Consider the following 72,089-nt stretch of genomic DNA (forward strand, 5'->3'; position numbering starts at 1 on the left):
TGATCAGAGAGGCATTATCTGCAATGCATATGTTTTCAGCTTCCCAGAACTGGGGTGTGAGAGCCTGGGACTTCAAACCCGTTCTCCAGTCCAATTTTCTAACTAGCAGCTCTCTACAATACTCTGATTTGTTACTGGTCGTGAAAGATTCGCTAGAGAAAGATGCATTAACCCCAGATAAAACTTACAAAAAGAATCCTGACCACAACTCAGTACCTTTCAAAAGAAAAATGTCATAAAGCCGACTATCACTTAATGAACACCCCAGCCTCTTCTCCAGCCTCCATGCACGACCCCCAACCTTCACTCGCTAAAATTTTCTCTGCATCAATCCTTCAGTTATAACCATGTGCCCTTGGATGTATTACCATTTTTATTAAGTATTTTCATGATTCCATTTAGAAGGCAAATGAATTATTTCAGAGGAAAGCAAAACAGAATACGTACATCAAACATCCAATATAAGTAACTCCCAGCAGCTCAAAATACATTCTAAGGGCTTTATATACCAGCCGTGCTCCTACTAAGGCTTAGAGAGAATTTTTCTCCTGGTTTAAAATATACTATTAATTCTACAAGGTCAGAGGGTACCTCATGAACAAAATATGTTAGTTGATTGTGTTCATAGTGATTGTGGCAATGAAAAAGACCTAAGAATGTAAAACCTTTCAAAAATCTGCCCGTAGGGAAGATATTTTACCATCTACCAGGGACTAATACTTCTTATTTTGAGAAAGTCATTTTATTACCCACATAAAGAGGGAAGTTTACTGTGAGAAAATTGAGGCAGGAAAATTGTAAGTAGTTTTCTAGTAACCAATGGTAACTAAGAGTCCCATTTCCTGTGTTAGTTTCATGGTTATTAGGGCAGGTCTTCTTGATTTTGGCTAAGAAAGTGAGAATGAGAGAGAAAATGAGGACTTCTGTTTTTTGTTTCCTTCTTCCTTTGGCAACTAAACATAAATAACAACATGAATAGACATCCATGGTGACAAGTTTTTTCCAACTTGGTTTGGGGATTAGGTAATTTCTACTATGATGCGAATGTATATAGAGAGCAATGTAATGGCGGGGGGGCACCCCTATTAACCCCTAGATTAACTCTGAAGAGGTAGAACTTCAGAGACCCTGGGCCTGGAGAATGAGTCGGGAAGGAAGTTTTCCTGCAGTGAGAATAGGAAGCACGATGGTCCCGCCTGGGCAGCACTGTAGATGGAGGGCAGACAGGGTGTGAGAGGAATCAGACACAAAACACACACTTTGTCCGCCATGATTATGGTGTTGGCGATTTCTTCTCTTTACCACAGAAAGCCTTTGAAAGGTTTAAGCTGGGAGTGACATGATTGTCGCTGAGGGAGGGAGCAATGCTTACACATAGGAAACACCTGGTAACAGTTGCACTAATTACCCTACAGAAGAATCTCTCCTTCCCTACCCCGCAGCTTGTCTGTGGGCCTGTGGAACCATCATGAGTAAATGACATCCTCTACCAACTTCCACTCGTAAAGCCAATAACACCATTGAAAAGGATTCCTACAAAAATATTTACATCAGCAAATGAGAGCTCATTTGGTGGACTGGGAAATAAGGATTCTGTGGTTCTGTAAATAGTGGCAACAGCCACAAGCCAAAGGGCAGCCTCTTTGAGTGCACCGTGTGATCGAACCTGACGTCCTGTATCAGGATTTGCAGCTTCCCTACCCATGCACAGCATAATCACCATGAGTGGTGTCATCTTTGAAAACGAAGTACAACGATATAAAGCTTGCAGTCACCGGCTTAGGTGTTGACATCTACTTCCCCTGAGTGTAGCAGGCCCCTTATCTAAGGAGTCTACGCTTGTGACAGACCACGGCCCTTATGAGTTCCCGCAGGCAGTATAGAGTGAGTTGGGAGCCAATTTATCAACTTGGATGACTTACTCTGATTTGGGGCCTCTCATGGCTCTTTTGGCTGCCTCAACAGCTAGCAAGCAATTAGCCATATCCCCTCAGCAGACAGTGGCATTCAGGTAAAGCAACAAAAACCTTCCAAGACTGAGAGTTCCATGGAGGTAGGACTCATCAGCAGACATAACCATCCTATCGCTTGATTGCTTCTGGGAAGGAGGTTAGGGAGTGTTAGCCTATCAGCAGCTGACCAGAGGGTGATTTATTTCTCGGACAGTGTCAGTTTTAACTGCCTACAAGTTTGCTGATGTCTGCAGCTGCTATAGGAATCTATTTTTGGCCAAACATTTTGGAGGCAATGGTAGTTTTGAAATGCCTAAGGCTTCTAAGCCAATTTGGAAAATTCAGGGGATTTGAATTGAACAAAGTTCTATAGATAGAACTCACCCTACAAATATTTTCATTGCAAAGGGAAGACTTAAAACCCATTTCAACAGGGCTTTTCTTGTCTGGAACAGGTAACAAGTTTTTCATTGGTCTGACTAGTGTTTGTGAATACAATTTTTACATGAGCGATCTCAGCAATATGAAATTGGTTAGGAGTTTTGGGGTGAGCCTGGTTCCCCCTTCAGTGTTTTGCTTCTGGAAGATAGAAGACAACGACAAGAGAATTGATATCGTTTATGGAAACCAACTCAACACAGAGAGTCAGAGCAGAGAATTCAAAGCAAGGCAAACAACTACTTGTGATGGATGTTTTCTGATTTACTCTCTTCCTTTCTGTACCCAATTTGGTGTCCTGGAAGGCCGACCTTTATAGATTCCATCAGCAGGTTCCCTTGATCCCTGGCTTCCAGTTGGGTTTAGCCATTGAGAAACCAGCAGGAGATCAGAGGGTTGGGATCATTATTCCCCAGACTCCTCCCAAGTGGGCTATGGGGTAACACCAGCCCTCTGCTAAGGCCACAGCTACTTTTGAGTGGCCTCTTCTATACTTTCAGCTACTTTTTCCAGATGTCACTAAGGACCCCCTCAACCTTTCAGGCCCAGGATGGGTTTCTCTTGACCCTGCTCATACCTTTCTGAAGAATCCTTTCTCAGATTTCTCAATTGTGCTGTTGTCTATTTGCATATCACATACATGTAGGTTATTCTCGCTAAAATAAACTATGGCTGATATTCGCAAAGGAAAAAAAAAATTAGATTCAAGACCTCAGAACTCAATGTTCATTTTAAACAGGTTGCTCTGCATGTACACCTTAAATTACACGCCAAATACAATTGGTAGACTGTCAGAGTCCTTTGAACAGTGAGAGGAATCCCAGCCCAAGGCACGTCCACCCTGGACATTGTACTCATTCACTCTCTGTCAACAGCCATATTCCTTGTGTGTTGGTCAGGAGATACAGCTTTAGGCATTTTGCATCCTAACCTGATAGTTTCTTACCTATGTCAGCATTTTACTTGTTTCAGTGACCTTTTAGGAAGTTGATTTGCAATTTTTATTTGATATATAACACATTATAATTTTTATCACTTAAAATAGGTAGAAATGGGCTCTTAATGTTTCTGGGCAGAAAGTCTGTTTTTCAGGGAGAGATTCCTGACATCATGCAGGTAATACCTACATGAAGAGGAAAGAAATAGTTTATAGCAACTGAACCTCTAAGACTCAGTTTCATCATTAAAATATGAGTAATGATACTGGCACCTGGGTGGCTTAGTTGGTTAAGCATCCGACTCTTGATTGCAGCCCAGGTCATGATCACATGGTTTGTGAGTTCGAGTCACGCTGGGCTCTGTGCTGGTGGTGTGGAGCCTGCTTGGGATTCTCTCTCCTTCCTTCTCTCTCTGCTCCTTCAGCGCTCTCTCTCTCTCTATTTCTCTCACAAAATAAATAAATAAGCTTTTTTTTTTTTAAATATGAGTAATGATAATACTTAACTTATACAATCGTGAGAATTAAAAACAAGCAGTGTATGCCTGGGACACATATGACGCTAACAAATGTTAGTTGTTACTTATCCCAATTGGTTATTTTCCTAATTTGTCAAATAGAAATTTTTATATTACCATTTATGGGAAAACAGAAAATATTTGAGGATGCCTTAGTAACTTATGGATGGCTATTGTACCTGTGAAATAAATAGAGGTCAGGTGTCCTCCTGATTTCTAGAACTAGTTAACTTATTGGGCATAGACTAATCTTGAATCTTTTTAACCAGGTTGTTTATCTATGTGAATATTAAAGAGACGGAAGGAATAGGAGAGAAGGAAAAAAAATGGACCTAGTTTATGGTAATCAAAGAGGTCAAATTGCCAATAGAGCCAAGAAACTATGGTTGAACTGTAATGTGGATGAAATTATTAACAAAAGACTTAATGTCTTTTATGTGCAATGAATTCTTCCATAATCAGAAACCACCATTGTCAGGTAAATTTCCATCCTTCAAAGTGCTTATTAAATGAATGGGCCACTGTTTATTATGCCTTACCACCCTGTTTAGGAAGGAGGATAAGGTCAAGGTCAGGGAAAATATTTGTTTAATACCTCTGTCATAAATGTATCTTCATTTGTTTTCAGTTTTGGTACATAGAAGAGCAATTTGACAAGTTAACACTCATTTTTTTTCTATATTTTAATGCTACAACGCAGAGAACAATAACATATCAATTAACTTTAATTGCCCTCTGGCTTGCTTCCTCAGATACCTGCCACTGTAAGCAGTGTGCTTTATGAATAGCCTCCTGGCAGTGAAAACCTCTCAAGGTCTATAACTTGTTCTACAATTTCTGTCCGGGGTCTCACAAAAAAAATCATTTAATATATTCTGTATGTTGTCTCATTTCTCCAATATTCTCAAAAGTCAGAATCTTACCATTTATAACTGGATATTAAAGATAGACTCGAAGTCAAGAACGGAACAGATCCAACAACAATAAAATGAGCCCTCGTTGCCCATGCAAGGAACCGTGCGTTCCAGCAACTCCTCAGCCTGTGCTTAAGGGAACAGTCGAAGGTAAGAGGTTCTGTTGGTCAGGCTTATGAAGCTCAGGCAGCTGAGAGCCCTGAAGGCCAAGTGGGTTCTTCTCCGGTTCTCCTATTTCACATCAAACACGCAATACCTTCCATGTTAAGTCAGCCAGCGTATGCAGACATTAATTGACATAAAGTGTGAACAATCCGTATAGCGAGATGAAAACTATCCCATGCTGGGAATTATATCCCGTCTAAGGTGAACTTGGATCTGTGCTAGACATGGGATCAATTCGGGGCGCTGGGTGGCTCATTCAGTTAAGCACCTGGCTCTTGGCTTCAGCTCGGGTCATGATCTCACAGTTCTGAGTTTGAGCCCCACATCGGGCTCTGTGCTGACAGCACAGACCTTCTTGGGATTCTGTCTCCCTCTCTCTCTGCCCCTTCCCTGCTCGCTCACTCACTCTCTCTCTCTCTGTCTCTCAAAAATAAAGAAACTTAAATAAAAAAAAAAAAAAAAAAAAGACATGGAGTCAATTCTCTCTCCGTTCCTGCCCCTGATGGGCTTTTCCAAGACAGTGATTTTTGCACAGTAGCCTGTCCAGAGATGTCCTGTGTGGTCAACCAGCTGTGTGGAGACCGGCTGTAAAGACCAGCAGTGCCTCCCTGTGTGTGCACACCTTCTCCCCTTTCTACCTCATTTCCCGTTCCCTCACTCTGGCCGCTCTTGGATTGCACTTGCCAAATAAAACACGAGCAATCAGTCAAGCTGTGAAATGTCAGGCATCAAAACATGTTCCTTGAATCCTTCTTCTTATAATAAATGCTGTCGATTGCAAGAGCTTCATAGGATATGGGAAGAGATATTTTCTTTCAATACAGAACAGGCCCCGGGGCCAGGACATATAAACTAGATTTGCCTTTGGTGCCCACCCTTTCACACTCCCATTCTTTTTTACTTTTCCATTTTTGTTGAATCCCTGGCTTTTAGCTACCTTGTGACCTCATTTTGCCTTTAACTCTCCCAGGATTAATTTGTAAGTTATCACTCCTTAATAATTTTTTTTTAATTTTTTTTTAAATTTTATTTATTTTTGAGACAGAGAGAGACAAAGCATGAACGGGGGAGGGGCAGAGAGAGAGGGAGACACAGAATCGGAAGCAGGCTCCAGGCTCTGAGCCATCAGCCCAGAGCCCGACGCGGGGCTCGAACTCACGGACCGCGAGATCGTGACCTGAGCCGAAGTCGGACGCTCAACAGACTGAGCCACCCAGGCGCCCCAGTAATTTTAATAATTTAATATACATTAGTAACTCAATGAGTTACCCCTTGCAGTAGTATTTTTTTAATGTTTATTTATTTATTTTTGAGAGAGAGAATACAAGCAGGGGAGAGGCAGAGGGAGAAGGAAACACAGAATCCAAAGCAGGCTCCAAGCTCTGAGCTGTCGGCATAGAGCCCGACACAGGGCTCGAATTCACGAACTGTGAGATCGAGACCTGAGCCGAAGTCGGACGCTTAGCTGACTGAGACCCCCAGGTGCCCTGGTAGCATAACATTTCTCCAGAAGAACTAATAGAAAGGACAGTGATAAACCCCAGTGGTAAAATTGCAGGCCCTGTAGTACATAAATCATCGTAGTTCTATGTTTGGATGAAAAGAAAACTTTTTGATGCCATATAAATCATACAAGCTTGATTAAAAAAATTCAAGTTCTGGAATGCACCAGACCTGGGCTTAAATATTAACTCTGTTCTTCACAAGCTGTGTGATGTTAGACAAATCACTTAACCTCTCTGTGTGTCTTCTGAAAGATGGTGAAAATAATACCTACCTCATAGGTTCATGGTGTAATTAAATGGTATCCTCAGGGGAAGGAAAAAAAAAAAAAAGAGGTTAGAGTGGGAGAGAGCCAAAGCATAAGAGACTGTTAAAAACTGAGAACAAACTGAGGGTTGATGGGGGGTGGGAGGGAGGGGAGGGTAGGTGATGGGTATTGAGGAGGGCACCTTTTGGGATGAGCACTGGGTGTTGCATGGAAACCAATTTGACAGTAAATTTCATATATTAAAAAATAAATTAAAAAAAAATGGTATCCTCAGCCATTGATACCCCGGAAAGGTCCCATAGTCAAATGGAGGAACAGGTTTATTTCACAGAGCGATGTGAGTACTTCCCTAGTAGGTGGAGGGACAGAAGCTAAAGGAGCAAACAAGATGGTTAGGCTAAATGTTGCTTATGTGAAAATGGAGTATTTTTCCCCCTATTTTACAAAGCTATTCTGTTATCAGTTTCTGAAACAGGCAGTGGTTCACAGGGCCCATAAGGGTAATGACTTCTGACACTCAGCCTCTTTATTAAGACCCCTGATGTGCAAGTCATTCTTAACGATCTGCAGAATCACGGTTTAAAATCACCAACTCTCCTGTTCAGGAGCCATTGCTAAAATTATTCAGTGCTATGAGCTTTCTTATGCTTTGTAAACAGTTATTTGTTATATTCCTTGGAGGTTAAATATAAAGGTACCAGCAAGAAGATTTCATGTACAAGCAGTAATTTTGATGACTCCGGGATGTAGAAATATTCATTTAGATGTTAAGCAATTTTATATTTGAGATAGAGAGTTAGCTTAAAAGTGAAACATGATGCATAGGAAAATGTCTACAGTCTTAATATTTGCACAGTATTTTATAGGACAGAGTGATAGAATGCCTGTAGTTCAGTGTTGGTCTTTTATTCTTTTCAACAAAGGAATTGCACTTGGTCTCTTTTGAGAATAGTGTTCAAAGAGGAATAAATTTGTCTCTTAAATATTCTGAGTGATTTTCCTTTTTTGTGTGTGTGGGGGGGGTGGGTGGTGGCGGCAGTTTTTTTGGCAAAGTAAGTATCTGCCACATAACGAGCCTAGAATCTACTACTTGAGCATCTCTATCTGGCAAGATAGGTGAGTTAACACCTCGGTAACAACCCCCAACTCTCCAGCTATGTGTTCATCTCAATCCAGCTGGAGACTCTGGCTTGTCTTCACTACAGGGTACAGGCTGATGGAAAAACCACCATCTAGAGTATGGCCCCGGTAGTATATGAAAAGAGAAAGGTCAAACGTGTCTGGTCACTCCCTGGCTCTTAGGGCTTCCTCTTGAATTCCAGCAGCCAAAGTGAGCCCCATGGCACACCTCACTTAGAAGAAGCAGGGAAGGGATGTTCAACCATGTCCTAGAAGAGACAGAGAGAGAGAGAGCGAGAGCTGGAAACAGTAAGGAACAGCCTCGTGACTGCAATCGTAACTGCTTTCTCCCCTTTTCACTCCTTGTGCTTTGCTTATGAGCTCATTTTCTCTGATTGGGCCAAAGACCTGTAACATCACATCCAGGATCTTTGTAACAAAAGAAGCATAGGACACCCAGTAAAGCGACTCCATGAAATTAAGGGTAATATCGCATTCAGGATTCAAAGGCTTCTAAGTCTTGGTAATATCAGATGGCATTCATTTGTGCCTTTCTGTATACTTTTTCCCCAGGCATCTATTGCTGCCTAATACACCACCCCAAAATGTGGTAATGAAAACAAGTACCAATGATTTATTCACAATTCTACCGTTTGGGCTGGGCTCAGGTATAAGATGGCCTCACTCATTTCTGACCAAAGGTCTCAGCTGGTGGCTTGACCTCTTTCTCCAAGATCTTTCCTTCCTCAAGGAGTCTGACACAGTATGCTATACTTCATATGTAATCTCAGGATACTAAGAGAGCAAGAGGGAAAGCTGGAAGCCATCTTGAGGAGAAGCTAGGATGTCCTACAGCAACATCAATTTCGTTGCCATCTGTTCACCAGACTATGTCCAGGGGACAGCCCCATTCAAGGGGAGCAGAGAGGTTCTTGATGGGAGGGCTGTTCCATTCAAGGGAAGCTGGGAGACTCTTGACTGGGGCGGGGAGGGGGGGCTTGGTGGCAGAATCGTGTGACAAAGGAACATGACCCAGGGATGGGAGAATCATCGTGTCCATCTTTATGAACAGTCTAACCACACAGCAGCACATGAGGGTGACCAGTGGCTTTACGGGCTGTCCGGAAAATATGCACAGAGCCTGGAAAAGATACTGAGATTTTCCAGAGATTTCTTGGTGGGTTTGTTTCGGTTACAAGCGAACGGCGGTCTGGAAAATAACTGAAAGATGCAGTTTCCATTCATGGGAAGTGAGAAGCTTTTCAGTTGATTGTTGTCATGTGTCCTGCCAGTGAGGAAGATGCTGTTACAGCAGTTCGGTCTGCCCTCCGTGATCTGTCCTTGGCCATTTCCCATTCTGTTTTGCTTTTGTATTTATTTCTTAGGGTAAAACCTCCTTGAAAATTTTGTTAAAGTAGAGTGTGAAGAAAATCACCACCGATATGGAGATCAGTGCCACATATCTCGAAGACTTTTACTGTAGACATTTCTAAATTCTCCACGTATAAACTTTATAATGGTTTTCAAGAGTGTGCCATTGGGGTGCCTGGATGGCTCAGTGGGTTAAGCGACCGACTCTTGATTTTGGCTCAGGTCATGATTTCACACTTGGTGACTTCCAGCCCACGTTGGGCTCTGCACTGACTCTTTGGAGCCTGCTTGGGATTTTCTGTCTCCCTCTCTCTCTGCCCCTTCCCCACTCATGCTCACTTTCTCTCTCTCTCTCTCTCTCTCTCTCTCTCTCTCTCTCTCTCTCTCTCAAAAATAATAAACTTAAAAAAAGAAAATAATCAGGTCAGAATAAAAACATAGAGTTTTGTAGAATAAGTGAAATCTCTCAGAATTACCCAGATCCAGGGTGCTACCACCTGGGTATATTTTACATCATCAATATAGACTGTTGCATTCTACACAATTGCTTGAGGCTTCCAAATGATCTTTGAGCATATTAAGTGAAATATTTTTCAATACTCCAATTTGAGTGTACAGAAATATGGAAAAACGGAATGAGCTCTATATTAAATGAAAATTCAGAATCTGTCTTAAAATTACGTGAGTAACATGAGTTTTAACTGATCTTCTCGTGGGATTGGGGATTTTGCCCCAGTAGAAATCATGCGTTATCTCTACTTTAACTGATGTTTATCTAGGGTAGTATACTATCCTTGTGTTGCCTCATTCTTGGATTTGACCTCCCAGATTCCCTGAATGATGCCTTACTGAGGCCTCCTCCATTTAAAAAGAAGTGATTCAGGGGCACCAGGGGGCTCAGTGGTATTGAGGGTCTGACTCCTGATTTCAGCTCAGGATGAATGAATGATCATGAATGATTCCAGGGTCATGGGTTCTGCACTGAGCATGGAGCCTGCTTAAGATTCATTCTCTCTCTCTTTCTCTCTCTCTCTCTTTCTTCCCCCCCTCCATCCCTTCCCCCCCCGCCCCTCTCCTCTGCTTATGTGCTCTCTCTCTAATATAAGAAAAATTTTATAAATACATACATACATACATACATACATACATACATAAATGGAAGTGACTCAGGCCATGGCTTCATGTTGCCATGGCAGGCACCCTTTGGAGATAGAAATCTTAAACCACAGCAGACAATCTTAGTAATATAAATCTTTAGTAATATTCCTGCAGCTCATTGGACTAAGCGTCATCTTAAGATTATTTTCTTTTTCTGATTTAAAAGTTAACTCAAATGATAAATAACAACTTTAGGTGAGGTTCTCTCTATCATAAAAAAGTGCTCTCATGGGGCGCCTGGGTGGTGCAGTCGGTTAAGCGTCCGACTTCAGCCAGGTCACGATCTCGCGGTCCGTGAGTTCGAGCCCCGCGTCAGGCTCTGGGCTGATGGCTCGGAGCCTGGAGCCTGTTTCCGATTCTGTGTCTCCCTCTCTCTCTGCCCCTCCCCCGTTCATGCTCTGTCTCTCTCTGTCCCAAAAATAAATAAAAAACGTTGAAAAAAAAAAATTAAAAAAAAAAAAAAAGTGCTCTCAGAGTCCCATCAGGAACTCCTTTATCCCCCAAGAACTAGACCAATCCCTTTTCCCATGGCAGGTAGGACCTCCAAGTAAATTCATGCTGATCCCACTGTATGGTTATTACTATTGTGAAGTTGCAGAAAGCAAAGATAGGGCAGTTATCTGTCTATCAATTTGCCTCAGCAGCAGACACAATAGCTCACAGCAAATATTGTCGATTCATTGATCAATATTTAAAAATTCAAGGGCACATTTCTGAGGATAGCCAAGGGATAAACTAAACAAGCCTAAACCCGAAGTCATAGTTGTGAACTTACCATAGCCCAGAGCTAATTCAAAATGTCTCTTCATCTGATTTCATCCAGAGCCTGAAGTTACACTATTTGGAGATATTTGAGGGAAAGGGGGTTCTACAGACTCAGAGTCAATGTCTAAAAGTACTAGTAATACCTCCGTTTTCTTAAGGGATCCCAAAGATGCTCTGGAACGGGTTTTGGAAATTTATACCAGGGACACGGTAACACATGACACATAAATTTGGCTCAGTGACTTTTGTTTCCGCCCACAACTAGGCTTAGCAAACCATTCAGTTGTACACTTCGGGACGCTACATGGATTCACGTCAACCTCTGTAGGACACCAAACCAGTGGTCTTTATCGATTCCTTTGTGCAGTGTGCTAGTTTATATTTAAGGTCATGCTGCCATTTTATTCGGAGACATTGAGGAAAATACATCCTTTGCTTTCTTCCATATTTATGGTTTGCTCTGAAGCACTTTCTTCCTCGTTTCAGCCACATTGATAGCCTCAGTCTGACACAGTGATGGTAGGTAGCATTTGGCGGTGATCACATTCAGTTAACAGATATTCTATCTTGTCACAATTTAGAATGCCTGATGTTTGGAGGAGCCATAAACCTTATTTACATATTTGCCTTTGCCAACTGTAAATTTCCCTTTTATCGTTTTCGGCCTTATGGGGCTGTAAACATTTGCCATTTGCTCTTTGAAAGTTCACCCTGGATAAGAAATATTGAAGTAACAAATGTGCCTTTGTTTCTTCAACCCTTTGACAAAAATTTTGGTCTTCTACAAAGGATCCGTTTTCAACGTAAAGATGTCTAATTTTTTTTTATTCACTTTTTTTTGTAGGAGTCCTTATTTCCTTTATAGCCATTTATAATTGAGGGGAAAGGTGTGAAATACTTTGTTCACACAGCCTACCTTGCAAATGCAAACCATATGTTATCTGTTTTCCTATGTATTTTGTATTGCTAGTACCATATGCCCCAAGTGATTGATCTTACCGTTGTGAGGAAGCTAAAGATACATATATTTTAAGTCTCTCTTGTAGGAAGTAAGATGTTCCTCTATTGCTCTTTCAGATTAATGTGCTAAAAGCCTCTGCTCGTGTCTAATGGCTGATCCATAATTTACATCAAAATTTCAATCACTTTAAATTAATACAGCCATTTCCTTAATGAATCTTGTTACTAGAATCTCGGATTTTCACAAAACAATCCAGTCATGGCTGTTTACCATTTTTTGTTTAGCATAAAATCTGAGTATCCAGAGTATTTTCCATTTTAGTTTTTGAAAATAATTATTAAATTACTTGTGTTGATAGTAAGTATCTTCCATGCACCTTTTGTGAAAAATATATTCTATTATCCTCACTCCCTTTTCATCTTCTTTGGGATTTCATACGAATGAAAGAGGGGAAAAAAAAAAAAAATATATATATATATATATATATATATATATATATATGTTCTACTAACAGACATAAACATTGTGAGACTTGTCTCTGAAAAAAAAAAGGTTTTTATGTTTGGGTTTTTTGTTTGTTTATTTGTTTTGGTTTTTTTTTCTTGTCGGAGCCCATAAGAGATATAAGAATAAGTCACAATGATTCTGTTGTGATTTAGGAGTCAAAATTTTCTCTGCATCAGATTCTAGAAGGGATGTATTAGGCATAGCAAAGGAGAAAGTTGAAAAATGAATGCCTGTGACATAATTTTTTATTGTAATTGTTGCATAATGACTATTGCACCTTAATACTAGTTCAGCCAACTATGGATATAAACGTCTGGTGTGTGTTTACTCCATGGTGAAAATAAACACTGAATTACTAATCATAACTAACCATGGGTTTGAAAACTAATCCTTTTTCACAGGAGACATTGGACTCCATCTATATCAAATGATCACATTGCATATAAGAGAATATCCCCATATGTATCGATATTGAGGTGGAAAAATAGATCCACTGCTATGCAGCAGAGGTGACCTTGGGTGACCAAAGGCCTTGTTTACATCAGAAGAGTGGGCACACACAGCTGAGCCTCAGTGTACCGACTCCCCACCGAGCCTGTTAACGGGATGCCTTCCATGCACGGTGGTTTCTAAACTGGGTTCAAGGAGCCACTGGGTCACTACCCGGGGAGATTCTAGGGGCTGCAGGTGGAGTGAGTACGAACAGACCAGACTAAGCCTAGCACTTCTGCTTTCCTGAAGCACAGATCTTCTTTTACCTGTTTTATATATCAGTCTTCTTCATAGACTTTCCTCTGAAGAAAGGACTCGTGAGCATTAAGAAAACTATTGCAAAACACTGTCATAACATAGTATGTCGATGAAGTCAAGGTATTCTAAAAATGATAAAATCGTGAGAGAAGGGTCACAGTCAGGAAAGAACATAATGGTCCCATTCATATGGGAATTGGGATTAAATCACATTACATGTGCTCTCTCTTCCCTGACAACATGTAGATACATATATATAGTATATATACACACATATACACATATATTTGTACATATGGATTAATAGGTATATGCATGTGTGATCATAGATTCTATATGTGTATATATGTGACTATACATATAAATGTGTAGGGAGTGTATACATAATATAAAAATCACACATACACATTCATATGTATACGTGTGTGTCTGTGCATGTGTGTGCATATGTATAGGGAGAGAGAAATCTGGCAGCACATATTGCTGAACATGTATTATATTCCAGGGACTGTGCTAAACGCTGGACCTACCTAAAAGAACCAGAAAGACAAGGAACATCCCTGCCCTCACAGAAAGACGAACAGGAAGCGAGTCAACAGTGAACAAATGAATTGAACAATGATGGATGTTGAGTGCTGGTGTAAATGAACAGAGAGATGTGTGGAGAATCACAGAGACAGAGGGACGGGTTAGATAGTGGAGGATAGAAAGGAGCATGTCCCTTGAAGAACCAGAGACAAGTGCCAGTCTGAAGTCTTTAGTTCTAATCCTAGCCCGGTGTGGTCCGGGCAGCAAAAGTATGTTGAGTGACATGATGAGGGACAGAGTTCGGTGTGGTCTGCACTGTATGAACTCGTCTAAGTAGATCTAACTAATGTGGGCAGAGAAGTCTTCTTTAAGCACCTGAGGAAAAAAAAATGAAATTATGACTTTGCTAAGGGCTGGGATAGTATCTGCAGAGACACAAATGTTGAAGTTTCCTTATATCCTTAGCATTTCTGGTCAAAGTCAATGGTTCAGATATCAGTCTGAAGACCAGTGTTAAGAGATCATTTGGGCAGGTAGGAGTCGCAAACTAAGTGTCCCCATATACGGGGCCGGTGTAAGATGAGGAAGCCGGCCAGGGTATGGAGCAGGATAGCCAGAGAGAACACGCCCTTTCTAAGCACACAGTGGGTCCTCACTACGTGGGCACTCAGGCACACTGTTGCCAGAAGCTAGGATTAAGAAGGAGCTAGAAATCCAAGTGTCCCTGTAAAAGTACCTCCTTTTTATTGTTGCCAACTAATAAAACGATCAACACGGGGAGAAGTATCTTCAGGTTATGGAACTTAAGTTCACACTAATGTGTTCAACAAATTAGTTGCTTAGCCCCTTTTCTTATTTTCCAACAAGTAAGAAAAGTACAAAGAGAGTGAGTGGCTTCCTTGGGTACAGACATGCAGCGAATGGCAGAATTAAGTCTAGATGTTCTCTGATCTCATCTAGGGCTTGTTTCCCGAGTCTTTCCACCAGTTCTCGGGAATAAGTCTACAATGCATGATCAGGGAACAAGTATCCAATCCTCAGTTCAGTAGCCATCTCTGACTTTCAAAAAATGAAAAAAAAAAAAAAAAAACAGAACAAACTACAACGAACTGAACTCCGTGAACAGCAAGACACACGGGAAAAAAAGCAATTGTGAAGGGTGGCCTTACAAGACTTGGGGTCTCACTGGATCATGGAGCAAAGATTGGAAGGAATCAGAATAGTTCTGAGCTTGTGCGTTTTAAGTTCAGTGTGGAAAATTTCAGACATCTGTTAAAGTAGAGAGAATGGTATAATGAACCTGTACGTATGCATCCCAAATTTAATCATCGTCAATGATTTGCCAATTTTGTTACTATTCATGCTTCTACTTTTCAGTGGAATTTCACCTGTGAATACTGGTCCTGAGGTTTTAAAGTTGGTGAGCCCAGTTTCGGAAGAAGGGCAGCCAGGCAGAGATAAATGTTTTTGTGTGTGATGGGGGGAGAAGAAGGCAGCACTGGGCGGGGGGGAATATCAGGACATTTATTTGGGGGCCTGAGTTTGAAGTGGGAAATGTCTGGATTGGAGCAGAGTATTCAGAAATGAAAATCAGATTTGGGGAGTCCATTCCATAGTGATGAGATTTGAAGCTTTGGAAATGGGTAAAATTATCAGAAGAAAATGTAGAGAGGAGAGGAGAAGAGAAAAGAATGGAGTGGAGGACAGAGGAAGGGAAGGGAGAGGGAGAGGGAGAGGGAGGAGGAGGAGGAGGAAGAGGAGGTTGCCATGACAGTCAAGTGAGGTTGGAGAGGTGTGACCATTTCTGACACAACCAGAAGAGAATTCCGGCTCCTATCACAACATCCACCAGCTGTCTGTGCCTGCGCCAGACTTTCCTGTCTCATAGGGAGAACTGTGGCAATTCTGTAGCAAGGCCACCCCCTGCACCTGCTCAGGGTCTCATCCCTCCTACCGCTGCCTCAAGGACGGTTCTTCATCAGATTTTCCCTCCTCTCCTGCTTCGTGAATTTGCCCTTCTTTATCTTACCATTAGCTCATTGACAGACTGCTTTTTCTTCCACTGGCTCCCTCCCCTATTCTTGTCCCCTTCCTTTTAAAGCAAAACTCTGTTGAACGAATTGTCGATATTTGCTTTTCAAATTCTCTGCCTATTCCCTCTTGAACTCCCGAGAATCAAGATTTCACCTCCATCATTCCTGTCCCTAATGTTTTTGTCAGGCACGAAGGACCTGAATCCAATTTTTGATTTTCAGTTCTCAGTCCTTACTTGACCTACCAACGTTATTTGAAGCGTTGATCATTCCCTTCTCCTAAATGTACTTCCTTCACTCGGCTTCTGGGATGTCAGACTCTCTTGGTCTCCTTCCCATCTCTCTGGCTATTCCTGGCCAGTCTCTTCTGCTTGCTCCAGCTGTGGCTGGCTCACTATGAGGTCTCTGGGCCACAAGCAGTCGTCTGGGGCAGCAAAGGTAGAAGTAAGGTGGAAGACAGCCTAAGGGACAAGCTTATACTTGTCGACTTTATCCTACTCCCGTTACCTAGCCTTTGAGTTCTGTTATTATGTAACTTCTTTAAAAATTGACTTACTCAAATCTAGGACATGGATATCATTCTGGGTAGGCTGATGGTTGATAATAGAATCTGCTCGTGGCATGTAGCCTACACAGTGCCCTGACTGAGAGACCCACAATAGATATCGGTTGCATAAGTAATGAAATCATGGATAGTGGGGCATCATGTTAGGTTTCCTTCAGCATACGCACTTCTCTTTTGTTCCTTAGCAGTTACGTACAAATAGGGCTGTTAATGTTTTGAAGCTGCTGTTATGTAGAAGAATACTTAACGTCGCTCAGTGTTTGGGGATCACCAAGTATTTCTCTTAGAATTATCAAAATCATCAGTGCCATTGTTTCCATGTTCTTTAAAAAAATTTTTTTTAATGTTTATTTATTTTCGAGAGAGAGGGAGAGACAGAGTGTGAGTGGGGAAGGGGAAGAGAGAGAGGGAGACACAGAAACGACGTAGGCTCCAGGGTCTGAACTGTCAGCACAGAGCCTGACACGGGGCTCAAACTCACAGACCCCGAGATCGTGACCTGAGCCAGTCAGACACTTAATGGACCCAGCCACCCAGGTGCCCCACCTGTACATATTCTTGCTGTCACCATTATAGCGTATCCCACTGGTAGAACAAACCCAAGCCAGAGGTTGACATCCTGAAATTCAAAGATCATTGGTGTATCTGTATCTTTTTGCAGTTTTAGAACGTCAAAAATCCGGCATGGGAATAAGGATATTTTCTGTTTTTGCTATCATGCTCCATGTCCCTTTTGGTAAAAATGCAAACTTTCCTGGAAAACAAAATGACTCAACTGCAATTATCGTCATGGTTTAAGACAGTATAGTTTGTATTGTTGCTTTACTGAGAATCACCAAGTATAAAAAATTCAAAGATTTATGTTCCAGAGTGCCTTGAAGTCAGCAGAGGTGCACCTGCAAATTTTGATCTTGTATACAAGAAGAGGGCAATCAGCTTCTGAATTAATCCATGTATTAATCACTGACATTTTGTAGTAGCCCAAAGGTCATATTGAAAGATACTGTCCATGCATAAAACTGCAGAACTTACTCTCATCACACTGTACCTCATGTATTCACGTATCATCAGACTGGCCACATCATTAAATACAAGAGTGGCTTAGAATCTATTTTGTTTTATATTTTTCTGATTGTTTGAAAATACTTCAACTATATTTCTGTCATCACTTGTGTTTGTACTGAGATAGCAGAAAGCCCTTTTGAACACTTTACTAGACATTGGGAGAAGTAAGCAAAGGAAAATGACATACTGGAAAACAAAATAGGCCCAGCGAAAGGGTAACCAAGCATAATAATCCAAATGAAATGGTAAACATCATCATGGCATATTGCATTTAGAGGCATTTTATTGATTCACTGAGAATTTCTTTTATAGGGAAAATTAGGCTCAGTGAACCCTACTTATGCAAATGGTCAGTCTGCTGGTGACCATCCAAGTGTAGCACCGGTGCATTATGTCCTTACCTTTCTGTGACCTTGTCTTGTTAGGACTATTTCTCCCATGCTCTGAGTGCTCCCCTTTCCTTGGCCGCCATGATGCTAACCACTCCTGATTTGCATTCTGCCTCTCAGTCAATGAGGGCAACCATGCCAATGAGGCTTAAGGTTGCAAACCCATCCTGGGTTTGCAGGTCAAGCCTGTCATCATGGGTTGTACGAGTATAGTGTCCTGTGTTTTACGGTGCTTCTTGCCATTTATTTTATGTTGCACTGGATGTTTTTTATAGGGTCTCTAGGTGTGTCAGGCCCCAGCAGCACACAGATGGTACACACCAAAGGTAGCAGCAGGTAGAAGAGGGTGGGCAGAGTTGAGAGAAGCCAGTAAAGGTGTCAGTGATTATTTTGAGGTCCCCGCCCCAATAGTATCAACGTCACTTGGGAACTTGTTGGAAATGCAAATTCTCAGTCCCTACTCCGGAAGGGCCGAGTCTGAAAACTTGGGATTGGAACCCAGCAATCTGTGCATTGACAAGTTCTCCAGGTGATTATGGGGCACCCTCAAGTGCCCTCAAGTGCCCACAAAGGATAATGAAGCATTCTGGGCCCAGAAATAATTAGAAGGTGCAAAAGCAGAATGAAAAAAAAAAAAACATGCTGAAAGCAATCCAGCAAGAAATGGAATTGAGGGAAAAGACTACAGACTCCAGCTGTGGCTTTTGGTGAAGGACGGCCAACCTGTGGCCTGGCACAGAGGAAGCCAGGCCTCCTTCTTATGCTGTTCTCCACTCACCTGCTGGCGTTCCCCATTGGCTCAACCCAATCAGAAAGGAGCCACGGAGCCTAGGCAATGCAGGGAGCACACATCAGGGTGGAAAACGATCTCAAGGGGCAAGCAGCAAGTGGTAATGCTGACCTACTGAAAATACTGACAAAATTTTATCTAGGGTGTTAAAATGGAAGTTTTATTTCAGTTGAGGCCGCTTCGGGGAAGTGGTAGAGGAGATATGAGGAAAAGCCAAGCAAGCAATTAAGTGGAGGCCTGTGGACAAGCATCGGAGCAAAATCACCACAGCCTAGGAGGGATGACTGTCAGTTCTGTGAGTCGAAGTTGGAAAAAGCTATGGTGAGAGGCCTGTCGAGAATCCCATAGAAGCTGCGATATGAAGCCTTTGTATAGCACCAACTTACTTTCTTTTGCAGGGGTGGACGGCGTCAGAAAAAAATTAAGACAGGTGTGACAATAAGTACACAAGTGATCATGTGCATCACTAAGAGAGTCTTTGTTTTATCAAAATATTGAAACAAGGCTTTCTTTACCTAACGTTCCTTGAACTGCTGTGAAAGATTCTCTGTTTTCATTTGGTATTGTTAACTGCCAAAAAGAAACAGGTTTGCCCGTGAGAAGAATATTGCCTTTTTTGAATTTGTGGGTGCAGAGAAAAGATTGTTGGGAATTTCTGAATACACAGAAGTAAAGTAATTCTTACTGAAAAAAAAAAAAAAAGAAACTATAGTCTTTAGCATAGTTTTTGGTGTTGGTGACAACCAGTAAGTTCCCTCTGTCACCAGTAGGGTGCTTCTCTTGAAATACTCCCATCCCAAGAGATTTATGTATGTTTTCTCTATTTCTTTTTCTTTCATTTTTTTCATTAATCCATTCTGGATTGTCTTTGGTCTTCACCACTTCAATGAAACTGCTCTCAACAGAGTTCAATAGACCTCATGGGGCCAACTCTAATGGACACTTCCAGGCCTCATCTCTGTTAACATTTTATCACCAGATTTGTGGCAGTGTTTGTCACTTTCTTCTTCTAGAAGCAGATTTTCCCTTGACTACATTGACACTATCTCCTAGTTATTGTGTTCATTTCTTCTTTTCTGATTTCTCCTGCTTCCTCCATAGCCTCCAAGGTTTGTCTGAAGACTTTTTTTTTTTTCTCACGTTACAACCTCTGCCTATATAACCTCACCCACACCCATGGCTTCCATTGATATCTAAATATTAAATGTTCTCCCGTTCATATCGCGGTCATTATCCTCTGGACCAAGACTTGGGTCCCACCAACATGTAAGAAGATGATAGTAGAAGAAGAAGTACCCATAAAAGACACTCTAAAGAAAAAGTCAGAAGATTAGAAGAACAAGAAAAACAAGCCATATCAAAGCGAATGTGGAAAAGTAGTCGATGGTATAAAAAAAAAAAAACTGTGAAAATCATTCAAGAGATTTCTTTTTGAGAAGGTATAGTAGTTGGCAGGGACAGAAGTCAGCAATCAGAGGTGAATTAAGTGTAGGTAATAAGGAAGTATGGACTGTTCTTTCAAGGATCTAGTCTGTAATGGGAAGCAAAAGGTGTAGCAAAATACAGAGAGTGACACAGGATCAAAGGATTGTATTTTAATTACAGAAGACACTTACCATATTTATCAGCTGTATGGAGTAGAAGTAATAAAAAAGAAATGATGGAAATTATAAGGTAGAGATCAGGTATCAAGCAAGCTAGGTCTCAGGTCCAGCAAGGAAAAAGAAGGTTCCATCAATGTTCAAAATTACTTTCCATAAACCAAGCACTCATCATAATAACAAACATAATTGGCATCTCCCCATCTTATTCTATCATATTTTGTTTACTTGGGTTATCTTTTATTGGTTACTGAATTATTTTGGATTAGTCATTATGACTGTCATCATCTTCATCATCACGGACATCCATTGATGGCTTATAGTATGCCAGGCATCATGCTAACCCTGTGTCTGCATTGTCTTTAATTTTCTTAATAAACATGCAGCGTAGATAGCTGTTATTTTTATCCCACTTTAAAGGAGAAAAAATTGAGTCTTAAGAAAGGTTAGAAAATTCTCCCAAATTCACACAGTTGGTAAATAGAGGAGCAGTGTTTAGAATTTACTTATGTTTGACCCCTGAACCTAAGCTCATAGCCACAATTATATGCCACCTCAAATTACTGCTATCATGAGTAATAGTGCTTACAATATCTTTGTGAAAAGTTCTTTTAAGATGATACATTTGGAGAATTGTGAATGCTTGGCTGACTTGACTTCCTTTATTATAACTCTCTTCTCAGTTACAACTTAAGATAAATTCAGGCTACCACAGCTCCCCAAGAAAAGCCAAGTTAGGGCCAAATCCCATGATCCCTGCAGGACTAGGCTTGGCTGAGCCTTCTCACTTTCCACAGTTTCAAAAAGTATCCAATGTATATGGGATGTGGTCTTTGAGATGCGGGATAGTGTCCAGTTATGTGGACGGAGAGACCGATTGGTTGTGGTAGTTGATGGACCTGAGTAGAAATTCCTGAGTGGTCTAAGGACCAGGCTCATCAAAATAGAGCAGAACTGCACAGAGGTGTATACCAGAGTAGAGCCAGAGCCAAGGTTAAATCAACAAAATATTATTGGGATAATTAGGTCATTTAACTGAGTGCCTTGTAAGAGAGTGTACATGAAAGAAGGCTTCTTTCCATGAGTTTAAAGTACTGTAAGTGCATTGCAGAGATGTCCAGGGTGGGTAGGGCATGCTGGGTAGAGATTGACATGGAAAAAAAAGGACAGAGGCTAGAATTCAACAGCTGATTTTGGTCAGTCCCTACTGCCCATAAAAGGGGGTTTCCTATTCTGCACAGCAGGTAGCTAATGCTTGTTATTTGCAAAGTAGAGCTCTTGATTATTTTTGAGTATGGGTAGAAGGATGAATATCTCAAATCATATCAGGTCATGACATGTCAGGTCTTGAGGAAGGGAAGATAGAGAAGGAAACTGTGATTGTCCACAGTTCAGGATAACTGGAAATATTCAAGGGCCCCACATTGCCTCCTGTCTAAATAGAACAGCATTCAAAAAAAACGAGTCCCTTATCAAAAAAAGTAATTACAAGGGCATTTCAAACCTCTTTTATCTTTTATCTTTTTTTAAATCTTGTGAAGATAAAAGATAATGGTATTCCTAGCTTACACTTCAGCAACCTCTTCTGTCTTTCTCTGAGTGTCTCACTTATGCCCCCACTCTCCCACCAAATGTAAGAACCTAGATATCAAGTGGCTTCTCTGTCTACTCTTCCTCAGATCTTTAATGAGTAGTTGATCTAGTCTTTTTAATTATTCTTTCCTTCTTTCTTTCCTTCCTTCTTTCCTTCCTTCCTTCAAGCTCCCTTCCTTGTCTTTCCTTTCTTCCCTTCCTCCTTTCCTCCCTTCCTCCTTTCCTTTTTTTTTCTCTCTTTAACTTCTTACCCAGATTCTCACCCACAAAGGTGATTCAGGAATGGACTCAGCAAGAAAGTCTCCTTGTAGTCCAATCTGTCTATATCTGATCTCTGATTTTATAAGCCCTGGAATATGGCTAAAAAGGAAGGAGATGTCCACCTGGAGGGTCACTGAGAAAAGCCCTTGAACAGACAAGTCAATATTCCTCCTTGTGGGGGCACCTGGGTGGCTCAGTTGGTTAAGCTTCCAACTCTTGGTTTCAGCTCAGGTCATCATCTCACGGTTCATGAGATTGAGCCCCACATCGGGATCCGTGCTGACGGCACAAAGTCTGCTTGGGATTCTCAATCTCCTTCTCTCTCTCTGCCCCTCCCCCCCCAAAAATAAATAAATAAACTTAACAAAAAGGATTCCTCCTTGTGGAAAATTTGGGAGAGGAGAAGAAGTCTGTGAGGACTCAGAAATTTAATGGGTGTTGCCCCTGAAAGTATACATTATGGATAACAAACAGACATTTGAGTAGTTAATGTTGTAGACACCTCTGTAAACTAGGACAATTTTGTTAGTAAAAAGATTACAAATGGTCAGCCCAGAGTTGAAGATTCACAGATCATCACATTTTTCCAGGGCAAAAAATATTTCTTCAACCAAGAATCTCCAGAAGGTAAAGAACTCTGGAAGCTTTTGGAAACCTTCTCTACACAATCCTGACCTTAGGCCTGATTCATCTACCTTGATCCTTCCCCTCCTCATAGTCAGCTCCTGGCATGATCCCCAGTATTCCAGGAAGGTGGCTCCTGCAAAGAGTCAATGGGCAGGTTGCCTGTGGGCTCACGAGGAGGGAACTGGGCAGGGGCTCCACTGGGGCTCCACTTTCTACCCTCCTGAGCACTTGGCTGGGGAACATTCGGTCCTGGGTCTTCCCACCTTTTTGGTTCGACACTATTCCAATTTCTCATTTATTCTTAAAATTAGTGCCAAGCTTGGGTTACCCTTTGCTATCGTTGAAGGTGAAATGCTTTACATTATAAAGGTGAGGGCATGATGGACGAGCTCAAAAACATTACCTTGTAATAAATCATCGGCTAGGTGGAACTCGTCCAAGCAACATGAAGGAACTATAGAATGAAGTGGCCGTGCTACTCACAGAAATCTGTCATTTATCATTGAAAGCAGCCGCTGAGCTGGAAGACTGGAAGGCTGCCAAGGTGATACCCATCTTTTTAATAGGACTAAAGGTGATCTCAGAAATTATACATCTGCGGGCTCCATATTGACTCGAAGAAAAATGCCTTTACAATTAAAATGATCTCCCATAGAGCCTTGCACATAGTTTATAAAAATCACTTGGGCGACAAAATTGTCATTAGGGCTGGAAAACGTGCCTTTGCGCCACCCACGTTATCTCTCACAGAATCCACTTCCATGCACACGTCCAATAGAGGCCAAGATCCCCCCAGGTATAGACAACCTATGGGCACACACATTTGTGAGTTAAACAGGCCGGCACAGGTTAAGTCCCGGGCACAGTGGAGCGTGGCCTGGCACAAAGATGACATGTAAAGGTGTGTGGTGTTGCTGCTGTGTTGTTATGAATCATATACACAAACACAAAAAGATACATGAGCAGTTTTGTAGGTATGCTCGTCTGTGCCCCTCTGCTTTTTCCCCTGCTCATCTGTGCCATTATTAGCATTTCCTTCTCTTCCCACCTTGCCATGCTATACTTGTCATCTTGGTGTCTTATGTGTTTTATAACTGGAAATTTGTACCTCTTACTCACCTTTACCTGTTTTGCCCCCGCCCCCGCCCCTCTGGCAGCCACGAGTTTGTTCTGTTTAGGAGTCTGTTTCTGTTTGTTTGTTCATTTGTTTCGTGTTGTGTTTTTAGATTCCGCATAGATGCGCTATGTGTCTTTCTCCGACTTACTTCACTCAGCATCATTCGGCCTGGTTCCATCCACGTCGTTGCAATTGGGAGGATCCCATTCCTCTTCACGGCTGAGGAGTATTTCATCGCATATATATACCATATCGTCTTTGTCCATTCATCTATGGATGAACACTTAGATCTTCTATGTCTTGGCTGTTGTAAATTATGTCACATTAAACAGAGGGGTCCATATATCTTTTCGAATTAGTGTTTTCATTTCCTCTGGGCAAACACCTAGTAGTGGAATGACTGGATCATATGGCATTTATATTTTTAACTTTCTGAGGAGCCTCCTTACTCTTTTCCAGAGTGGTTGCACCAACTTACATTCCCACCAACAGTGCATGAGGATTCCCTTTCTCCACATCCCAACCAATACTTTTCTTTTCTTTTCTTTTCTTTTCTTTTCTTTTCTTTTCTTTTCTTTTCTTTTCACAGAGAGAGAGAGAGAGAGAGAGAGAACAGGGGAGGAGGGCAGAGGGAGAAAGAGAGAGACAAAAAGAGAATTCCAAGTAGACTCCATGCCAAGTGTGGAGCCTGACGTGGGGCTTGATCCCGTGATCCTGGGATCATGATTTCTGAGCTGAAATCAAGAGTCAGATGATCAACTGACTGAACCGCCCAGGCACCCCTCAAGTCTTTTTATACTCCCCATTCTGATTGGTATGAGGTGATATCTCACTGTGCTTTTGATTTGCATTTCCCTGATGATGAGTGACATTGAACATATTTTCATGTGTCTGTTGGCCATCTGTATGTCTTCTTTGGAAAAATGTCTGTTCAGGTCCTCTGCCCATTTTTTATATCAGATTATTATCATCATCATTTCTACTTTTTTTTTTTTTTTGGTGTTGAGTTGTATAATGTATTTTGGATATTAACCCCTTATCGAATATATCATTTGCAAATATTTTCTCCCATTTATTAGGTTGTCTTTTTGTTTTGTCGATGGTTTCCTTTGCTGTGCAAAAGCTTTTTATCTTAGTGTAGTTCCAATACTTTGTTTTTGTTTTTGTTTCCCTTGCCTGAGGAGACATATCCATAAATATACTGCTAAGGCCGATGTCCCAGAGATTACTGCCTGTTTTCTTTTAGGAGTTTTATGGTTTCAGGTCTCACATTTAGGTCTTGAATCTATTTCGAGTTTCGCACTTCCTCCTTTCATCCTGCATGGAGGATAAGGAAATTTTATCTGACGAATGAAATACAGCATGACCTGGGCCTGGCACTATAGTAATCTAGAGACAATTGCTGCCTCACAGGGTGTGGTGATCTGAAGAAGCAAAAGGTGAGAGGGAAGGAAGACCTTTGAACTCTATTATGTGAAAAAAGGGGAATGGGAGCCATTAAAATGATGTCCAGACCATGAGGCAAGAAGTGTTCTTTTTCATTCCACTGTCATTAATTTTACTCAAGCCGAAATCTAAGCAGGGGAGAGACTTCATATTTATTGAGCTGCAGCTGTTGTCCCATTAATTCACCTAAAGATCCTAGGAGAGAGAGCATCATCTCTATTTTAAAGATGATGGAATTGAGGTGGCAATTAAGTGGCTAGCCTAAGATCATCATAGACAATAGCTAGGATATATACCCAGATGGGCTCATGCCTTTTGCACTACATCAAACTGCACGCTCTAAGTACCTAATGAGCAGAATGACAGTTTCTATAACACTTGACAAACTTTCTGAGAGCTGCAGCAGCATTGAAAAAGAACTCCCTGAATATAATTTATTTAAACACTGGAAAGTCTGATGATATGTCCTCTCAGTAGAACTTGTCAAGGAAACTGAGTCACAGAGGGTATTCAGAAATTCTGTTGTGCATTAAATGGACAGGGGAGAACCTCATTATTTTTCAGTGGCAAGTTTTCATCAAGGAAAGATCGAGAGTGAAGGGGCCCCCAAATGTAGATTAAGCATACATAGTTGTATACCCTGCCTATATTGATGACTCAGAAGACAAGGGGAATATTAAGTATCAATATTTGCTGATGATACATTTTTAGGGTGAGTTAGGAAAAGGAAATATGATGAAAGTCTCCAACGGACACGAAACGCCAGCCTAAGACCAAGCAGCAACTTGACAGTTAAATTAAATTTTGTACAGACAAGCGCAAAGCAACATGTACATTGAATATATTTACGTGCACATATGCATTTATTTTGTTTGATGGAACATTTAATAGTTCTTTATCCGTGCTGAATTCCAAATTATCTATCAACCTCTCAAGACAAAGACACAGGATTCAGTTTTAAGAATTGAGTAAAAATATCTATTTCACAAGCAGCAGCTGGAGGGGAGATGTGTACATACAACGCGTCAGCTAGGATTAGACCAGACCCGTTAAGAAGTGTACCAAAGTGTTACAATGTGCATCATAGTGTCATGGGCGGGTTTCTAAACCTGTTGTGTGCTCACATTTTGAGCTTAGGTTTACTTTTGTCACTCATTTCACTAATGAAGCAGCAGCAGGAGAAAACAACAACACAACAATCCAGGAATGTGTTATGAAATTTGCAAGTACTGTGAGCCAGGAGTATCTCCTCCAAGAAGAAAGACAAGAGCCATGAATATAGAAACGGGGGCAGGCAAAACGACCACTGTAGGGTGTGCTGTGGGAAATAAGGAGTGGTGTTAAGAAAACAAGCTCTAGATGCCCTTATTTTCTTTTCTCAGTAGCAAAGAAGCAAGGAAAGAGCTCAGGAAAACCAAATGGCGTCAAATCTGAAGAGGGAGAGGGCACCAGATTCTCAACATAGTGTATATGTTGAGGTGCTTTTTCAGTTTCCACTGGATTCAGACTTTGCAGGGGGGGGGGGGGCGTTGAGAAAAGGATTCTGCATTGCTGTGAGTAAGAATAGCGCTGGCAGTTTATTGCCAAGGACAAAATTACAAGGACGCTCAACTCCACTGCTTCAGGGCACACGCTGCTGATCACCAGCTGGGGACTGGGAGAAATGGCCCCCTGTAGTCTTGTGTTGCACAATTAGGTGTATTACAGGGGGTTTTACATCTTCAGGACTATGCAGCACCGGAGAGAGGGTACCAGACTCCCTGCTTCATTGGTCTGTTCTGGTATGGTAATTATAATGTCTGCACGCCAATCTTTCAGGTTTTACAAGTTTTTAATTCACAAGAGTGCTGCTAAGCGCTCCAGTGGAGATATGGCTCTCATCCCATTAGTGCTACAAAGTTTGCATAACCTGCAAAGGAAAGTTGGGTTTCCTTAAAGGGGTTTCCCCTGTCCTGGGGTAAGGTTGCCTGTTTCATTCACTGCCTCCTCCTCTGAGCCACTAAACTGATTCACGTTTGACACACTAACTCTCCTGCACTGCCACTTGCCTTAGCAAAGTCCTTTGACGGACCAATGCGTAGTGTTGTCAGACAGAAAACAAACAAAAAACACTACTGGCTTTTATACACTGTAAAATCGCTACCCAAATTCTGTTAGTTTCCTTGAATGAGCTCCTATAGTTCATTTGGGGAGTCCCCATTCTTATCGCCCAAAGGATTCTGATTTACCAGGGGATGCGGCAGGAAGCTGGATGTTCTTAGTTCTCCTTCTGTCTGGTTGAGGGCATTGGACTCTCAAGGGAAAATCTTCACTCTCCACCTGTTACCCAAACCAGGTACACCGCTTGGTGAGTGTTCAACCGAAAGCCACCACCAGGCCCAAGACCAGGAAAAGAAAGGGTTTGAATTGCAATAAGTAAAGAAACACCAGGGATATTTCCTAAAGCAGTGTCTCCCCTTGGGGTTAGTGCGGGAAGCTTTTATTCAGTGTGCCAAGGAGGCAGGGGCAGGAAGCTTGAATTGCATTAGAGAATTGACCCTTATTCTATTACTTAGGCATCTAGGTTAAGTGTGCATGCTCAGGGGCACCTGGGTGGCTCAGGGGGCTAAGCATCCAACTCTTGGTTTTGACTCAGGTCATGATCTCACAGTTTTGTGGGTCTGAACCCCATGTTGGGCTCTGTGCAGGCAGTGTGGAGCCTGCTTGGGATTCTCTCCCTCTCCCCCTCTCTCTGCCCCTTTCCCACTCGTGCTCTGTCTCTCAAAATGAATGCATCAACTTAAAAAAAAGGTGCATTATGTCATATGTGGAAAATGGTGGAATGCCCTGCCCTGGGAACGAGACTTTCGTATTATACTACACTAAAGGTAGGGAAATGCTGGGAGGCTTCTGTGCAGGTCCTCAGCCCCGATCTGGCTCAAACTAGTTCTGTGTTAGCTTCGGCATCTGCACCTGAGTGCCACTTGATTCTAAGAGGGGTTTTGGTGGCGGTTTAACTTTTCATGTGGTTCTTCTGACTTGGGTACCTGCAAAACATCTCATGGAAACAACCTTCTGATCCCTTATAGATTGTGTTATGCCTTCAATGCCAAACTCCCCTGACCGTGGCCCTCTCTACCAGTGACACACCTAAGGGAACTAATTCTATGCCCATGTCCTTCTGACAGTAATAGGAGTGTTGCTGCCCATTCTGATTAACCGCTGGCTGTGTTACCAGGAAAAGGGCCTGAGGCAAGATCACCCAGCGAGGGTAAATCCAGACCCTGCGACATTGCAAGCCTAGAAGTTGGTGCACAAACATGGACAGTTCGGGAGGACAAGATCAAGAACGATACAGTGATTATAAACAACTGGGAAACTTTATTCACAGTCCTAAAACACTTTGTCTTTCATCAACCTTTCTTTTACATCCTGTCCACTTCAACAGTTCTCTCTCTCTGTCTCTCTCTCCCTCCCTGTTTTTGGATGGGAATCTGATGGTTACTGTGGGCAGTCCAAGGCCTTTGCATTTAAGTATTATTTTTAGCCATCTCCACCTCCATTTCTAGCAGAGAAGAATTTTTCAATCTTTGAAAATGCATCAGGCTGAGTATTTGAATAAATGGTTAACTGCTGTGTGAAAACAGTTTTCATTGGCTCCCTGTTGCCAGAGCTGAGCCTTTTTCCTGTCAATTATTGAGGCTGGTGATTACAGTGACTAATGCGAAGCCTACAGCCATTCTCCCCTACGCGTCCATCGGTGCAGGCATGAGACATATAAATGGGATCAGGTGGGAAAAGGCAATAAGTCATATTTGATGGAAGCTTCTTTTTTTTTGTTTCTCTGAGTTATCTTCTAAATGGCTACTTCGATGTTGGTCCAGACTGGAGATATAACATAGCATGAGGCCTTGTGGATTGACAGATTTGTGTAAGTGTTCGTATTTCTTGAATCCTTGGCCAGGTATATCTTTAGGGAATGGCTGCACAAGAGTAGAGGTCATTTGGATACCATTTTGGGGAGCCAGTTGAAAGGGGCGGATACGTTTTTCCTTGCAGAAAGTAGGGGAAAAGATCTAAGAGTAACGATGTGTTTGTTTGATACTAGCACAACTTTAGTTGAACGTGAAAAATGTATTTCAGTACCACTTGGTAAATTTCATTCATTTCCGATCACCTGGGGATAAATAATGTTTGACAGTGCAGAAACCGGGTGATATTTTATAATAATATCATTGTCTACAGTCCCTGTTAAGTACAGCTGTTGTGGTACAGAGATAATGTGTCATCTCAATCAACTTGGATGTAGAGTGGGTTTGGGGTTCTTAAAAAGTTGTACCTGGGAGGAAATAATAGCTGAAATTGATGGAGTTCTGGTAGGAGTGATTATCATTGGGTGAGGGATTTTGAGAGCAGAGACAAACTTTGTTTTGGGGAAGTCGCTCATCAGACAAGTCAGGTAGACTTTTCCAAGCATGTGGGCTTCTGATTATAAAAATCCGAGCAGGTTTGATAACAGGAAAGGAATACCTGTCACTCAAAGATTATGCATGATAGCCTCAAACAGGCATATCACTCTGGCTGGTTTTAAATTCCCAGGACATTGCATTTCCTACAACAGATTTACTAAAAGTTAAATCTGACACGTACATGAGTCAACAAAGTCTCCATTGTAATGCCACCCATTCGAACCTCCTAGAATCCACTCCAGATGGTGTATTCAGAACTCAAATTATGGAAAGAAATGTAAAGAAAGCATGTAGGAAACCAGTGCACATGCTCATATTGTGTGTTTCGTCATTTATTGTGTTCTTCTGTGACACAGGAACAGTTCAGGTCTTGTTAAGCCTTTTCCACGAGCCTAGAAACTTCTACTTTGGAGCACTCCTTACCCCATCCTTATCCTGTGAAAACTGGATGTTCATTATCCATTTTCATCCTTACTGTCCCCGTTGTCATGGTTACAGTCACTTTGCTTCCTTATCACCTGTAATACTACAGCTCTCCATTACCAGTAGTTGTAATATATCATTCTGGCTTAACATGTATAGGAAAATATATAGTGACTGAGTAGAGTTTGTGAACCCTGGATGTCATTTAATGCCATTAACTGAATAACAGAAATCTAGAACTTTCTTTAAGAAATACAACAATAGAATGAGGGGTAAGACAAATGCTGGAGAGAATGATGGCACATTTAATGGTGTTCATGGGGCAAATGTCAAATTCCTAGTTTTAAATCAAAATGTTATATAGTATTTGGAAGCATAGCATCCTTATATTTACTTTGATTTATATTTGAATTCAAACATATATTTTGCAAGCCTACAAAAGGACAATTTATTGTTTCATAAACAACCATGTAAGAGTCAATGTTTCAGTTCTTTGTTCTCACTTGCAATTCCTCAGCATATGGGGGATTTCTCCTGCCTTCTAACGAGGCTGATGTGTGCCTTCCTGTCCAGAATGCTGAAAACGTTACTGAAATTTTAGGAATAGAAAAGATCAAAGTGAAAGAAAATACTAATCTCTGGTTAATGAATGCAGAATAAAATCTGAAACTCCTATTGGTGGTATTATTTAAAGATTGCAAAAAGGAACATGGATGTCAGAACTTAAGTGGAAATTCATGAGAATTGTTGTCCAAAACTAACCTACGTAAGGACCCCATTTTGAATAATAATCCAATGTAATAAAGAGCAGCGATGTATAGTTTCAACCTGATGTCAAAATTTTTGTGACTCATCCTAGATATAGAGGACTCTATTAGTCCTGTGAGTAGATACAAAGAACAAACTGACATCACAGCTGTCACCAAGTAACTTTGAGCTTTTAGAATTTGCAGAAATAATGGGATTAAGCTAGTGTTGTGTCTCGTGTTATCTGGGTTTGTTCTGCAATAGCTTACATTACAGAAAGTTTGAAGATCTATTCCAAATATAATTTTCATCCAAATCAGACCAATCTGCCTATACTGTACTTTAATTGGAGAAAGAAAGAAAGAAAGAAAGAAAGAAAGAAAGAAAGAAAGAAAGAAAGAAAGAAAGAAAGAAAAAGCCAACAAACTCTTACACAAATGAGCCCAAGTCATTTTGATTAAGGTTTTCGCCTTAAATATTTTTGTAACTTTTATGTAGAGATGAGTTTTCAATGTCCATTTTTTCATTTGAGTACCGTAGTTGTTTGCCATAATAGTTTATATCATAGGCTATAAAATCATTATTTAGCATTCCTTTGGTTCTCTTGTGCATAGCATTAAATTGTTGCCCTTCTTTCAATCCCATGTTTCCCCCTTTTGGCAAATTATAAGCACTTTGAGGAAAAATGAAAACAAGAACCTCAGGATGTTGTGGTCTTCTATGGGATATGGTTGAAGGAAGCCCATAATTCATTCTGACATTTCTTCAAAGGGGAAGGTTTTCAAAGTCATCATTATTGGACCAGTAACAACACTGCACTTTGCAGAAGTCAGTGAGGCCACACGAAGATACACAGACTGCTCTAAACATTTTGACCCTTTTCATCCACGTCTTCTCATCTCCATCCCCTGCACTCTCTCCACAAAGGAACATGTCTCCTGCTTTAGGAAGACCAAAGCCAAATTATGTGACTGATGGTATCATTCTTCAGTTTTACCCCCAAATTTCCCCATATCTTATTTATATTGCATTTCCAATGTCTAGCACAATGCTTAGGCAGATAGAAGATATTTCATATTAACTGAACAGCATGGTTCCCATGTTGGACTCCTGCCATTCCAGCATTGTCTTATGAATTACTTCTTCTTTCTCATGCATCTTCAGTATGTCCAGCGATTTCTGTGGCTTTGTTCAGTCCCCTGGGCTTAGAAACATATGGTAAACCTCCCAATCCTTAAAACTCAGAAGCAAACCCAAAACAGCAACAAAAAATTACTTTGCACTCTGCTAAAATTGAAAAACAATCAACATTTCCAAAAGCAAACCAATTCCCTTCCATCCCCAAACAACGGATTGAATAATTCCACAGTTTCTAAAGTCTGAAGCCTTGCGTTCACCTCTCTATCAGCTATGGGATCTTCACCAAGATTTTTAACCTGTCTAAAATTTTTCTCTTTTGTGAAAAAAAAAAGAGGGGGGTGTCTGGGTGGCTCAGCCAATTAAGTATCTGACCCTTGGTTTTAGCTCAGGTCATGATCTCACATTCATGGGTTCAGACTCCCCATCCAGCTCCATGCTGATAGCATGGAGCCTGCTTGGGATTCTGTCTCTCCCTCTATCTTTGCCCCATCCTGCTGCTCTCTCTCTGTCTCTATCTCAAAATAAATAAATAAACTTAAAAAAAGAAAAGAAAGAAAGAGTGGCGCCTGGGTGGCTCAGTCAGTTAAGCATCTGACTCTTAATTTGGGCTCAGGTCATGATCTCACAGTCAGGAGATCAAACCCTGTGTCAGGTTCCGTGCCAAGTATGGAGCCTGCTTGGGATTCCCTCTCTCTTCCTCTGCCCTCCCCCACTGACACACACACACACTCTCTCAAAATAAATAAATAAAACCATTAAAAAAACTTTGAAGAAAGAGAGCTTACTTCAGTAGGTTGTTGTGACGATTGCTGTTTCATACACATACAGTTTAGCGGACTTAGCTACCAGAAATTGGTAGCTGATATTACTAATTCCCTCTGCAGTTATTTATCAAGTGCCTATTCCAGGCCAGGCACTGTACTGGACAGTAGGGATGCAGTGATGGATGGCACTGACTGGCGTCCTGCTTTCGTGGAGCATTTAGTCTTGGCCACTGGTTTTCAAATGTCAGTATGTTTCAGTATCACGGGGAGCATGTGTTAAAACATGGATTGTTGGGGTCTACATCCAGAGTTTCTAATTCAGTAGGTCTAGGGTAGGACCCAAGAACTTGCATTTTTTCTTTTTTCTTTTCTGTTCTGTTCTGTTCTGTTCTTTTTTCTTTTTCTGTTCCTTTTATTTTTAATTCAGAAAAGGGGGCATTACTGGGATTCAGTTGGTTAAAGAAGAACGGCTGGAAGGGAACCTATTAGAAATGAGCTATGAACAATAGTAGCCACCTCATAGTTTCCTTGCAAATACTAAGTGGGCTAATGAATTTGAAGTCTTCCCACAGCATCTCAAACAGGGTAAAAAAAAAAAAAATCAACAAATAGTATCTATGACAACAGTGATGGTAGAAGAAAGATGAGAGGCAGAGTGGGTAGGTAGACGGGCTGCTGATCTTAATGTAGCAGAAGGCATCTGAGCAAACAGGAGATTTTAGGATAAGCATGGCCTGATGGAAAAAGTTAAAACTGAGGACTCATTCTGAGGACTTGGAATAACAGAGAGGGAGGTGCATGGGAAGACTGAGGACTTGGAGTGTCAAGGCTGATGCCCTGAGACTTACTGATCTTTTCCATGTGCCCTGAGGAGCCATTGACATTTGACGGGCTCTCTGTTGCCCTCTGCTGGAACTTAACATCCTCCTGCCAAGACCTGTACAACACGTCCCTCCCCGTCCCCAACATAACACAGCGCAAAGAAAGATTCAGGCAACCGAAGGATAATTTTTACCTAAAGTTGTGTATTAAGTGGATTGACAGTTTCACTCTCAAACAGTTACTTTTTCTAACCTGTTATAATTTGCATTTCCAACAAGTCAAGAGGAGCTGCTGGTGACAAGGGTTCAGGAATCACTCTTTGACAATCACTGGTCTAGTCTATTATTTTCATTGTTGTCACGGTCTTACCACCTGTCTCTCTTTTGTTGAATAATTCAGCCTGGAAAACTGAAGAATATCCCTTATTCCTTTTACTTTCTCTCTGCCCCCCCCCCTTTTGAAATCTCTTTCTGGGAATAATATGAAATCTTTCTAGCTAGTCTGTTTCTTTTGCATTTTTTCCTACATGCTGCTTCCAGATTAATATTCCTAAAACAAGTTCAAAATATGTCAACTCTCTACCCCAAATCCTTTTCTGATTCTATCTTGCCTTCAGGAAAAAACCTCTGAATTCATGACCCGAGACATTTCAGGCTTCAGTGATCTGGCCTCCATAATTACTCTGCTGGAATGAGTAAAACTCCACAGAGTTTTGAGACATTTGAGCTTGATTGGAGGAAAAGAGCATTTCCAGGAAATGAAAACGGTGTGTGTTCATTGGTGTGAAATGGCATGATGGATTCATTTGGGTTGCATTAAGAGGTTTATTTTGGCCAAACCATCATTTCTCAGTGATCCTCAGATCGTTCACTCATGTTGGTCACAATGCAGATTCCTTGGCTGACTAACTCCCCCTGACTCTGAGTCATTGGGACTTAACAGACTTCACTTTTAACAAGATCCTTCAGTGGCTCCTGGGTGGCTCAGTCGGTTGAGTGTCCCATATTGGGTCAGGTCATTATCTCACTGTCTGTGAGTTCGAGCCCCGCGTCAGGCTCTGTGCTGACAGCTCAGAGCCTAGAGCCTGCTCTAGATTCTTTGTCTTCCTCTGTCTCTCTGCCCCTCCCCCACTCACACTCTGTCTTTCTCTCTCTCTCGCTCTCAAATAAACTTAACAATTCATGGGGCGCCTGAGTGGCTCAGTCGGTTAAGTGTCCGACTTCGGCTCAGGTCATGATCTGGCGGTCCGTGAGTTCGAGCCCCGCGTCGGGCTCTGTGCTGACTTCTCAGAGCCTGGAGCCTGCTTCAGATTCTGTGTCTCCCTCTCTCTCTGCCCCTCCCCCGTTCATGCTCTGTCTCTCTCTGTCTCAAAAATAAATAAACGTTAAAAAAAATTTAAAAAAAAAATTAAAAAAAAATAATTCAAACAAAATTAAAAAAATACATGAGAAATTCAGGAGAAAAATTAAGTTCCTATACCCCAGTGTTTTCCTAATTTATTTGGTCATGGAACTACTTTCATACTACCTCTTAGAATAAGATATCACGTGATTAAAAAAACTTTTTTTTTTTAATGTTTATTTTTGAGAGAAAGAGAGAGCATGAGCAGGGGAGGGGCAGAGAGGGAGGGAGACACAGAATCCGAAGCAGGTTTTGGCTGTCAGCACAGAGCCCGACACGGGGCTCAAACTCCTCAACCACGAGATCATGACCTGAGCCAGTCGGATGCTTACCCGACTGAGACACCCAGGCGCCCCAAGGTACCATGTGTTGACAAATATTTCAGGAGATGGGTAGAGTCCAGGACTAAGTGGCACAGTGGTGAAAACTCGAGTTAAAACAGAGCATAGCCCTTCTAACTAAACATCCATCGGCGGGAGTGTAAGGTGGAAAGACAGCAGCCAGTGCCTGAATTACACGAAGCCTGTTCAGGAAGGACGCCGAAATGGTTAGCGAGTTACAGAGTTACCAGCTACGGAGTTAGCTCTAAGCAAAGAGCCGTTTTTCATCTGCTCTTGAGTATCGGTTTGAAGGTTTCCCCTTAGTCTCAGATATTAAGGGAGTCGCAACTAAACAATGCTGTGTTGACTGGGTAAAACATATTTCCTTTTTATCACCTTTTCCCCCCAAGTAGTACCGTATTGAGTTACAGCCTTATTCCTCGCTTCTTCTACAGAAAGACATTTTGAAAAATTGGGCCTTTGTAGTAATATTGACAACAAAAACAGGTGCTGTCACCTCCCATTAGCATTAATTTAATCGGTGATTCACTAAAATAGACATCGAATACCGCCCTGTGGTGGGCCTTCCTAGGAGAAATGAGGAATAACAGAAGTAAACACCATCGCGGAAAACGTAGGGAGACAACCTTTTTGGGAATGTGAAACGTAGGCTGTATAAATATTTGTTTTCCTTTTATCAGCAGTGAAAAGTTCTTAATTCATTCTACACGGGGAAGACCATTGTGGGGGTATGGTTAATTGGTCTTCAAAGACAATTAATATCCGTCAAGAACACATACAACACACACAGGTTTTTCAAACAGTCAGTCCCTTTGCCCCCTTCTTCTCTGTTGTTCTGTTTATTGTGCCCAGTTAATGTGCTCTTTTGCCATAATAATCTCCAGCTAAATGGTAATTGCTCTATTGACGGCATTACTGTACATTTTTGACAGATCATTATTCATACTTAACCACTTGACCTGGAATAAATGTTAAAGCAATTACCACTGAGAGCTTTTCTATGAGAAAATTGAGGCAAAGTTTAGAGATAATCAAAATGCAAAGCTGATCATGATAGCAATTGGAAAAATGGCAAATCCTATTAAACAGATTTTTATTAGCCAAGTTGATGCCAGTAGATATTATCTGGTAATTTAGTCTTATTAAAAAGAAAATAAAGCAGCTAATTGTTTACTATTCTGGAACTTATTCCAGCTTGCAATTTGCAACTGAAATTAGGCTTTATGTGGCTCATCTATTTTGTCACATTGAAATATGAAATCGTTTGGTACAAAGCACATCTGCTCAGTGCCTCTTACATTACTGGAAAAATCCCTCATTCAATATGTTTTGTACCTGTTGAGGCATTATGGATGGATTAATTTATAGCAACTAATATAAAAGCTGATATTCAGTGTATGTCATAGTATATCAAATGTTTTAAAAGTCTCTATTTCTCAAGATTAACTAGTATCCCTGTTTTATCTGGCTTTGTATTCGAACATTGGCACAAATGATTCTATTTTCATCAACTCAGAAGGCAACAAGCTTCTGAAAGCACCACAGATGTATGTCCTTCTCAATAGAAGTAAGAAATCAAGCGTGGACCCCATGTTTAAGTATATAAATGGGGGAACATGGTAACTTTTAAATTCTATGAGCAAAGCACTATATTAATTATGTAGTGATCACAATATTTAATGACCTAACATGGATTTTAACATCCATGGTGACAATTCTTTCTTTCTTGATCTTACTTTACACTTTAAAATCAGCACATTCTCGTGAGTTGGCTCTTTAGAATGAGCAAAAATGAAATCTGTAACTTCTCATTTCATGATCCAAATGGCTCATGGAGAAGCAAACTTACAGGATGACAATATTTGGACAATTGCCTTTGCATGTAATCGTTCCGTACTAAGTTGAGAAATTCCATAAGACAACACTCGACAAAATCCCACTTTAATTTCTGCACAGAAATGCCTCCCTCCCTATTTCTTTTTTTTTAATTTTTTTTTAATGTTTATTTATTTTTGAGACAGAGAGAGACAGAGCATGAACGGGGGAGGGGCAGAGAGAGAGGGAGACACAGAATCGGAAGCAGGCTCCAGGCTCTGAGCCATTAACCCAGAGCCCCACGCGGGGCTCGACCCCACGGACCGCGAGATCGTGACCTGAGCTGAAGTCGGAGGCTTAACTGACTGAGCCACCCAGGCACCCCACTCCCTCCCTATTTCTTAAAGCCTGCTTGGTTAAAAGTTTGGTGTGATTCAGGGTCTCAGACTAATATCTGGAACAAAGCTCTAATGAAAGACGTGTACTGAGAGAGAGAGAAATTCTTACACGGAGAACGTACCATTTTACTGGCCCCTACTGAATCATGAGCCCTCAAATCATGTTTGAAAACTATCATTAAAATTCAGAAAACCGATTACTGATATGCTGATATTGTCATCTTGGGAGGTATAGTTACCAGGGTCTCCTCCGGTTGGTTGCTATAGTTTCTATATTAATGAAGGGTTGTTGTTGTTGTTGATGTTGTTGTTTGGTTTTGTTTTTGTTTTTCCCCCACAGTTAATAAAAGGAGAGACTTTGTTTTAATAAGTCCATAAAACATTAAGTAGATTTTTCCCTCTTTCTTCTGTCACTGTCTTCTCCCAAGAGGGCCCTTTGGAAAGTTCGAAAGGTACACATTTAGCAGTTTGCAAAAACACTTGTTCTGCTTTTGGGCATGGCTTTATCTGATTGACAGTGTTTAAGATAATGAACTCGAATTGTTTCAGAATGTTTCATATACTAACATCACTTCTTTTTAAACAGACGTTACCACGAGTTTCCTAGGTGTTCTGAAAGGCTAGTGGCCAGAAAAGCAAAGAGTGTGACAGGATTGCAATTCTCCTAATGTTATGTTTGTTACCTTAAATTTATTCATGATATGATATGTTTATTTCCACATTCAAATGGAGCTTTTTATCCAGTCTGGCTTATCTGTGCTGAATTATTTTACTTTCGATATCGATACAAAGCTAAATAAAGTTGTGATTTTTCCCCAACATTTTTATTTAATGCTGGCTTCGCATGATATATCGCATAAGTGGGCTAAAATGTCTGAGTTATTTTCATGTGATTTTGAAAACCTGAAAAAAATCCACAGGCCTTCGTACTCGAATGTATGTAGACCATGGACTGTGCTTATTACTGTAATTAATACCATATATGTTCTGCAATCATTGCATTATTTCATTACTTCTTTGTACAGCTTTTGAACTAACATCCTTGTCCCTTTTCTCTTGGATATTGACATCTCAGGAATCTGAGCGTGGGACTTTCTTTCTGACCTTGGCCTGGGCATAGACCCAAGACTCTATTCTCCCATTAGGGCATCATGTCATGAATTTAATGTATGCTTTCTACTGAATAATTTTAGTCTTGTGAAGACCCAAGACAATTGAACCATATGTGTCTCGTGTCAGCCACATAATGAAAGGGCTAAGTCACAGAACAATAAACAACTAAATGCTTTATATTTTTCTCCTTGAAGGGTTTTACACATTGATTCTGCCCAATTTAGTCTAAGAGGCCTTGTTGCCCCCTTAGAATTACTCTTTTACCAAACTCTCCTATTTTCTATTAACACAGATAGGGTAGGAAAAGGATGAAATGCTCAGCTGCTGACACACAGTATTGGTAGTAAATGGCCATAGACCAATTAAAGATAAAAGATCAAGATTGAAACCTAGAATAGTCTTGGAGGGCACATAGATCCTAACCCTAGAACCCAGCCCATACTCACAAACTGGCCAGCAGGCTTCTGAACAATTTGTTTTCCTGTTTTCTATTTTTATGTTTCTATTTTTTTTTAATTTTTAAAAATTTTTTTAAATTATTTTTATCTTTACGTTTCTATTTTATGTTTTCTGTTTTTATGTTTTCTATGTTATACCGGATCAGTTTTTAATTAGTGAAATTATTTAAAACTTTGTTTCTGACTAGATCTGAAAAAATTATTACTAGTTATTGATGACCTAGTCAAACGAACGTTCTGCTCCGTGGACATTTTCCAGGGGGTTGGACAATATTCCACGTGGAAAGCTTCATCTCTCAGTCCCTGAAGCGCCTTCAAGTTGTTTGGTATTCTTCCTAGTCCAACTCGGTCCACAGGCCACTGGTTGGTAGAAATGGAGGTTGGCTCTCTCCTGGGTTCTGCATGTTCCCTTACCCAAGGACCACAGCAGCAACTGCTTGAATTTCTCCAAATGCACATGGATTGGGGCCAATCGTGCATTCTAATGTAATGGTGTTAAAAATTCATCGAAATTATGGCATAAAGAATAGAAGACAATGCAGTGTTTTCTTCAAATTTGTTTTTCTTTCCTTCTCTCCACGTGTTGATCCTTGATCTCTCCTAGACATCTCATGGCCCTTATGTCCATTCTCATCAATGAGCTTACAGTTTTTAGGGGAGAGATACTATAAAATAGAGTTTGGGGAACACGAAGTTGAGGAAGTTAATTCCAAATGGGGATATTGGAAAAAGGCTTATGGACCATTGATTTGTATCTTAGCTTTAAAGTCCCATATGATTTCAGCAAGCAAAGATGGGGAGAACATCCTTCAAAATTAAGGGACCACATTTGCAGAGTGAAGTTTAATTCCAGCATTCCTCTCATGGCAGGAAATGCAGGATGGAAAGAAATGCACAAGGGAGCGTAAGCTCTTTCTTGATCCACATGACTTACGACTGCCCCAGTCATTGACAGACCCACCTGCCTGCCTCAGCTTCTAGTGTTTAATTTCCCTGCAACCCATTTTCAGTTATCAATGGCATCTTCTGCCTCCCTAGTAATGCTGTCTGTCTTTCCTGATAAGTTCAGTGTTTTACTCTTTTCCTCCGCCATTCTCCTCAATGACTTCCATTGTCAGGTAGATGGTATTTCTGATTTTTTGAACATGTAATTCCTTGGTGTCACTCAGATAATTTAGAATCCTGGTGAAGAGACTGATGTCTTCAGTTGGACCACTTGGGCAAGCTTCTTGCTTTTTCTTTACCTCGGTTTCTTCGTATTTTTTTAAGGATAATAATTAGCACCTACTATAGACTATTGCGAGGTTTAAATGAATTAAAACATGAAAAGTGCATAGAATGAGAACTTGTACTAGCTGATACTATTAGCATGATAGATGTTTCTGCAGATTCCCAAGTTCACTATTCAGCTTCTGTGCTTGGCCGTGCCTTGCCCACACAGTGCTTCAACAGCTAACGGTCTGAAATCCAGCATACGCCCCCTCATTTTCAGCCTCCTTATGAGACTCCGCTGCCCATCATGTCAGTGGTACCCTCTATACCTCAGCAGTTCCTCAGGGTACTTCTCTTTTCACCATGCTGCCCCCACATTCCCCACGTCTTTCCCCACCTGCTTTCCCCACGGCTGCTGGAGACACCAGAAGAACCCCTAGGTGATGTAAGCAGCTTGTCCTCTATACAGTTGGGCAACTCATAATTCTTACATTCTCCCAAGGACCTTAATTATATATTTTTTTTCTTTTTTTGAAGTGAGATAATCCTACTAGTAGGTACCATTAAGAGTGCCAGTCCTGTTCCAAGTATTTGATGGAAGTTAACTCATTTTTTTTATTTTTATTTTTTACATTTATTTATTTTTGATAGAGACAGAGCACAAGTGGGGGAGGGGCAGAGAGAGAGGAAGACACAGAATGTGAAGCAGATTCCAGGCGCTGAGCTGTCAGCACAGAGCCTGACGCAGGGCTCGAACTCAAGACGGTGAGATCATGACCTGAGCCAAAGTCAGACGCTTAACCGACTGAGCCACCCAGGCACCCCGAGCCTGACTCATTTTGTATTCCGGTCAGTTCTGTTAGGTAGGTGCTACTCTTATTCCTATTTCACTGGACAGACAGTACAGCTCAGGTAGGGGAGGCCGCCTCCAGCCCACATCGCAACAGGTGGCCGAGTCGGGTCCAGACTCCACTGGAGAGAGCCCATCACCTACACTCCTCATGACTACAACGTCGTCTCCTTTGTAACCTTCTGAGCAAGTACCTGGGACTTCACAGCCCTTAAACGTTAGCTCATTTCCTTTTACAAATTAAACTAGTCTTTGAAATGTTACCAAAAGAATATATAAACATTGTTTAAAATGCAAACAGAGCAGAACAATGACAGTGAAAACTGAGTTTCCTTTTCTTTTTCTCCTAATTCCATTCCCTAAGAGAAAGATACTCTGATGCTTCCTTCCAAAGTGTGATACACGTATTTCAGCATTAAAACAAATAGGGGTGCATTTATGCCTGTAATATGAATGTCTATATTATGTGCGTCTACATTTGTTAATGGATGAAGTAATAAACACACACACACACACACACACACACACTCTTCAGCAGAGAGACATAAAAAGCTAACACATTTAACACCAGAAGATAATTTTTAAATATCCACGTTTATTTTGGGTAATAATCATAAGATAGAAAAGAATAACAATGGTCAAGAAATACAAGATGTGAAGATGCATATTAAACTCTCTCTATATAAACTTCATGTGTATGTATACGTATATATATACACATACATATGTATAAAATGTATATGTATGTACATATATACACACATGTAAACCATGCCTATAAAAAAAATTAAACATAAGTACAATAAATATTGTGGTACATAAAAGAAAAATAATTAACATTTTAACTGCATATATGTTCTTAAAAAAAAAGAACAAAAAAGAAAAAAAAAACCCACCTTATCCCTACTTACTGGTCTGTCACAGTAGTGAATAACTCCATTTCCAGCATTAACTTTTGGGAAATTATCAATGATCCTGTACTGTCAGGTTTAATTGAAACTATAGCCAGACTTAAACTATCTTCACTTGTTGTTGATTGAAGTACACTTTTTATTAATTTTAATCTTGAAAAGTATCCCTCATATAAGACAATATATACTCAAATTAAAGAAAGTCTTATATGTAGGGGGTCTGGCAGAGATCTATAAAATCCCATTTCACAAAAATTCCAGAATGTACAATCGTTTACATGTCTTTTTTTTCCCCCTTAGGGATAGATTTTAGCATCTTTCAAATATATATGCAGTCAAAATTATCCACTAAAATATCCTCCCCAGAAAATTCGTTCTAAGTTTCTACTGCATTCTGTAAGAATTTCCAAAAGTCATAATGGTTCAGAATTGTTCAAGTTCTCTTTGAAAGCAGTTTGTGCCCCAACATTTAAGGAGGAGATTCAAAATATACCATGATAGCACAGTGACTGAAAAGATGAAAAAACAGAACTTGAATTCTTAGTCTCCAATTGGACACACGTTGCTGAGTCAGGGGTCACCTCTAACACTGGAAGTTCTCTGAATTAACTTCTAAAGAGAACATAAGATTTATTACAGGATAAGTAATAAAAATGTACTGTTCTTAAGTTCACATATGTATTGTCAAAACTCCACTGTAACTACAGCCATTGTTTCAAACTTTGACCAACAAACTGTTTGTTTGTTTTTTTCAGAGAAAAAACCATTTAAGAAATGTCACTGCACAGTGATAATGAAATGCATATTGGATATAATTTCTTTCATGATTTTTTAAAAAGTTTTTAAGTTTACTTATTTGGAGAGAGGGGGAGAGAGACAGAGAGACAGAGCAGGGGAGGGGAATAGAGAGAGGGAGGCAGAGAGAATACCAAGCAGGCTCCACACTGTCCGCTTAGAGCCCAGTGGTGGGCTCGATCCCATGAACTTTGAGATCAGCCGAAATCAAGAGTCAGACACAACTGATTGAGCCACCCAGGCACCCCCTGATTGTTTTAAATTCTCTATAGAGAATGCTTTTCACTATTGCCCACAGTGGAGGGGACCTGCTCCCCACATCCTCTGCTTCCACACTAGTCCCATTTCATGAAGCAATAGAGAGACCTTTCCAGATGGGTACATAAAGATCTACCTTGTTTTGTTGTTGTTGTTTTTGTTTTGTTTTGTTTTGTTTCATGACCTCGTATTATCCCACTGTGTAGACACAGTCATACTGTCATGTTTTAGTGACTACTAAAATGTTGATTAGTACAAAGGAGCGAAGTAATGTACATTCATACACAGGCATATTTGCACACATCTGTAGAAAATTTTTGGAAGGTTGTTTCTTCCTAAATCCCATATTCTTCTACTACCCAAATTGCTTACCACCCAAATGCTCCATTAGGAAATCACTGTGGCTGTGTCTGCCTAATAATTTTTGCTTTCAGACTCTCGTTTTGTCCTTTTCTTCGTTTCTTCTCATCCGCTTCTGTCTTGCATGTCAACACCAGATAGTTCTTCTAGTCTTTTCATCACATGACTCCTCTGTTCGAGAATCCATTGCCACTGCCATTGGTTTATGACATTCACTCACAGTCCTTTTCAGAGAAAGCTCTACAAATCTGGGAAGAAGCTGAGGACCTGTCACTGGGGCACTGAGGCATAAGACTGGCAGTTAAATAGTAACCACTCACCCTCTGTCCACACTCCCCACCCACCTCTTCTGTGGAACAATCTTACTTTTGTTCGTCTTATATTTCTTACACAATGTCTATATATTCTACTTAATAGTTCATATGAAGAACTAATTTTTACTCTGTGTGTGCATGTGTGTGTGCTAGAATACAAGCACCACAAAGACAGTTTTGATGTGTATGATAACTTCAGTTTGGACCAAATGTATCTCATCGTACCATGTACAGTCATGCCTGGCATATAGACAGTAGATGCTCAAATATTTGTTGAATACACGTGCACATGCACACACATGCACGCACACACACACATACACTTCTGTCTGGCTTTTGCATGCCTACACAGTTGTTTCCAGGCTTAGACGTCTTACTTTTTAAAATCTGGTACGTTCCATCTTTATTCCAGTGTTAGTTTGCTCGGGCTGCCTAGCCAAGTATCACAAACTGAGTGTGTTAAACCATAAATTTATTGTTTCGTAGTTCTGGAGGTGAGAAGTTCAAGAACAAGGTGTCATCAGGCCATGCACAAGAAGGTTCTGTTCCAGGCCTATTTTCTAGCTTCTGCTACTTCCCAGGACTATGGAAGCCAGAATTCCAATCTCTATGTGGCAGTGTATCTGTGTCCAAATTTTCTCTTTTTAAAATGACATCAGTCATATTGGACTAGGGGCCCACCCTACATCACCCTAGGGGCTCACCTCCTCTTAACGAATTATAACTTCACAACTCTTTTGCACATAAGGTTACATTCTGAGGTATATGGTATTAGAACTTTAACATATGGATTTTTGGGGAGTAGATACCAACCCATAACAATTACTACTCCTTGCCTTTGCTATCTCTGTTTCTTCTCCCTGGAATGCCCTGTTCACCACTGCCCCCCCTTCCCGTCCCCCCTATCTGTCACTCAAAGACTTCAACTCTCATAATAATCAGAAAGTTAAATTTGACTTACACTTTAATACCTTGATATCTTTTTTTTTTTTTTTTGGTCTCTTCTTGATAGCAAGTCCCTTGAGAACATAATCCTAGACAGACAGAGAATAGATGGACAGGCAGAAGGAAAGAAGGAAGGAAGGAAGGAAGGAAGGAAGGAAGGAAGGAAGGAAGGAAGGAAGGAAGGAAGGAAGGAGGAAGGGAAGGAAGGGAAGGAAAGGAGGAAGGAAGCTAGGGAGGGAGGGAAGAAGGAAGGAAGGAAGGAAGGAAGGAAGGAAGGAAGGAAGGAAGGAAGGAAGGAAACTCATTGCCTAGGAAAGTGTTCTGCTCAAAATACCACAAATAGCAGCTAAGTGTTGAGTAATCAATGCTTTCTCAGAATTTAAAGCACTGTCAAGAATGAAGAGGATGTCTGAGAAACATTTGGCCAGTAAAAATCTAGCCCTGTTTAGGCAGCAAAGGCTTAAATCCTTCACATTGCCAAGGATATTTGATAATGATAATAGCCAAGATTTACTGGAGACCCATGAAATGCTGGACATTGCTCTAAACTCTTCACATACTAATGCACTCAATCTTCACCATAAGCCTGAAAGTTAATATAATTATCATCCACCTTTATTTGATGAAGGGATTCCCAGAGAGGTTAAGTAACTTGTGCAAGGTCCTATGCTACTTAATGATTTCTTGGGAGTTGTACCAAAGCTGTTTGGCCCCAGAGACCATGTATTCCAAATCACTATTCTAAATTCCCTACTTTTAAGAAGATAAAAAAATAAAATAAAATAAATTTTAAAAATAACAAAAAAAAATAACTCTAATTCACAAACCCTTTAAGGGGTAATATTTGGATAGAGTCTACTCAGGAGTCATGGGGGAGGTGAAGTAAATCTTTTTCATTCATTTTTGCCACTTCTCTCCCATCATCTGCTTCCCGGCTCCATATTTCCCCGCACCTCCCATTCAGATCTGAGAATCCCTCAGGCTGAGTCAGGCAGCCCACAGCAGATGAGCACATGAGGAACCTCTCTAAGAGGACTGATGGCTTATGCTTCCTTTCTGACTCGCAAACCTGGAGGCATGTCTATTCGGTGCCTGGCACACCAGGATGCCTCTTTCAGTGGGTCAATGTCACCTTGAGTTTGGAGACCACAGATAAAGCCCAGTCCATCTGAGAATGTTACAACTGTGTTGACATTCTTTTTTGATAGGAACTCTAGAGAAAAGCTGAGTCTACATCCACCTGCTGAAATATCTCAACACAGCCGCATCAAGCCGAAACCTGCATTAAAGAGAATGTAAAAGATGGCTTTATTAGAAAGCCATTAATAAGAATCATTTTATGATTATTCTGTGAAAAAGCAGTTTAAACTTTCTCATTTTAGATATGAAGTTTGCTTTTCATAGATTATCCAAATGTATCTCTTAGCCAAGAAAAATGTAGACGATAAACAGCTTATAATATTACTTCTGGAAATTGATCTCCACACTCAAGGTAAATGGATCACAAGTATTGATTAATACTTTGGAATGAATACCATTTCATAATTTTTAATTAACCACAAGATAATATTTAATGGAAACTACATAATGTAATATATATGAACTTGAAAAATGGGAAGGTAAAAGCGTTCTGTCCCTTAGTCCCATTGTGGTAAAAAGTAATTGCCAGGAGTGACCAGTTTGTTATTGTGTTTTCTTCTCTGATAATTCTAGATTATTAATGTCCCAAAGCACCAAGCGATGCTGCTGTATTAATTCTCTTGGCCTTGATGTGATCTATCACACAGTTTAAGACCCATGCATTTTGTCGCCATCTAAAATGGATTGTTTTTAACTCAGCGAAAGAAAGAAAAAAAAAGACAAGCTTATGGAACTAGAGAAGAAATTCACCTCTTGGTGTTTTCTTTTGAAAACACCAGCAAGACTACATAATATTAGTTTTGCCAGCTATACATGGCACCAAAGTAGGAGGAGAAAGATTTATACTTGGTAGCAAAGCATTAAATACTTCGGGTAGAACATCACTGTGTTGCCTTCCTGTAGAAAAAGAAACAATAAAGGTACAGCCTTCGCGTAGAGAGTATTAGAAGTAGTGTGTATGTTGCAGGAAGAGCCCAGAATTTAAATGAACCATTTATGCCTCTGCTGCCCTAGGGCAAGTACAAGGTACATTAATAATGCAGTGTTTATTTGAAATATTTTATTATAACACACATTTATTACTAAAAATATCTAAACAGCAGAAAAAAGCCACTGTTGCCCAGGTTCAGCATTCTGGACAAGTTATTTTCAAAATAGGATTCCTGGCAAATTATATCATTTCTTTCAATACTTCACCTGTGACACTATAAATAATACATATTTATTTAAGTAGCGCTATTATACACTGCTACTTGTGTTGTACATAATTTATAGGAAATGATCTACCAACACGGGTGGGTAATGTTCTCCATGAAAGTAAATGGTTGGAACTAGAAAGTAAATGAAGAGCTCTAAGAGGTGCCTGATATTAGCTGGCATAAATTAGACTCCTTAACGTGTTACTTCATATTTTCCAAAAATTATAATCAACTTGCCTTCAATGATAAACACAAAGACAGTTATTATTGGAGTTTGCCATGGATAAATGGATCCACTTTCCATCTCCTATCTGAACAATCATACCCACCTCACAGAGTCATCGGGGGAATGCAATAAGGGACACTATGCGAAACTGACTGCCCAGTGCTCAGCAAATGCGGTTCTATATCCTGCAATGGCCCTTTGCATGGAGGAAAGGTACTTATTGACCAGCAGTTTAGTACCTGACTGTCCATTCATCTTTCTCAGCAAGCGGGTTATTCTTAGAAAGGAAATTTTACCTCCTTCACCCTTGCATTCCCTGCAAAGCGCCCGGCACCGGGTAGTTATGGTTCACACATTAATACAATTCTCTCTGATGTCCTCTGGTGTCTTGGAGAGAGATTCAGTCTTTGGTCTGGCCCAGGAAAGCAGTTCTGGCATATCTCTGGCTCATGTGAAGGATTGCACCCTAAAATGGGGTGCGTTTTATCTTCTTCCTCTTGTTCTTCTGTTAAGAAGATTATTTACTAAGAAAGATATCCCTTGAAACTTCTTAGGTTTTTACTTAAGTTGCAGAATTCCAAAATAGCTTATTTTGATAATACCTTGCAATATTCGCACCCCCCCCCTCGCCTGAGAATCAGTCATCATATTTGCATATGCGGAACATCCTGCAAACATTGTGTGCACTTTGGTAGTAAAAATGCAACGGGAGTCTATCCAGGGGACCCTGTAATATGATAAAACCATCATGCAAGTTTCCAGGCCCCCTTTCTTAACCATGTCTTTTAACCTCTCTGAGCTTTATTTCTTTTTCCTGTGAAGTAGAGAAAATACAAAATCCACTCTAACCTTTAAGTGAGATTGAGTACAGGACAGGCACTCTAAAAATGCAAGGTCGGCTTTGTTATTTCCTTAGATGGTACTAACACCAGTTTCCAAGAAAAAAAGAGGAAAATTAACACTGATTAGGCACCTTCTGCCAGCCAGCTAAGGATTTTTTCAATATTATCTCATTTAAACCTGTAAGAACTTCTGTAAGTGAAATGATGTTAACTCCCTTTATTATCCAAGGAAACTGCTAGGTGAAATTACCTAGATTATAGAGAAATTACCTAGATAATTAACCAAGATAATATAATGTGTAAGCAACTAGGCAGGTTTCAAATGCAACTGTCTTCTCACCTGCCACATTGTGTAAAAGGCTCCTTCGGGGCGCCTGGGGGGCTCAGTCAGTTAAGCATCCAGCTCTTGATTTTGGCACAGGTCATGATCTCACGGTTCATGAATTCAAGCCCTGTGTTGGGCTCTGTGCTGACAGTGCAGAGCCTGCTTGGAATTCTCTCTCCCTCCCTCTGTCTCTACCCCTCCCCTGCTTTCACTAAATAAATAAATAAATAAATGCCCCTCCAAGTGAAGGGGGGAATTCTCTAACATTATGGTGTGTTATCATAATGATTATTGCTAACTTTATTTTATTTCTGTGTCAGTTAACAAAAGTGCCATCACATGTATCATAGGTCCTAGCGATAATTTCCTCTTTTATGTGCCAGGAACTGTGCTAGTATTTTGTTTATGATGTAATCAGTCTTCAAAATAAATGACACGTTGACTGTGAGGCTCATTTTATGGAAATAGAAAGTGAGGCAGAAATAGCTGGGTTCTTTGCCGTTGTCGTGGGCTCATAAGCGATGGGCTGGCACTCCTGGTCGGGTCTGATGACCACTCTTTCTGCAGCTGCCTCTGACATCTACATTAGCTGTGTCAGCTTATTCTGAGCAACACAATAAGCCAAAGGGTAGACGACATAGTCTCCATACCACAGACAAGGATGACATCGAAACTCAGAGAAATATCCTAAAAGTGGAAAAAAATAAAAGCTAGAACTAGAACCTAGGACAGTCTTAGATGACACAAAATGAGCACTAAACCCTTCGTTGTAGAAATCCGGCATATATGGCAAGCTCATAAATTCCCTTGCTTAAGCCGCGTGCCTCTTCTCTCAGCATAAAAGACCAAATCTGTTTTCTATAGTGCCACAAATGTGTTTCCAGAGGGCATGTGAGTCTTTCCATATACTATAGATGTGTCTATAGTCTTTCAGTCTGTTAACTTTTTTTTTTTTTTTTTTTTACTCATGTCTGCACTAAAATGGCTACCTCAGCATATATGTCGTATAAGGCCTGCCATTGATTTTAAAACCCATATATCTGGGGTGCCGGGGGGGTTCAGCCAGTTGAGCATCTGACTTCGGCTCAGGTCACGATCTCACAGTTCGGGATTTCGGGCCCCATGTCGGGCTCTGTGCTGATGGTTCAGAGCCTGGAGCCTGCTTCGGATTCTGTGTCTCCCTCGCTCTCTGCCCCTTCCTTGCTCACACTCTGTCTCTCTCTCTCTGTCTCAAAAATAAACATTAAAAAAATTTAAAAAAACATATATGTGTTCTATATTATGTGACAGCAGAGACATGCAAACAGCAGTGATCTAGTATGCACCAATTAAAATGGCCAATATCTAGAACACTGACAGCACCAAATGGCTGGTAAGAGTATGGAGCAACTGGAATGCTCGCTCATTCCTGGTAGAAATGCAAAATGGCCGCAGCCACGTTGGCGGACAGTTGGGCAGTTTCTTACAAAACTAAACGTGCTCTTACATGGGGCGGCAGTGCTCCTTACTGTTCACCCAAAGGGGTTGAAAATTTATGTCTCCACAAAAAGATGCACGCAGATACTTATAGACGCTGTATTTACATTGCCAACCCTCAGAAGCAACAAAGAAGTTCTTCTGTAAGTTGAGTGGATACATAGATAGTAGTACATAGAGACGGGGGATGCCATTCAGTGCTAAAAATAAGTGAGCTGTCAAGCCATGAAAAGAGGTGGAGGGATGTCAAATACCTCTTACTAAGTTGAAGGAGACCAATCTGAAAAGACTGCATGCCGTATGATTCCAACTCTGTGACATTCTGGGGAAGACAAAACTATGGAGACAGTAAAAAAGTCAGTGGTCGCCGGAGACTAGTGGGAAGGAAAGGATGAGCACAGAGGATTTTTGAGACAGTGAAACCACTCTGGATGGTGCTGAAATGGTGGATATGTGTTATTAGACATTTGTCCAGATGCGAAGAATGTACAACACGAAGAGTGAATTCTGACATAAACTGTGAACTTTGGGTGGTCAGTGTAGGTTTGTCGGTGCTAGCAAAGGTACCATTTTGGTGGGAGATCTTGATAATGGAGAAGGCTACCCACGTGTAAGGCAGAGGGAATGTGGGCCATCCCTGAACTTCCTGCTCAATTTTGCCGTGAGCCTAGAAGTTCTCTAGAAAATAGTCTATTTTTTAAAAACCTATATATCTAAGAGTAGAATAAAAGGTCACAGGAAAGCAAGAAGTTCAATAAATATTAATGGTTGTTGACAAGAATTATGGAAATTTTATACAGTCTCATCAATGTCATCATAATATATTGGACATCTGCCGTGTACATAACATAGTACTGAGAGGTGGGGGAAAGAGTGGTTTCATAGAACGTGCCTGCAAAGAACTAGGAATGATCTCATTTTACAAGAAAGACCTCCAGAATGTACTATTTCAAAGAAGCAATTTACTACTAACAATGGCTTTTAAATGGGAGGAAGAATAAAATAAATGTATTGTTCCTTGATATTATTGTTTCTTAACATGTAAAGGTGTTGTCATTCAAGTTCACTGTTGATTCAAAATCTCCTGGTTTACACAACTTTCCACAGGGAAATTTTGACCAAAGAGGTGGTGGCCATCTTGGAAGAGACACGTGAGTGTGTGTGTGTGTGTGTGTGTGTGTGTGTGTGTGTGTGTGTTAGAATCACAGAAAAGGAGCCACATGATTGGAGCCCTGTTGCAACTCAAATACTGCAGTTTCTACCCAGCACAAAATAGAGATTTCACAATAAAAGTAATAATTGTATCAGTGTATCTAGCTCACGTTTTCTTTTTTTTTTTAATGTTTATTTATTTTTGAGACAGAGAGAGACAGAGCATGAATGGGGGAGGGTCAGAGAGAGGGAGACACAGAATCTGAAACAGGGTCCAGGCTCTGAGCTGTCAGCACAGAGCCCGACGCGGGGCTCGAACTCACAGACCGCGAGATCATGACCTGAGCCGAAGTTGGCCGCTTAACCGACTGAGCCACCCAGGCCCCCCTCTAGCTCACGTTTTCAAGACTGGAGTCTATCAGGATGTTGGTAAATGGCTGATGAAAAGAACTGTTCCGTGTTTCATTAAGTTTGGGAAATGCTGAGTTAGGCACAAACGGGTTCCTTTTGTGCAGGACTTCTCAGAAACCTTATTAAGCCGCATACTGAAATTCCAAGAAGATAGTTCAATAGGCAGCATTTCATAAAATTACATGAACATGTAACTTTTTGTTCCACAAGCCTTCTTTCAAGTGTCCCCCAGAACATTACGTTACAAATGCAAATGCTGATTTGGAAACGTAGACAGTTAAGGCCACTGATGAATTTCTTGGACCAGAGTTATTGTGAGCAAACAGTATGACATTCAGCACGTCATTATGCATAACCTATTAGTGTTTTGGACCACGTTTAGAAGAGCACTCTGTGTTTCCAAAATTTCTTGCTTTTGTTAAAATCTGATTACCAGAAATCATATTGAAATGTACAATAGGGACCCTTTATATATACTGCATAGTCATCACATTTTCCCAAATTACTATCACATATTTTTTTTTTACTCCAAAATTGAATTAGGAACAGATTCTGTGTCTTTAACACTGCCCCATAAATCACCTCCAGCACCTGGTTCAGTGATTTAGACACAGAAGGTGCTCAAATCAAAGCTATTTGATGATAATGACTTATGGTCCTAAAAGACTTCTCATGTGAACTACTTTCTAAAAAGCAGGTCTGGGTCTGCCTATCCTGATACACTCGCCTGAATCTAGGTTTGTTTGAATAGGACTTATTTCCCAGAAATATTATCAAATCAAAGAGCAGATAGAATGCCCTTTTGGAAACATATAAGGCTTATATTTTATGTGGAAGACAGAGCTTTTTTTAAAGTCATCATTCATATTTTATATTGTGAACCATTTCCTTGCAGTTTGGAAAATGAGTTATATTGGAAGAATTGTGGCTTCTAGGTGGTAATAAATATGAATGTTTTATATGGCCCTTTCTATTGTTTCAGAACTTGGCAATATACTTAAATTTTTTTTCGCTAATATGATTTACAAACTTTTCTTATGATTAGCCCTATCTGTCACAATTTGGACAATAAACATTCATTAAATATAAGGCGAGATGGAATTAAAGGAAGTGTAGAATTTCAAAGTGGGGCAGTATATTTTATTATCTTTTTAACAGATGTGCATTCAGTGTGCACCGTGCCGGTCACTCTGATGGGCACTGCGAAAAAGGTCGTGGCTTGCATGTTCCATGTCTTCAAAAGGCCGTCAGGATAATATTGCTCTGATGTGTGGCCATAGAGTAGCAAGCCTGATTTTCATGTGCCACGTGAAAATTGTTATCATTGTTTACAGTTGCAGCGAAACAGGTACACATCTTTCTCTGAAAATAATTTTTTTGCATGCAAAATGAGGACAGAATTGGTGACGAAATACCATTGGACTTCTCCAGCTCAGTGACTTCAGATTCCACATTAACTGCTCCAGTTTGAGTTGGGTTAAATTGGTAGGTCTGATAATAAAAGTCCCTTAGGGAAATAGGGAGAGGTCTTCTGCAGAAAAATATCTTAGAAGAGAGTATAAAAACAACAGAAACGTTGCATCATAAATCAAGTTTCTTCCTCATCCACTGACCCATTTTCAATGTGTTTTCCAACAAAACCATTACTAATGAGCTCTTTTCAAGCGCTATGGGGCCTTGGGGGGAGGGGGAGGATCTTCTTTTTCTATAGTTTAGGTGATAGACACCATCTTTCCGGGGCACTTTTGAGCTTCAAAGTGTCCTGTCAAATCTGTATAAAGACAAATTCACAAACAATACATAACAGGAGAGAGAAACAGTGGTGAAGGGGGAAAATAACTCATGGTTGGAAAACCTGGCCTCTATTTTAGATTCTGGATGAATGTAACCATGGAAATGTGACTGGTCTCCTTCTTCCTCTTGTTTTCCTCATCTTTAAAGTAGGGTTTGGACTAGGATAGATCATCTCTTTCATTACGAAATTTGATGAATCTTTGTCTCAGTGCAAGCCAGAGATTCCCATCAACTTTAGAGATCACAGATATGTTAAAATGGAGATACAAATTTTCATTTGGTTACGTGTTTAAACTGTGCCGTACTAGTCACTGGTAACAAAGCCAAACACTTCTCAACACACCGTATCTGACGTGTGCCCCAAATAGTCACTGTAATAGCTGTCCCTAAAGTGACCAATGCCTTCCAAACCATTAAATCTGGGAGGCACGTTTTAATCTTATCGACCACTCCTTTCTTCCTGAAGTGCTTTTTTGCTTGTTTTGTTTTGTTTTGTTTTGTTTTACCTTGGCCTCAGTAACACAACTTGCTCTCCTGGTTTTACTGTATATACACACACACACACACACACACACACACACACGCATGCACACACCTCTGACTGTTCTTTCTCAATGCTTTAAGCTTGGTATTAGCATTCTTCCCTTATCCTATATTCCCTTCACAAGGGAACCAATCTATGTCCATTGCTTTCTTTACCACCTACTATCCATGATTCACACACTTTATCTCCAGTTCTCACTTCTCACTTTCTGACTCATGTATGCAACAACCCCCTGTCTTTCTCTATTTGCATAACTCCACACGCACCTAAAATTCACCACATTTCAAACAAACGCTTACAGCTGGTCTTCTCCAACCCTAATCTTCTTCCAGACTTAACGTCCAGAGGATGGCATAGTCATCATCAAGCTGTTGAGAAAGAGAGACTGTTCTTTGAAGTGTTTCCTCCCTCGCCTCACATTATCCAATCTGGTCACAAGTCTTCTTATCTTAAATGAATCTCCTGTCACATTTCTAATGCCTCTTCCATTGTCTCAGATACCCCTTTCTGTTAGCTAAGTGACAACCTAGATTTATTTTTTTTCTTTCTTTCTTTCTTTCTTTTTTTTTTTTTTTTTTTTTTGAGAAATAGAGAGCACACAGGGGCATGCGTGAGGGAGAGAGAGAATCTTAAACAGGCTCCATGCACAGCATGGAACCTGAACTCATTTCCTGAGCGGAAATCAAGAGTCCGATGCTTAACCGGCTGAGCCACCCAGGTGCCCTGACAACCTCGTCTTCTAATTGTTCTATTTTCTTCTATCATGTTCTCCCCAAATTATCAATTTTCATCCTGTGGGTGGAGTGCTTCTTTAAAAGTTCAAATGTTGGGGCGCCTGGGTGGCGCAGTCAGTTAAGCGGCCGACTTCAGCTCAGGTCACGATCTCGCCGTCCGTGAGTTCGAGCCCCGCGTCGGGCTCTGGGCTGATGGCTCGGAGCCTGGAGCCTGTTTCCGATTCTGTGTCTCCCTCTCTCTCTGTCCCTCCCCCGTTCATGCTCTGTCTCTCTCTGTCCCAAAAATAAAATAAACGTTGAAAAAAAAAATTAAAAAAATAAAATAAAATAAAAAAAAAAATAAATAAAAGTTCAAATGTTGTTTAAGTTTCTCCCCTGTTTAAAGCCAGGGTCACTTTTCTTTGAACATTGAAGATGCTTAAATGATCAATGAGACCTTTTGTGACCTGGCCCCTGCCTAGCCCTCGAACACATTTCACATCTCTAACCTCCTTTTTCTGAGATGCAGACTCATTAGTCTTATTCTGGCTCCTTGAATAAACTGTACTTCTTCCCACATAGGAGTTTGCACCTATGATTCCTTCTGCATTTCTTTCTCTGCCCACTCACTTTATCTTTTCTTTTTCTTTTTTAATGTTTCTTTATTTTTGAGAGAGAGAGGCCCAGGGCACAAGCGGGGGAGGGGGGGAGAGAGAGGCAGACACAGAATCCAAAGCGGGGTCCAGGCTCTGAGCTGTCAGCACAGAGCCCGACGCGGGGCTCGAACTCACGAACTGTGAGATCATGACCTGAGCTGAAGTTGGACACTTAACCGACTGAGCCACCCAGGCGCCCCTCCCACTCAATGTTTCTGATCCCCTTGGTCAACTTCCCTTTCACATGGCCTCATGACATTTCTTTGGGAGAATTTATCCCAGTCATATAGTTATTATTTTAGGCATTATTGTGTGCACACATTTATTGAGCACCTATATGTGCTAGGCACACTGTAAGATGATAGTAAACGTTAGTGAACAAAACAGACAAATTCTATGCCCTTACAATTCCACGCCCATTTGTCCACAAAAAATGGACAACTATACCACAAATAATGTAAATTTTGAATTATAATGACTTTTTTAAATTTATTTTTATTTGTTTTAATTTTTTAAATGTTTATTTATTTTGAGAGAGAGAGAGAGCATGAGCAGGGGAGGGGCAGAGAGAGAGGGAGACACAGAATCCAAAGCAGGCTCCAGGCTCTGACCCGTCAGCACAGAGCCTGATGTGGGGCCTGAACCCACAAACTGGGAGATCACGACCCGAGCTGAAGTCAGAAGCTTAACCGACTGAGCCACCCAGGTGCCCCTGTGACAACTTTTTTTTAAAGCAAACAAAGTTCAGCGAAAGGGAAGAAGGGATTTGTGGGGAGGCCGGCTTTAAGGAATTAGGAAAGACCTTTCTGAGAAAGTAGGGTTAATGTTGAGATTTAAAAAAATATGAAGGACTGGGTAAGGGGGTATGTGTTAAAGGGAAAACACATTCATAGCAGAGGTGAGAGTAGTGAGAAGGTGTCCAGGCAGAAAAGAATTTGGTATAGCTAAATACCATAAAGGGGGCCTTTTTATGTCTGTCTCTCCCTATTGAACATAAGTTCTGAGAAGGAGGCAGAGTGTCTGTTTTGCTCTTTACTGAAATTAGAGTGCCAAACTCAGTGACTGGCATATAGTTACTGAAAGAAAATAGATACCCAGATATAATTCATCTTACAAAATGACTTGGCCCTAAAACAAAATGCATGATTTGGATTTCAAATGAAAGTGTCATTTGATAATTATTTAACAATTCATTAAGAAAGCATGTTACTTACCAAAATACTTTGTTAGATTGTTTTATATGTACTTGTACTAAAGAATATGTCTGCTTATTTTCTTTATGATACCTATGTCTGTGTCCATCCAAATGATCTCTCTTACGCTATTTGGATGGAAATTTTCCCAGGAATGTTTTAAATAATATGAAAAAGAGAAGATACAATTTGGGTTAGCGTTTTCTACCAACAATGGCTGCAAATCACAGCAATACGGTGATAACACCAATAATCTCTTTTGTATCACAATACTTCTCAGTAGTAAATTATAAACCTTCCTTCTAACACAATCAGTTTAAAATAAAATTTATGTTGAGTCTTACCTAAAGATCCTTAAAATGGCAAATTTCAAAAATCAAATGAGTACAAACAAATAAAATACATGTTTGATAGCATCTGAAATATTTATATGGTTTGAATTACTGTTCTAGATGGAAATTCCATTAAACTGATAGTTTTTCAAGCTGTTTTTATCGAGGCTAAATCATTCTGGAAACAACTCATCTTCCTCCTCTAGAAATGTATATAAATATGTGAGATACTGATTTAATTCACTTTAAAAGTGGTGTAACTTCCTAAAGTATCACAAATTAAAACATTGGATTAAGTATATTATTGGGGCTGAATTATACTAAACCGCATATATGTTAGAGTAATATAAATAATACATCAGACTAAGTCTCTATGTAGAAAACAAAATGGGAGTTTGTCCAGATAATTTAAACATTCACTTCTGCATTATTTATGCAGTTAGTTCAAAGTAGGGTTCAGGCAGGATGAGACTAGAGATACAAATCATTGTCTGAATCTCCCAGCTTGTTTGACTGAGAAGACAGTTTTACCTGGCAAATTGCTCAGGTATATCATGATCATGTCTAATCAATTTCCTTTCCAAAATTGTATCTCATTGTTGTAAGTACCTAAATCTATAAAAAGTGCCAGTTGTAGCTCTCAGGTACACCTACCTACAGCTTACTGGCACACTATATCATAGATTCAGACATTCTGTTTGATACCTGTAAAATTAAACCTGTTTCCTCCTAAAACCTTTTTTCTGGGCTAATATCCTCCAGAGATATATCTCAACCCTATGATCTGTAAATTAACTGCTTTACCCCTCTCTCTCTCTCTCTCTCTCTCTCTCTCTCTCTCTCTCTCAAGAATGTAGGCTATAAATAATAAATACTTCTAATACAATAATTCCTATGGTATTTTCTGTTATGTTTTTATAAAAATTGTTCCAAAGAGTATCCAATATTTAACTCATCTTTCTAAAAACATACGATTCTTTTAATCACTTTTAATTGCTCAAAAACATGTTTTAAACTGAAATTTAATTGGTTCTGTAAATAGGCTAGAACAAACCAGTCATACTACAGGTCGATAGAGGGAAATCTCCACTAGGGATGTCGTTGCCAAAGCAACATGGCAGACCTAGGTCGGTCATAGCCCTTACCTACCAGAGGTCCATGACATTTGTTGGTTTCCTCATGACACTTTTTTTCCAAAAACAAAAAAAGAAAAAATACATCTCCACGTAGCCACAGGCGAGTAGTGACTTTTTTTTTCTTTTTGAAGAGCATTAAAGATAATTCAGATGGCACATAAAGTATTAATAGCTACAATTCATGCTGATGGATTTGACCGGAAGTCATTCCTTGACAACTCATCAGGATACGTTGATGAGAATCGTTTCTTATAAAAGAGCGATTACAAAGCTTTTCAAATGATGATAATAAAAAATGTGGAGGCAAGTGTTACTGCCACCAACCACCCTATAAACTTGGTCTATTGTTTGTGTGTTTTTAATCTGTCAGGTTGTTTCTCTGTCTTGCCTCTATCTTTGAGATCTTTACTATGATGTGCTCTACCTTGTAGAATGACTTTGTAGTTCAAATAACCAGCCAGGGAATCATAAAAATAGAATAACTGCAGATTGTAAAGATACCATAAGTTATTCTAGTTTTTTCTTTCTGACTACAAAGTTTTGTCATGAGGAACCAAGGTGTTCAGTTCTGTGTAAAGTACTAGATGGGTATGAGATATTGTTATTACTCAGTTCAACCTAAATTGTTCACTTTTACAGAGGCATCCTTAATCCCACACAATCTAAAATGATCATAGACTTTGTTTTCCAAAAAAGCGCTTTCACCTTAGTTATTCGAATGATTATGTCAATTTTCCACAAAGAGAAATGCTAAATAACGTGCAGAGGGTCTATGGAAACTGGGACATCCTAAAAGCTAACCTGTAAGGCAAACTGGATTATTATCTCTCTGTCCCTTTTATTTGTTTTCCATGGAAACTTGTAGGCGTATAAGTAAACTTAACACATTCCGTTAGCTTATGGGAGAAGTAGTATAGACTGTGTCCAAGATAAACTCATTCTGGTTAAGGGGAAAGAGTTCATGTGCAAAATTTCCAACCCCTGATGGGACAGAGATAAGAAGAGAGAAAGAGGACGATGCATTTGAAAAATACTTTGCCAGTCAAATCCTATAGTCTGCCAAGATTGAGAAGTGGCCTAATTGAAATGAGTAAAGAGATTATTGCATTTTGGCTTTTAAAAAATAATAGAGCAGTTCTATTTTTAACATTTAACTGGACCTTGAGATTTCCATCTCTCTGGAAAAAACCACTCGAGTGATCATATGCAGGTGTAAAGAACACCAGAGACTTTTTCTCCCTTGTTCTCAAGGCATTTATCACTAAAATTGCTCAATTCCGGAAAGCCTTAGGGTTCCAGTTGGCCATTACTGTGTGAGTACTATTTTTACTATCCACAACTAGCAGGTATTTTTTCTTTATTGCCTAGATGAGATCTCCTTTCTTCATAAGTAACTTTACAATAAAGTCAGCCAGTGCTCACTTTGTCTAGTCCAGAAATTTTCCTCACTCTACCAAAAATATTACTTCAGCTTTAGGATAATCATGATTCAAGAAATTACTAACTCATGACTATCTATCAAGTAAATGTTCTCCATTTCTGTGACAAGGAAATACGCATGTAAAAGTTGGGTTGGGGCATAGTTCCCACCCCTTTGGTACAGATGAAATACAACATAAAGCAGGTTCTTTTCTTTCTTTTTTTTCAAGGTTATTTATTTCTTTTGAGACAGAGAAAGCATGAGTGGGACAAGGGCAGAGAGAGAGGGAAAGAAAGGGAGAGAGAGAGAGTCCCAAGCAGGCTCTGCACTGTCATTGCAGAGCCCGATGTGGGGCTTGATCTCGCAAACTACAAGATCATGACCTGAGCTGAAGTCAGACTTCAGCTTAACTGACTGAGCCACCCATGTGCCCCCAAAGTGGGTTATTTTTCTAAACATCTTAAAATATCAGTATTAAAATTAATGTTAATTTTTAATATTTTAATTTCATGATGAAACACTACACATACATTAATCATTATTTCCAAAATTATCTGCACATGTGAGATGTAGTTTGAATGGCTTGTATTCTAACTCAGTTAATCATGTCCAAGTGAAAGCTGGATGCCATTTACACAACACGTCATCTAGAGAGGATCAACCGCCCATTTTAATTGAATTTAAGAAAAATATATTGTAACAATATCGCGCCGGTCTTGAAACCTCCTGGACATGGAATATCACACACTTCACAATGACTGGTACTGAGGGCCCTAACGTGGAACACAATATCATTCAAATCGATGATTAACAGAGACTTCAATAAATGGTCCAACAAGAAGTCCTTGTAAGCAAGTGTTCTGTCACAGCCACAGAGGCTTGTTTCTATCGTTGAACTAGAAACCTCATTAAACCGGCCAGAGCCTTTACTTTGAATTTCCCTTTTTGTGGAGATCTTCTGTTCAGCGACAGCCAGTGTTTTCCAAGACATTTTCCCTTTGTTTTCCCCTTTAAGTTTGCATCTGTAGGCAGCTTACCAGTCATTCAGTGAAAAGTATGAAAAAGCCGTTGTTTCACCCAGTTGACTGGTTGATTGTTAACACAGTCGATCCCGTGACCTTCCTACATATAGACACTGACGTTTTGTGTGAACCTCGGACATGACCTCTGTTATTTAAAATAAAAGTAACTGGACTTGCTTTTGGGTTGGATTCAAAATATCATTGCCCAGATGGGGAAAGAAAGAAATATATATACACGTACATACATGCACGCACACGTGAGATCAACTTGTACCGCATCTAATATGACCGGGCTTTTAAATGACCTTGGTAGATGGGAAGAGTAGTCAGAAATAAGTACAGTAAAATTACATAAGAAAAAAAAAAAACTCCATAGGGAAGTTCACTTGGGGTGTGTGACAGGGGAAGAGTGAGCACAAACTCTAACCAGACGTGATTAAGTGATTAAGGGCTGGGTGCCCTTCGTGTTGTAGCGGGCACCCAGCACGGACTCCCAGCTGCAGGGGAGTGGGCAATCCTGAGATACCGAGGGTGACTTTCAGAGATTCTTACAAGAGAAAGTCAGAGGAAAAGTCAGATAATGGTTGCTTATTAGAGAACAGAAGAGGCCCCTTCAAGTTTTAAGGCTTTATATTTTATAATGGTCTTCACCATCATTATTTTACTTGAACCTCATGTCTGTTCTCTAGGTAGATAGGACGGGTATAATCACTTATTCCCTTTTTGTAAATGGAGCAAGTGTGGTTTAGAGAGCTTAGGTGACTTTCCCCCTATGGGGGTGCAGGAGAGTGCAGAGATGAGATGTGATCCTTACCCCCTTGTGTCCGGGCTTTGTCTCCGGCATCTGTGTGGTCTCCTAACAAACACTCACTGAGCTTCAGCTCCTCAGCCAGAAAAGCGAGATCGTCGGAGACGGGGCTCCCTGGAAACAGGAGCCGGGACAGAAGTCAAGAGTTCATGGTTCATTGGGGGATGTTCTTCCAGAAAAACCTGTCAACAGGATGGGGAAGGAGAAAGAGCTGAGCAAAGATGTGGGCTCAGGCAAATCTAGTCTTAGCCAGACCCGCAGGTGTATCTAGAGCATAAACCAAACCTCTGCACCATGGTCTTCCCCTCCTCCAGTCTGTAGGACCAGCCTTTTGCATCCCTGGTCACGGTCAGCCCCTGGATGGTCAAGGTGACCCACCTCAGAAGAGGGCGACTGTCCCAAGAATGGGGCAGCTGGGAGCCTCACGGCCGACACAGCGGGCTGCTGAGGGAGTCCTTGAGGATCCTCCACACCTACCGCAGGGGCTAAAATCAAAGCTCTGCCGGAGTAGAATGAAGTTACGGCAGATGGTGCGGGAAAAGTGTCAAACCTGAAATGATAAGCCAAGTGATCCCATGTGACAAGTGTTGCGTGAACTAGACACAATTTATTTTGTTTGTTTTTGCTTTTAGTAAAGACACTATGCCGCTTACGGTTATGAAGGTCTTTGTAAATGCAATCAGATTTTTAAAAATTCATCAAGTATCGACCAGGCAGAGTTAGAGAGGACAGATACTCTAATGAGAAGATATACAACCGGGAAAGCTCGAGGTCTAGAGCAGATGTAGATACGAAGCGAATTATAAGACAGCGTCAGGAACATAACAATAAAAGTAAAGGGGTTGGAAGTGGCAGAAAGAAGGTAGTGATGGGCTGAATCTATTAAGAGAAAAAAGTTCCACAAGTTTTCCCAAAAGAAGTGATTTCTCTGCTTTGGTTTGGAATGACAAACAGAAATGTCTCTGGTGCAGGGACAAGACTAGTGAAAGAAGGAAACACATTTCAGATAAAGAGGCAGCAGCCCAGAGACAGGAGCTGCAGATCGGGGTACGTTTGAGCCAATACAGGGAATTGGACGAGGATGACATTGAAAGTTGGATGTAGGGAATTTCCTGCCGGAAATAAAGTTAGAGAATCAATAATCACAAATACCATAATAATCCCTACTATGTATTGAGCACTCATCATATGCCAGGCATAAAACTGTGGTTAATTGATCGTCACATAGAATCTGTTAAATAACTCATCCCCATTTTACAGACAAGAAAACTGAAAATCGGTCGTGACCCGACCAGGGTCTCAGTCATTGTTGGCACGAAGATGCACATCAAGCAGTCTGACTCCGAATCTAACACTTCTATCCACTGTCCTATGCACACTCCTAGGTTGTAATATTCCTCGAATCTCTTGCTGCACACCAGCGGCTCTCAGACTGCAGTCTGAGAGTCTTCATGCATCAGAATCGCCTGGAAGTGTTACTAAAATGCCAATTGCTGGCTCCATCCCCCAATGTTTTAATTGCTTCTCTTGGGGGTTGGGGCCAAGAATTTGTGTTTCTCCCAGTTCCCAGGTGACGCTGATGCTGCCGGATGGTCAGACCACACTTTGAGTCCCTCCACCTTAGAAAGCAGGGAGCAGGTAGAGTGATTGAATCAGGAGATGTGCTGTGGTCGGATGAAAGATCCAGTTATGTGTCCAAGGCAATAGTCCGGCAGAACGGAAGGACGTGTGATCCCAGGCCTTAAAAGTAGGAACGGAAGAAGAGTCTGCCTGGTGACAGACCCCACTCTGGCTGTGACACACAATACAACATGGGCATTAAGTGCCCGTGTCATGACTGAGGTAGGTTCTCCCCCGCCTGGGTAGACCTTGAGCACACAACTTGATCGATTCCTTCCTTCCACAGGCAGAATTTAAGCCTAATGCCTTCTTCATAAAGTTCCTTATGTGAACTCAAATAGGTTAAACCCATAAAGAAATTATCATAATGCCTAGCACGTGGAAGCACTTAGCAGATATTGGTTATTATTATAGGAGAAACGAGTCTGGGATAAGTCTAGGCAGTTTCTGGCGTAGAAGCCCAGGTAGACTACTTTGCTCAGAGTTCCTCGTGTACTCCGTGCAGGCTTCTATTTCTGGGTCTTTGTTTATGCTAACCCCTGCCTTCCACGAGTACACCCCCAATTCCTTTCAAGATTTTGCAAGGATGTCTGTGGGAGGGGAAGTGAGGATGGCTGAGTGAAAACCAGATCGGGAGCCAGAGCCCAATTCTTTCATTAAACATACTAGAGATAAAGAAGTTAGGCTTAAGAATCCACCATTTTTAGAGAAATACACAAGCCTCTTCCTTCTTGCTGCCTTCCTATTCTTCCACCCCCACCCTCTTCTCAACGTAAAAAGAAAATAAATCCTGTGACTTTTAATCTGATGTTTTCACATCTTACTCATTTGCAGGGTTGCTTGAGAATCTGTGTGAAAATGTAAGGAATATGTGTTATTTATTTTATTTAATTTTTAAAATGTGTATTTATTTTCGAGAGAGAGAGAGAGAGGCAGAGTGCAAGAAGGGGAGAGGCAGAGAGAGAGGGAGACACAGCGTCTGAAGCAGGCTCCAGGCTCTGAGCTATCAGCGCAGACAGAGCCCGATGCCGGGGTCGAACCCATGAACCTAGAGATCATGACCTAGCCGAAGTCAGACTCTTAACCAACTGAGCCACCCAGGAGCCCCAGGAATATGTTTTTAAAGAAAATGAAAGTGGTGATGTCAGTGACATCTTCGGCAATCCCTAAATGCATGAAAACATACACTGTGCATCCAGAGCTATGCATCATGGGTAATCTAACTCTACCAGCAGAGTCACTGTTCTATAGGAACGGACTGATTTCAGTGATGTTTTAAGATGAAGGAAAAGAAAAAGTGGGGTGTAGGCAATCCTCCATTCCTCTTTGGGGAATAAAGGATATAAACAAATGCTTATTTTTTTAAAAAAATAGTCAGCTAAGAAGATGCTAGGAGACCATTAAATGTGTGAAATGTGATTCAAATCATTTCTAGTTTTCAGTGTTTCAGTATGCAGTATTCCTCTTCTGGTGAAGATTTTTGTTTGTCGAAATAGCATGTGTTGGTCATCTAGATCTAACATTACATAATTATGTCCCATTAATGGTATATTTCCAGAGCAAAAGTTGAGGTGAAACTTCAGGTCTCAGGGATTCACGGCTAAAATTCATGCCCACAGGTGCACAATACATTATCGCAGATACCTATGCGAGTTGGTTGGGACTGCTGTAAGTACAAACAAGAGGTTGATGTCACTTCATTAATTTCACTGCATTTGTAATGTTTGATTACATCTGCATCCAGGGGGCATCTGGGTGGCTCAGTCAGGTGGGCTTCCAACTTCGGCTCAGGTCTCGACCTCACGGCTCCTCAGTTCGAGCCCCACGTCGGGCTCTGGGCCGACAGCTCAGAGCCTGGAGCCTGCTTCGGATTCTGTGTCTCCCTCTCTCCCTGTCCCTCTCCCGCTTACACTCTGTCTCTCAAAAATGAATAAACGTTCAAAAAAATCTACATCCAATTACTCTAGGCGCATCATTGATTTTTTTTTTCAATGTTCCCAGACACATTTCAGAAGTGATATCTCAACAAGGTGGTTAGAAGTTTTCACATTCACACTCACAGATCATCGTGTGAGAAGATCTCCAAAAGTACAAGACTAATCCAAACTGAATAACATGTGAAGAGCAAACCAGAATCATGTCAAATGATGAATTCCCACCCTGCCCCCCCCCACTCACCCCACAAATGAGTTTCTGACTTGGCAAATGTGATTGAGTGCCCTCTGTTGCTGGAGAGGCAGCATGTAATTAATGGTAAGTCGAATTGTTTCCTAAAATATATAGAAGTTTTTCAGAGATTGCCAGTGTCGGAATCGCTCTATGAAATCCCTGCGCGTTTTCTCATTCACTAGTGGGTGTTACTAGGAAACAGATTTAACCGTAACTTTTAAAATATTGTTCTCAGGGTATTGGTTAGTATTTGTCTGTATTGCTCTGACATTTTAGCCGTAGAAGGAGTTTTGGTATGGGAGACAAAATGCAGGATGGCAAATGAAAATCAACCAAGTTGAACCCATATGCATATTCTTCTGAGTCACCATGCCCTTTGCTGAGCTCTGGCAAACTAGTTTTACTCATCTTTGTAGGCGAAGCACAATAAACAATGACTCTAGCACCGATGGCTTGGAAGTCCGCAGCTGCACATAGTAGAGTGATTCAAATACCAGTGTGTGGTACCCACCACCCTGACGGCATAAATACCAGGGAACAAGATCTCCCTGCTAAATGTTTTAGGATCATCCTCAACTTCTCAGCAGAACATTTTCCTTGAGATCATGCCTTATTTCAGAAGGATACTATGGAGATCTCTTTTAGTCTGTTTTTCAAGCAGTGCCACTTAACTTTCGTTGAGCGAGAAATATTTTTCTTCTTTTCCCTCAGTGAGAAAAACTAAAATTGCTTTTCCTACGATAGAACTTGATATTTCAGGCTGTCTGGTTTTAACATAATTTAAAGGACAAAAGTTCCCCATAGCCTTCTTCACTTCTTCAATAAACATTTATTGAGCACAATTATGTGGAAAGCTCTATGCTAGATTATGGAAATTCGCAGATAAGTAAGGCATGGCTCCTGGTCTTAAAAGATTTTACAGTTTAGCAGAAGAGGCAATGTGTGTGCGGACACATTAGAGAAAGAAAGAGGTGATTTTATAAAATTAATGCACCTACATTTGTGAAGTAGTTGTGTCCTCTTATTATTTCGTCCACTGATTATCTTTTATGGAAACCATTTAGTAAGTCCCTTTTTTATTTTGATAACTGCTGTAATTTTTTAAGTTAGAAAATTCACATAGTTGTCTCTATACTCTGAGCAAGGATAGCCTACAAAATACTCTACTGAAAATGCTTCCTCATCTAGAACAAACTAGATTTATTTTTTCTACCTCCTTTGAACTTCATTTTTTCCATTCACTAAATGAATAATTGTTTTCTATAAAAAAGTGATCTCTGCTTCACTAATCACTTATATGCTGCTACTCTGGTCCTTCTTATTAAAAGAAAGAGAAGCATAGCGTTTACATATGGAATGAGTTTTAGAAATATGCCCTGTCATGCCAAATTAGTGATTTTATAGAGCTTCAAAATAAAATTTTATTAAACCACTTAATAGTCATATAATGGAAGAAGAATACCAATTTAAATAAGGCTGACCATTACATGTGTTAGTAGAAAGACATTAGGGCTAGCTGTTACTGAAAATGACTATTATTTAGTGGTTATTTTGTTCCTTTTTTGCCTTGTAATGAAACTATTTAATCCCACTCTCTAATGACTAATCTGTGGGGTATATAGTGATTTCCATTTCATCAAAATTAGCTTTGCCGTGAAGATCACATAAACTTTTTTAGAAACTCAAAGTAGCTGGTCTCCTTTGTTCTCCCCTTTACAGCTGCATATTCGTAATAGAAGCTGGCCTTTCTATTATTTTCCCAAATAACTTCAATAAAAAATTGCAGAAGTTTCCTCAAGGCTTGTTTTTATGTATTTGTCCATGCCACAAGGATGTCACCAGCGTGTGCACATTGGTGATGACTGTTGACCGCTAGCTTATGCAAACCATTGTAGACTCTCCCAGCCTAGGTGAAGGTCAGGAGGCATGTCTTGCTCGGAGTGGTGTTCAGAGACTCGACCCTGAATTATTTCATGTCAGAAATTCCCATGAAGCCATCACCTACTTGGGATGGAGTTAGGACTTTCCTCTACCTAATTCCTGAGTTACCGCTAATATCTGATCAGCGGAGGCTATCGTCAAACAGTAGGCCACTCTGAGACCTACCCTTTGTGTTTCATTTGACTTAACTGTTCATAATATTTTGACTAATACAGTCTTTCAATGTCCCACAGAACCATTAGACATCTTCTATAAATATAACAAACATACACTGAACACTTACGATGTACTACTGTAAATTGAGCTCCTGTGAGTGATTTACATAGGTTAACCCACACTCAAGAAAGCAAAATAATCATCTTCTGGTCATTCTTCAGTAGCTGTGAATGAACTCCATAAATTTTTGACATATGAGTGTGCTGGCGTACAGGGACCGTTGCAATCATCACTGTAATCACTTTCATACAATTCTTGCAAAATCGTCACAGTCTTAACAACTCGAATAAATGTACTCATTAACCCACAGTTGAACATGATTGTAAATCTGTTCACTGGGGAAGCTTCTTCACCTAATTCTAATTCTTCCTTAAAATTTCCATCTCATTCCACTTATTTCACAAAAGAAATTTGATTTTTTTGTACGTAGATAATCACTGGGGTGAGGGGGGAAGAAAAATCAGTGCTTTGGGTGCAACCCATGTCAGCACGCTCAACCAAGTTAGGTTTTTCTCTAGATAGAAACCGATTCCTGTGCTATAGTCTGTTGTTAAAAAACTGGTTTTGATCTTGTTCAGAGTTGGGCCCTAAGGGTTTTGCCAGTAGGTGTCATTGTGTCTCATGTCCCCTGCTGTGAAAATCAACTTGCATTTGAATGTGCATCTTGACCCATAAATGTCACTGTGGTCCACTGAGCATCTGACTTCAACATTTCCTGTTGTAAAATGGACAATGGGAAACTTTTTTTTTTTCTTGCAAACGCATCCTGTGACAAAGTGTGTGTATATGTCCGTGAGTAAGTGTAGCCCAGACAGGAAAAACTGCAATACTCAGGGTCTAAGTGCATGTCTTCAACTATTGAGCAAGATGATCCAAGACAACAAAGTTTCTGAAAAATACCAGATTGTCGTTTCTGTTTCCAATTCGCTTCTCCCTTTCACAGGATTGCATTCACTGTGCTTACCCTTGGTCTCTAGCTTAACACTTGGCCCCAAAGTGTGGATATATCAAATTCTGTCTTCCACCTTCACTTCGCTGCTTTCTCTTCGCTCTCCTCGCCACACATAAATTTTATTTACCTTTAAATCCACATGTATAGCCCAATGCAGAGAACCGTAAGGCTGTGTTGAAGAGCGAATGAATGAATGCACATGAATACTGCAGGACATAGTGCTGCCCCCATACATTATTCTTTCTATGGGTGAGTAGTACTTGTTTTTAAAATTCCACTTTCCAGTATTTTTTGTAAAGAATCTCGGGGTTATATGTCACTACTTTTGATAGAGCAAAAGTCATCAAAAATTAGAGCATATAGCTGGTTTTGTTTTTGTTTTTTGTTTTTTGGTTTTTTTTACAAAATCTGATTTCTAGAGGTGATTGCTTTTATCTAACTAAATTTGATATTTGATTGATCAATTGATTGATGGATGGATATCTAGCACTTATGTGACCCAACTAGAATTTTTATCCAACTTGGAAAAGCCATATATGGAAAGATCATTTCTCTTTTGGGTCTTCAGATCCAAAGGCACAAGAAAGGAAAGATAATCAGCTTTTATTGAGCCCAGACTCCATACCTAGGTATTTCCCCTATATCCAGGGTTCTCTTGACAATATTTATGATTCTAGCGACGTGGTGCCAGGGGAGGCAGGTGGAGTAATGATCACAGTCAGATTACTCAGTGGTGGATAATCCAGTTTTTGATAAAATTAAGGCATGGTCTTCCTCTACTCTATTTAAAAATGGACTCCTTGAGGACATCCTCCTTTCAGCCTTTCACTAGAGAAAGGACAAAGTCAGAGAAGGTGAATAAAAGTCACGCAATAATCCATAAGGAGCTTTCATGGGGAAGGCTTGATGGACTAAAAGAAAAAAAAAAGAAGCTGGCTAAATGTGTTTTGTTGGTGGTACACATCCCACAACTAAGGCAAGTTGACTGATTCCATAAGAAACATAAGCATTAGGTACATAAATGTGAAAAGTTGAGGTAAAAATTTTTAGTAAAAGAAGGGAGAAAAAATGTGGAAGGTGTGTGGTAGAGAAGCATTGTCAACTGCCTTCAGAAAGATTGCCATGTACATATTGGACATGGCAATCCAAAATAAAATGTGATTCCCAGGCATCTAATATGGCAACAGAGTCTAGTTGATGGGGCTCATTAAAGCACTTTAACACATCTGCTTCCCCTCTTCAAAAGACCAAAATTCAGGGACTAATGTGTTAGTCATTCACACAGAGGGCAGGCCTGTTAGCATTTAAGAACCAGCAGGAAAGCCCACACACGTGAGTGCATTCACCCAAATACACACTCACTCTCACACACACACACACACACACACACACACACACACACACAATTTAGCACTCTCTCACATGAGGAAAGAAGACCTCAAGATATCTTGTGGTCTTACATCACTCATACCAGGACCATCTACTTTGTGACAACGCTCTGTGATTGTGTGATATCACTGGCAATGACCATTGTCACCACATCTTGTCAAAGCAAAGACCATTTGTTTCTGGAAGAAAAGCTTGGAATGCATAACAGAGGTAGACAGGGTTTTTTTTAATGGAAATATAAGCCTTTAAATAAATAATTGTCTTTTCTGAGCACATTAAAAAAAATATGTATAAAAAATCATACTGAAAAAATTTATACTCAACGAAATTGTGACACTCACTCATCTAAAAAGCTTTGCTCATTCAAACCAGAGAGATTAATCACAGAAAGGAGATAAAAAAATTCCCTGAAAGAGAAGGGAAATAATTTAGCAGTAAATCATAGAGCAGGGCTAACATGAATCACAGAAAAAGGTACCAGCTTGTATGATTTAGGTGACATATAAAAAATAGCCCTCCGTGGATTGACAGTTATAGGTATAAATGATAAAATTATTCAGCAGTGGTATGTTCTCTTCTTGCCATTTGTCATTTTGCATCTGATTACTCCTAAGAATTTAATTAAAGGGGCAAGAGGACCATATAGACCTTTTGTGACTCTAACAATTGGATAACTCTTTAGGCCTTTTTATAGAAAAATATATGACCGCTCTATCCTTTTGCTTTGCCTTTAGTAAATGCTCCATGCATCTTCATGCATGTTATTTTTTTCTTTTGTATATGATTTTAGGTTTGCAAAAAAATTATTAAGGAAACACTGAAAATGAAAGGCAAAAGCATCCACTGTTATTAACAGAGAAATTATTTTAACTTAAATATGCTCTGAGAGACAATGATTAAGAGCAGCTGCTTATCTGATGCCTCCAGATTTTATTTTTGAACGAAAAATCAAACATAATTATACTTTTCCTCTCTGTCTCCTCAACTCAAAGGAATGAATATGAGCTGTGTGTGTGTGTGTGTGTGTGCGTGCCCATATGCATGTGTGTGTGTGCATGCCCCACACACACACACACACACACATGCACAAGACCACACATTTCATATCAACATTATAGACATTTTTCTCTAACAGAACTATAAATCAAAAGCTATTGTTTAAGATAGAAGGTAAATGACATCTTTTACAAGTGTGTGTCAAAACGCAGTTTTAGCAAAGAGGGGCCCTCTCCATGAACTGTACTTTAATGCATCTTAAGTGGAAGGTGTGTGTGTGTGTGTGTGTGTGTGTGTGTGTGTGTGTGTGTGTGTTTTCCTACTATGTATTTTAATAGCATGTCAAGTGTCTTTATACAAATAAATCCCACAATAAAACATTCACCATCAAAATTCTTTTAAGGGAAACGAGAATTTCAAGAGCTATTGTGACCATTATACAATGTGCCCAACCAAAACGTCCTTAAAAACATACCGGTGTGTACATTTCACTCACCGTTAAGAACTGTTAATACCACAGCTCCAGTTCACCATCACTTTAAAGTTTTGCTTCAAACAACTTCAGTGTTTTAACTGACTAAATTAAGGCTTTTCTGTGCTTCCCCCATCTCCCAGAGCAGAAATTAAATCAGTTTTAATTTATTTTATTTGCTAACACTGTGGATATAATTATTGCTGCTGAGTCTTTTTAATTGTTTTCAACTAGGTGCTCGTCTTTAAGTTGCAATAGACTTCTAATTCCACATTGTTGATATTCCCTTGTTAATTCTGACAAAGCATCATAAATCCAGGTATTTAGGTTTATTGAATTTTGAAATGAGGTGATTAGTTGGTGCATGGATGAATGAATTGATGCAAAGCAAAATGAATTTTATGATTTACTATGGTTTACAAGTTCCCTTGGAACCATTATGTGCAAATTGTAAAATGTATTAAGAGGTAAGATATCACATTTATAATCAACTTGGCAAATTTTTCTCAAGTAAAGATATTCAAGCATTCCGCAAAAGAGTCACTGTTGAATAAGTGTTTGGCATACACAATTAATTTTTGCTGTGCGGTCTTACACTCTATCGTTTATACGTCTGAAAGTCTAATGTGTACGATGTCAGAGGCTCTGCGATCCTTGCGGAACACCACACCGTGTCATGTTTTAAGGTTTAAGGGCGTAGTCTCATGTTCAAGGTAATTACCAGATCAAAGTTCTAGTAAGATTGCTTGTTAACTGAGCATTGCACCTGAAAACAAAAGGTTCATCACAGAACCGTGCCCTGATGGAGGCCGTCGGCATATGGATTTTACTTTACTGCTCTTACGACATATAATCCATGCATTTAGCTTGGTATTACAACCCTTGTGAAAATGTGTGCCCTTGTGTCCATTACCACAGGCAATTTACGTGGGAAATATTAATATATTGTCATGGTAGTATCAGAGATATTAGACAGGTTCGGATCCGTGGCTGGACCAGGTAGGCAAGCATGTGCAACATGATGTCAGGGGCATCAGGGGGTCTTTGCTGCTACTGAAATGCTATTATTAGTAATTTGCCTCTCTTCTT

This window comes from Panthera tigris, chromosome B1 (assembly GCF_018350195.1).
Source record: "Panthera tigris isolate Pti1 chromosome B1, P.tigris_Pti1_mat1.1, whole genome shotgun sequence".
Taxonomy (NCBI): Eukaryota; Metazoa; Chordata; class Mammalia; order Carnivora; family Felidae; genus Panthera; species Panthera tigris.